The 72,089-nt window shown below is 45.6% G+C and overlaps 1 protein-coding gene across 2 annotated transcripts; it reads right to left on the reverse strand.

Moving 5' to 3' along the window:
* Positions 1–25,853: 25,853 nt before the first annotated feature.
* il6st (interleukin 6 cytokine family signal transduce) lies at positions 25,854–58,858 on the reverse strand. 2 transcript variants are annotated; one of them, XM_056290402.1, is made up of 14 exons: positions 58,690–58,858; positions 57,996–58,301; positions 57,754–57,904; positions 49,410–49,567; positions 49,015–49,332; positions 45,315–45,397; positions 44,680–44,905; positions 44,372–44,575; positions 32,137–32,238; positions 31,243–31,389; positions 30,781–30,921; positions 30,502–30,598; positions 30,268–30,349; positions 25,854–27,740 (listed from the first exon to the last, which is right to left on the reverse strand). In XM_056290402.1, the coding sequence occupies exons 1-14, from the start codon at positions 58,763–58,765 to the stop codon at positions 27,147–27,149; spliced, it is 2,685 nt and encodes an 894-aa protein (XP_056146377.1). In that variant the 5' UTR covers positions 58,766–58,858; the 3' UTR covers positions 25,854–27,146. The 2 variants fall into 2 exon arrangements, with proteins under 2 accessions (XP_056146377.1, XP_056146376.1); XM_056290401.1 differs by having other exon boundaries at positions 49,410–49,570.
* Between the last annotated feature and the right edge of the window lie 13,231 nt (positions 58,859–72,089).

Genomic DNA, 72,089 nt, shown 5'->3' on the forward strand with positions numbered 1-72,089 from the left:
TACCTTGGGCCATCAGAAGTTGATAACAAGCACCCCCAACTTGGCCCCGTTTGGCCACAGGGGGCCAAAAACCCAATTTTTGAGCCATGTTCCTGGCGAAATTATGTACATGCAAATATTAAGGTATTACAATGGCATAAATAGTCATACAAGAATTAAATTTGGCAGAGAGTATCCTGATACATAGGGGGAAACGGGAAAATATGATTCTGGGGTTTGCTGCAACTCAATTTTAAGATATCACCCACACCATCCCCAAAAAGACAAAAAAGTACTGTCCGCCTGACAAATTATCATCAAAATTATTCTTCTTCAGCACTTTATGGTGAATATGTATGCCTCACTTGTGTATAGAAAACTTCCCTAGTTCTTAAGCTTCAATTTGAGCCCAAGATGACCTTTCTATCTCAAATATTACTCTTGCTGCGGCCGAAAGTCTTCACTATAGGCCTACAGTACCTCAAATATGAAAAAAGCAGATATGTATAATTTCCATTGCCATGGTAACTGTGGGCTGTATCAGAAGCAGCCTGAATACCACAAGGCCACCACAGATTGAAGGTATGTATTAGGTTCTAGACCAGTGACTAAGCATTGTAACAATGATTAGAACATTTATTAAACTGATATTTAACAACATTAACATGATTTAAGCTAGTCTCTTTAGTTTTAGCTAGCTAGCAAGCACAATTTTGCAATCAAGCTAGCGAGGTTGCAATATTCATGAGGTGTGTTGTAGCTACAGTTGGAATACTATCAGTCTGCACATTTGAGGTGATAAGAGTAATAATTGTAATGCAAAGCATTATATTTGAATCAATGTGAATTGGCACACTGAATAGTACTCCCTATTTCACTATTGCAATACTGATTTTAAGATGGTTGGATTGTTACAGTATATGAATCAGTCAAGATGCCAAAGAGACGACAAGATGATGAAGACTGGACACCTTGCCAGAGTTCTTCAAAGCAGAAGAAACAGCCACCGCCCCAGTCACCTCTGGGAAATTGCATTCTGCATGGTTGTAAGGGGACAGTAAATGTTAAGTTTATAGCCTTTTCTTCTAAGGCTGATCCACTTAATGCATTTACTGAAATCCACGACATGAAAAACAAACTTTTGACACAAACGTCTGACTGTGGTGGCATGCCAGATGTTTGTGACTCAATTCCTGATGAATTATCTGCTGATTGTGGGTATCATGAAAACTGGCGACGCATTTTTTTTCTGTAATGCTAACCGTGCTTTAGCAAGAAATTGTCAAGCAGAAAAGTACGCTACTAGACCAACACGTGAGCATGTGGATTCTTCCGTTTTGTTTGGAAATTATTGCATATTCTGCAAAAGTGGCACAGTGAAGCAAGCTTCTGGCAATAGATATAGCTTGCAGAAATTCCAATCAAATGCATACAAAAATATTGAGCAAAAAGCTATGGAACTAGGTGATGAAGATTTGTTGTGCAAAATCCAGGGAGTTGATTTATTTGCTAAGGAGGCCCAATTTCATGACTGCTGTCGCAAGCAGTACTTAGTTAAGCGAACACCTCAGCCTGACACTACAGCTGCAGTGGATGAAATAACTACAAAGAAGGGAATGATCGGTAAAGCTTTCAATAGGCTGTATGTTCATATAAAAACAGAAGTTATTCAAAAGGGTCAGGTTGTGAAACTTGCTCATCTTACTGTTTTGTATAATGAAACCTTGAGACAATTTGGAGAAGAAGCTCCTGCTCAGATAACAAGCCATAACCTGAGACTAAAAATCGAATGCTGTCCTGATCTCAAAGATAGTATCGACTTCTCATCTTGCCCATACAAAGACACATTAGTGTTTTGTACATCCCAAGAATCTATGAAGACGACTGTGCGTTCAGCTTATGAGATGGGAATTACTGATTGGAGTAAAGAGATCAGCCATGATCTTCACAAGAAAATCCTAAAAGCCTTCAAAAATTCTGAACCACTCCCTTGGCCTCCTAGAGCTCAGGATCTCCCTGACCCAAAAGAGGAGATTCCTTCTGATGTTTTCCAATTTGTTTTAAACCTAATCTGCGGTGAGAGGAAGCCATCATATCGGGAGGACAATCTGGCATCATCAATTTCTCATGACATCTGCAGAGCAGTTACAGCAGGTCAATGGAAGATGAAGAAACACATCTTACTATGTATGACACTACGCCATCTCTTCCGATCCAAGAGCATCACCACTCTGATAAATAGACTTGGCCACTGTGAGTCCTACACATACTCAATAGAACTTGAAACGGCTCTGGCAAATTCAATTGTGGAAAGTGCTTCATTAATCAGCAACTCAGATGTTATCAAGAGACAACCTGATGGAGCAGTCTTCCATTGTGACTGGGACAATTTTGATCAGCTAGTATCAGATGTATATGGGGCAGGGTCCATTCATACCGCTGTAGGCATCTACCTGCAAGATCAAGGGTCCTGTGCAGATGCAGCAGCCCTGACCACAACACAGCCTACACAAGAGTCAGCCTACACTAATCCGAACACTCAACCTCCAAAAAAACAACGATCATTTAAAAGTCCTGCTCAGGAGTTGCCAACTTACTACAAGCGGAAACGATCTGAACCAGCTAACTTGGAGTCATCCAATTCAAATAACACATCCACATACCACTCAAAATCATCAGATAGTGATATAATTTGGGTCATTGCTCGTAAAATCAACTCCGGCGATCAGCACATCCCTGGTCTGTCAGGTTGGGTGTCTGTTACTGGCCGTTCTCCAAAATGCCTCACCACAATTGGGTATTATCCCATGATCATTGCTCCCATAACCGACTTGACAACCATTCAAGAATGCCTTAGATGCAGCCAAGTCGCATCCTCTGAAGCTGGACAAGAGTACACCATCAGTACATTTGACCTAGGTGTTTGCATGAAAGCCTACCCTCTAATATGGAATGAACCTGAAAAATATAAAAGGCACATCATCCTCATTGGTACATTCCATTGCTGTGGAGCTTACTTGAAAGGTATAGGCCGAAGATACTGTCAAGGGAGTGGATGGGTCGAAGGGGCTTTGGAAGCAAAACTGATCACCACAGGCTCTGTGGCTGGGGTCACTGATGGAAAGAATTGGGACAGAGCTATGAACACACACAAGTCGATGCTAGAAGGTCTTGAGAGACTCCTCTATGACAAGTATCTGGAAACTCACGGAGCACTCTCAGCTGAAGGTACATTTTTTCTGGAAAAACATACCCCGAATGAATCTACTCTAACCGAAGTTCTATCATCGGCTGATATATCTCACCACATAACAGAATACAATTCATTTAGAGAAAGAGTGAGAAAGGGGGAGCTGGGAGAAACTGGCCGGTTTTGGATGGAATACATGGACTGCATCTGGCTTGTCCTGTCAATGAACAGCGCAATCAAAATGAATGACTATGATGGGTACAAAGCTGCCATAAACATCATGCCAGACCTCTTTTTCTGCTCAGATCAGCAGAATTATGCTAGATTCCTCACATACTTTGGATGCTTTCTTGAACACATTGAGGAAACACATCCTGGTTCAGAGAAACTTTTGCACGCTGGAGCAATCGGTGTAGCCAGATCACATATCCCAGGCAACCGCTGCCACGTTGACAAAACAATAGAGGAGACAGCTGTGAAATGGCTTAAGTCAAACTCGGGTTCTGGAACATACTCAGCTGGAATCTGTGGAATCACCAGCAACTATGAAGCCAGCCAACGTCACATCCTGACTGCCCATGCTAAAGGAGAGTTTGTAGAGGCCATGTGGAATATGATTAGCAGCCGAGTTGAGCATTCAGAGAAGCAGCAAAGAGATCTAAGACCACGTGAAATCAATCGGTCTGAGGAGCAAGTGCAGCAAACAATAGAAGCATTTCAGAGTTTCATCAACCCATTTCAGCTTGAGACTTCTCAACCCTTGACAAGTTTGGCTTCAGGCGCTGCTATGCCAGAAGAGGTGCGCTCTGATGTGCTGAATGCTCTGAAAAATGGCCAAACTCAAAAAGAAGAGTTCATCCGTGATCGTCTTCTTACAAAGAAAGTCCTTTTTTTTTAAATCCTATCAAGAGAAACAAATTCAAGACAATGTCTTCCACAACACCTAAAAGGAAGCTTATGGCATCAAACCAGAGAGTAATCCAGTATAAGGTTACAAGTGGACTTATCTTTCAGATTTTCATCAAATCACAGCTACTAAGGTCACAAATCAGCATCTCTGACCTGATGTGCTATCCCCTGACTCTGACGCCATATTCCATCTCAACAATCGATGGCTTCTTTGCAAAAACCAACAAGGCACAAGGGATGAACTACATGATCAAAGATGCTGAGAATGCACAGCTCCCCTCTCCTAGCCAATGTGCTCTCATTCAAGATGGAAACTCCTCATTCTACATGAACGATGTGCCCCGGACAATGAAGACTATATCAGAGCGCACCTTCAAATGTCTACCTGCTGCAGCTGAAACAGTATTCAGCACAGACACTTATGCAGACCGTCTTCATTCACCAAAATCAGCTGAGAGGGATCATAGAGGTTGTGGGGAACGGTTCATAGTTAGTGGTCTGAATGTTCATCGACCTGCAGATTGGAAAGTTTTCCTCACAAATGATGAAAACAAGAAATCATTTATTCATTTACTTCTCGAGCACTGGAGCTCTGCAGATATGATGGAAGAGATCCTCAGAAGGCCTGTCATCTTCATAGAGGCTGGTCAAGCTTTCAAAATAGAATGTCATGCTGGAGTGATATCAAAAGAACTTCTACCTGAGACCTGTTCAAACCATGAGGAAACTGATGTGAGGGTGATCCTCTACATAAATTATTTCCAAACCAAAATGCCTCACATCAAAACAGTCGGAGTCAGAGCAAAAGACTCTGACATTTTCTTCATTCCCCTCTACTACGCCAAATCATTCACAGTTGACATCATGACTTCAGCATTCAAAGGCAAAGGAAAGGTGCGACCGATCAAGATTCTGAATCAGAATTCAAAGTTCATTCAGATCTTTGCTGCAGTGGGGAACTCTTGGGAGCTTGATGAGCTTGTCCTCAGTGGTGCCGAAGAGCTCACCTGTCGCCTCTATGGCTTTGGTCCTCAAGTTAAGCAGGTTGATGAGGCAAGAGAGGTCAAGGTCAAGAAAATATGTGGCTCAAGCCTCGAGCTGCGACAAGGTCTCTCTATTGACCTTTCCACCTTTCCACCGTGCAAGCGAGTCCTTTTGCAGCACATAAAGAGAGTGAACTACCAAGTAGGAATCTGGAAAAGGGCTCATGAAAACCACCCAGAAGTCCCATCCCCTTTGGACCATGGGTTTCATGTAAATGACGATGGCAAGCTAGAACCTCTGTGGTTTGAGGGTTACGTCATCCCCCAGGCCCTTGCTGATGTCTTGGAAGAAGAGGGGACAGATGAGGATGACCTTGAGGAAATACACACTAACATGAATGATGATGAAGAAGAGGAGGAATATGGGGATGATTAAGATATCAAATCCAATTTAGATTTTATTTTATTTTTTTAGATTTTTTTTGGATTTCAGCTTTATTAGATAGTACAGTTGAATGAGACATGAGTGGGGAAAGAGAGAAGGGAGGACATGCAGCATATGGAAGTGGGCCGGATTCAAACCCATGCTGATGCGTTAGGGACTAGTGTTGTGGTACGCGCACTATCCCAGTGAACCACCAATTATGATTTATTTTATATTATTTTTATTTTTTAAGGTGAACCTTTGGCTTCCTCTGTTGTTGTTTCTCCCTTTGCCTATATTTTTTGTAGTTTTTTTGGGGACAGTGGGATGGGATGGGGTAAGAGGGTAGGAATTAATGTTTCATTGTTGTTAATAAAATGAAAGCCGTCTGTTTTCTAAAAAAAAAATATTATAATAAAAAATGTTTACTGTACTCTATTGGTGGTTGGCTTCTACTTGAGTGCATTGCTTTGGACCTATAGGCCCATTGCTATAGGCTTATGAGACACCATTTAAAAGCATTTGTTTTCCTACAGGTTCTTTAGTATTCACTTTTCATGTTCACTTCAGATAGCAGTAGTAAGCAGTACATATGAACATATTGTTAAATGCAATAAATTGCACTTACCCCCATTTGGAATGCTAGTGACTAAAAATTTAAATGTTCTCTAATTTGAGGTATAGAGAAGACTTTCGGCCACAGCAAGAGTAAATTTTGAAATAGAAAGGTCATCTTGGGCTCAAATTGAAGCTTAAGAACTAGGGAAGTTGTCTATACACAAGTGAGGCATACATATTCACCATAAAGTGCTGAAGAATAATCATTTTGATGATAATTTGTCAGGCGGACAGTACTTTTTTGTTTTTTGGGGGATGGTGTGGGTGATATCTTAAAATTGAGTTGCAGCAAGCCCCAGAATCATATTTTCCTGCTTCCCCCTATGTATCAGGGTACTCTCTGCCAAATTTAATTCTTGTATGACTATTTATGCCATTGTAGTACCTTAATATTTGCATGTACATAATTTCGATAGGAACATGGCCCAAAAATTGGGTTTTTGGCCCCCTGTGGCCCAATGGGGCCGAGTTGGGGGTGCTCGTTATGAACTTCTGATGGCCCAAGGTATAGGCTAACAAGAAATAATAGTGAAAAAAAGGTAGCAGAAAACATCCTGAGGGCTGGTCCTGGCTCCCGGCCTAATAGAAATTGGCGAAGCCGAGGAAGCTTTGGAGCTGCTTCCGTGTGGTCGGCAGGGGCCAGTCCACAACGGTCTGGATCTTGCGGCGGTCAGGTCTAGTGGCTCCACCCTCCACGATCAGGCCGAGAAACTCCACTGAAGAGGCATGAAAGGTGCACTTCTCTGCCTTAACCAACAGCCGGTTCTCCAGGAGGCGTTGCGAGAACCATCTGGACGTATTGGGGGTGCTCCTCCGGGGTCCGGGAGTAGACAAGAATATCATCCAAGTAGAGGACCACAAACATGTCGATCATGTCCCAGAGGGCATAACCAGGTACTCGTAATGGCCTCAGGGTGTCTTGAACCTCGTTTTCCACTCGTCACCCTCCCGAACACGGACAAAGTGATAGGCGCTTCGGAGGTCCGACTTGGTAAAGATGGTGGCCCCCATGAGGGGTTCGAAGTTGGAGCTCATGAGAGGGAGAGAGTATTTGTTTTTTACGTTGATGTTGTTGTCTGTAATCAATGCAGGGCCAGAGCGCTCCACTCCTCTTGACAAAGAAAAAACCCGCTGCCACCGGGGAAGAAGAGGGCCGGATGAGCCCCTCGGCCAGACACTCACCGATGTAGGCCTCCATGGCTGCCTTCTCAGGAAGGGAGAGGTTGTAGAGACGACTGGCAGGGAGAGGTGACCCAAGAATGAGCTTGATTGCACAGTCGTGGGGATGGTGAGGAGGAAGGGTGCGGGTGCGCTCCTTGCTGAACACCTCACCAAGGTTGTGGTAGATGGGGGGCACCGAGGAGAGGTCAGGAGGAGAGGGACTAGGGGGGATGACCCCTGAGGGAGTCCAGGCTGCCTGGAGGCTGTGGGCTTGGCATGAGGTGCTCCAGCCAAGGATGCGTCTGGAGGCCCAGGAGATATGGGGGTCGTGGAGTTCCAGCCAGGGTCGTCCCAGGATGAGAAGTGCGTCGGGGGTAAGGATAATGAGAAAGCGAATCTCCTCCACATGATTCCCAGAGATGGTCAGAGTGAGGGGCAGAGTGCGATGAGTGATGGGGCCCATGGGATGATCGTCCAGGGCAAAGGCAGTGATGAGGATGTCCAGAGGGACAAGGGGAAGAGCCGCTTTGGGGGGAAAGTATTTGTCGATAAAACTCTCGTCGGCCCCCGAGTTGATGAAAGCTCCGACCGAGAGAGTACACCCCTGCCAGGCGAGAGTGGAGTCAAACCTGGCAGAGCGGGTAGGAGGCTGGGGATGAGAAATTCGGCTCAGGAGGTATCCCCTGATGACTGATGAGCCTAGTCTCTTTGGGGTCCTTGGGCAGGTAGGATAGGTCTCCAGCAGATGTCCCTTAAATCCACAGTACATACATAACCCCCTAGCTCTCCGGTGTTCCTGTTCTGCCGCAGAAAGGCGGGTCCGGCTGACCTGCATGGGTTCCTCCTCCGATCCAACAGGGGCAGGGGGTGACTGGGGGGGGGCGGAGGGAGACAACGAAACGCAGTGGAAGTGGTCCCGGACGGTGAAGACCTTGTGGCCCTCTGCCTGCGACGTTTGCGGAGACGATTGTCTCTGGCGATGGAGAGTGAGATGAGATGGTCGAGGTCATGGGGTGCATTGCGAGATACCAGCTCATCCTTAAGAACCTCGCTTAGTGCATTGTGGAACGCTGCCTGGAGCACCTGATTGTTCCACCCACTTTGCGTAGCGAGGGTCCTAAGTTCCACGGAGAACTCCGCCACACTGCGTGCACCCTGTCGGAGCGTGAAGAGACGTTTGGTGGCCTCCTTGCCGCAGACGGGGTGATCGAAGACTTTCTTCATCTCCGTGGTGAAAGCCTAGTACGTGGCACAAACAGCCGTTCCCCTCTCCAGTTCAGAGCTACCCCAGGTGAGAGCGGAACCCCTCAGACAATCCACAAGATAGGCGATGAGGGAGCGGTCAGTGGGATAGGAAAGGGGTTGTTGGTCAAACACCAGGGCGCACTGGGTCAGAAAGGGTCGACAGCCCCCCAAGGCACCGTCATAATGCTCCGGTGCAGGAATGATCGGCTCCCGATGTAACGAGGCCGGCAGGGGAGGGGGGCCGGGAGCTGTGGAAGTGGCTGCGATGACGGGTGGAGAGGAGGCAGTGGCGGAGGCAGTGGCAGAGGCAGTGGCGGAGGCAGTGGCGGAGGCAGTGGCGGAGGCAGTGGCGGAGGCAGTGGCTGAGGCGGTGGCAGTGGTGAGAGAGAGCATAGCGGCGGAGAGCTCCTGGATAGCCTGCTCCAACTGAGCCTGTCTGACTGCCTGGTTGGCGATAGTCTGTAGTTGCAGGGTTACCAAAGAGTGGATCTCGTCCGGAAGAGACCAGAGCTCCTGTACCTGGTCCTGCAAGGGTTAATGGGCCGTGACCATCTCCCGGAGCTTCCCATGCTGAGCTGTGAGAGAGTGGGCTTGCGTGAAGAGGGCGCGGCGCACTGGATCCTCTTGTTGTCCTCCGGGTTGAGTCTCCGAGTGGGCTGGGTCCATCTTGGCCAGTTCTGCTGTTACGGTTTGTGCAGGAGGACCCAGACGACCGTACGGGAGGCGGCCTCTTAGTAACGTTTAATGAAAAGTAAACACAGGGAAAAATAACAGGGGAGAGAGAAATGCGGGATGTGTATGGTGCTCAGATAGTTTTGTTAGTGGGGTGTGTGAATACGCTATGTGTAGTGACAGGCAGTAAATGTGTCTAGCTACGTGTTAGTGTAAATTATCCTAAGCGTGTGTAAAATGTGAATGGGGCGTTGGGTGTTGTGTAAGTGTGCGTGTACCAGCCAAAGTACCAAGTTCGAGGGCAAAGGGGAATCGAGGAGTAGTCCGAGTTCAAAGCCAAAGTAGTAGTCCGAGTTCAAAGTCTAAGTGGTAGTCTGAGGAGGTAGGTTGGTTGGCAGGCGAGCCGGCTCTGCGCAACAGGTCAGAGGGAAGATCTGGCAATGAGTTTGAGAGAAGGCCAGGTTCTTGTAGGGGTAGAAGTGATTGCAGATGGGGAACAGCTGAGATGATTGTAGATGGGAAACAGCTGAGGGAATGAGTGACCGGGGAAAAGAAGAGCCGTGCTGCCAGTCTGCCAGCAGATGGCATCAGTGGCGCCGTAGGGCGTGCCGTGCCCGTTGGGAGGTGCTGGGGACCTTAGGGTCTGGTCATGGGGAACATGAATGCGCCCCAGCTCTGGTGGCGAGGAGTGGATTCTCAGGCGAAGCCGAGCGCCATGGAGGTCCAGAGGGAACGGAAGAGGTGGGTTGCGGGTGTTGTGAAGGTGAAACCGTAACATGTAACTTTAAGAAGTTAATGCGTAATTTCTTTAAAGTAGGCTGACTAAAAATGTGAGAGGTTAAGTTCTTGCTATATTGCATAGGATATAAATCGTTTGTGAAGAGACCACATGTCACTCTATTTGGCAACATTTTACCTGAGAAATCATGTCTATCAATCACCAGAGAAGGGGCATGGGGGGGGGGCAACTATATGTTTAACCATCAAAATAAAAGAAGTTGGTACACCTTATTGTATTGATGTTGCACTGGAAATTAAATCTTGAACAGAATTCCTCGAAGGGTAAGACATTCCCAGATTTGCCTAATAAATGGGTGACAGCCCAAACATCTTTCTCCATCCATTCATTGATAAATAAAGCCCCATTTCTAAAAGGAACGAATCTGCAATTCAAGATGGGAACATCATGTGGTGTGAAATTGTGTTTGTACAATAGTTTCCAATATAACAGTACTTGTGAATGGAATGAGGATAATTTTATAGATAATTTTTGAACAGAAAAGTCACATCGTCAGAGAATTATTGTCCCCGAAGACGACATTACCAATGACGGATTAGCGAGCTGTGTTTGTGCTGTTATCTCTGTGAAGTTTACTAACGCTCCTCCAGCAAAGTGGAGACTTGCTGCTGCACCGCGGTGATCAGCGGACACGCTTTATTTACATGCGCCAGATTCTAACAACTCCGCTTCATCGTCCGTCCAGACAACGTGGTGTTTTCGAGCGTACATTCGTCATACCTGTCTGTCTACTCGCCGCTCTGAGAACCGTGATTTTTTGTTTCGTACCCGTTTTCCGGGAACTCCGCCTCGCATTATTATTTTCCCCCCCCTGGATTCCGGGAAGACCCGCCCCTTCTCTATCTCTGATTGGCTAACCCCACCCTAACCCTAACCTTAACCAACCTAACCAACGAGGTGACAATCGGAAGATGGCGGAGGGAGCGGACGCGGCATAAACAGCTCACGTAACAAACCCTGAAACCGACAAACTTGGACAAAAAACTCACAGGAAACTTTCTCTGTTTGCGTTGGAATCTATCGGAGTCGCTCTTAGAACCGAGTAGGTCATTTCGGTCACTTTCTAAAGCATACTGTAAACTAAAAATGGCTAAAGCTAACGCGAAGCTAAAGGCTCTCCAAATGCACGACTACTGCGGTCCAGAGAACATGGAGACAAACGCCAAAGATACAAAAACACCCTTACACCTCCTGCTAAGCTGCCAGGTCCTCAGGAAAACACCCTTACACCTCCTGCTAAGCTGCCAGGTCCTCAGGAAAACACCCTTACATCTCCAGCTTAAGCCGCCAGGTCCTCAGAAAACACCCTTACACCTCCTGCTAAGCCGCCAGCTCCTCAAGAAAAACACCCTTACATCTCCTGCTAAGCCGCCAGGTCCTCAGAAAACACCCTTACACCTCCTGCTAAGCCGCCAGCTCCTCAAGAAAAACACCCCTACACCCCCTGTTAAGCCGCCAGGTCCTCAGAAAAACTCCCTTACACCTCCTGCTGAGCCGCCAGGTCCTCAGAAAAACACCCTTACACCTCCTGCTAAGCCGCCAGGTCCTCAGAAAAAACACCCTTACATCTCCTGCTAAGCCGCCAGGTCCTCAGAAAAACACCCTTACACCTCCTGCTAAGCCGCCAGGTCCTCAGAAAAACACCCTTACATCTCCTGCCAAGCCGCCAGGTCCTCAGGAAAACACCCTTACATCTCCTGCTAAGCCGCCAGGTCCTCAGGAAAACACCCTTACATCTCCTGCTGAGCCGTCAGGTCCTCAGAAAAACACCCTTACATCTCCTGCTAAGCCGCCAGGTCCTCAGAAAACACACCCTTACACCTCCTGCTAAGCCGCCAGGTCCTCAGGAAAACACCCTTACATCTCCTGCTAAGCCGCCAGCTCCTCAGGAAAACACCCTTACATCTCCTGCTAAGCTGCCAGGTCCTCAGGAAAACAGCCTTACATCTCCTGCTAAGCCGCCAGGTCCTCAGGAAAACACCCTTACATCTCCTGCTAAGCCGCCAGGTCCTCAGAAAAAACACCCTTACATCTCCTGCTAAGCTGCCAGGTCCTCAGGAAAACACCCTTACATCTCCTGCTAAGCTGCCAGGTCCTCAGGAAAACACCCTTACATCTCCTGCTAAGCCGCCAGGTCCTCAGGAAAAACACCCTTACACCTCCTGCTAAGCCGCCAGGTCCTCAGAAAAAACACCCTTACATCTCCTGCTAAGCCGCCAGGTCCTCTGGAAAACACCCTTACATCTCCTGCTAAGCCGCCAGGTCCTCAGGAAAACACCCTTACACCTCCTGCTAAACCGCCAGGTCCTCAGGAAAACACAAAAAGGAGATGAGGCCACAACTGCTGGAGCCCATGCCGAGGATACCTCGAATGCTGCTATATTAGCTGCCATCGGTACTCTCCGCAACATGATGGAGGATTTCAAGACGGAGTTGAAACAAAACACACTGACCATTGCTAACATCGCAAAAGCGGTCGAGTTTAACTCGGCCGAAATCAAAGAGTGCAAGGTTAAAAACAGAGTTGGATGCAGAAATAAAACAACTTCGTGTGAAGAACACAGAGCTGGACAAGAGCTACAGAGGTGGAAAAGAGAGCTGCAGAACTGGAGCGCTACAAGAGAAGATGGAACTTAAGACTTAACGGCCTGAAAGAAGAAAAGGAGGAGAATACACGACAGCTTGTCGCTGAAATCATCAGGGAGATTGTTCCACACTGGAAGGAGAAGATGGATCTCATCCTGGACTCTCTGCACCGTCTGGGGCCGAACAACAACAGCCGCCCTCTTCAGATCATCATGCAGTTCACTGGACAGCTGTACAGGGATGAACTCTGGCGAACTACCAAACTTCACCCAGTCTGCAAGAATCTCAACGTCCGCTTCGCAGAAGATCTCACCAAAGAAGACAGGGAGGCACGGCAAGCTGTTTGGCCGAAAGTAGAGCAAGCAAGGAGGGCAGGTCTGAAGACTGTTTTCCGTGGCCCATATGCGTTCATTAACGGTCAGAGAGTCACACCATAGACCTAAATAACCTGGAACGTTGATTCCTAAAACAAGTCAGTTAGAAATAGAAAAAATGCTCAGGGTTTTGTTACACAAAGTTCAGTAACTACTAGCAGATACACCATTTTTCTTGTTCTTTAACAGTTCAGTTAATTATCTCTGTGTTTTTTGTGTTCTATGTTTAGTCTAAAAAAAATATATATCTCTCATTTCTGTTAATGCAAGGGGTCTAAGAGACGAGACAAAAGGAAAAGCTTCTACTTATTCTGTAAAGGGGAAAATGCAAATGCTGTTTTTCTACAAGAAACTCACTCCAAGATTGAGGATACTTTATTTTGGTCTAAACAATGGGGAGATGATGCTTTCTTCAGCCATGGCACTTCAAGATCAGCAGGGGTCGCCATCCTCCTAAAACACTTCAGAGGTCAGGTTATAACCCACAAGGCAGATGCACATGGCCACTGGTTGATTCTTATCCCTAATCATAGATGAATTGAAATTCATCCTGATTAATGTTTATGGCTACAACAATAGCACAGAAAGCAGAAGACTATTTGATCAAATCAGCTTACAATTAGACAACTTAAAATTATCATACTCAACTGATAATATTATAGTTGGAGGGGATCTGAATTTAGTCCAGGATGATTTCTGTGATAAATATCCTCTTAGACATTTTGCAAGTCACCCTAATTCCATATTTTCTAACTTCTGCAATGAACAAAATCTGATTGCTGCATGGCGATATTTAAATCCAGGAATCTTTAGATACTCATGGTTCAGCCCAAATTCAAATTTAAAATCTAGAATTGACTATTGGTTAATTGCAAGCCACTTGCTGTGCTATGATTTCAACTCTGATATCTCGGCTGCTCCGCTTACTGATCACAGCATTATTTCTCTACATGTTAAACCTAAAAACAGGAGTACTTATTCTCACAAATATTGGAAATTTAACTCCAGTCTGAATAAAAATTCTGATTACTGTAGAAAAATTAAACTATTGATTCAAGAGATCATAAACTCTGAAGAACTAACAACGCCTGTCAAGAAATGGGAGTTCCTAAAATATAAAATACGCCAACTCACCATCTCATTCAGTAAAAATATTAAAAAAGATCTTGAAAGAAAAGAACTAGATATAATTAAACAGCTTAATGTTTACTGCAATAAACCTAATCCCACTGAAGACGAGAAACAGAAAATATTAAACCTTCAACCCAGTTTGGATGAAATCTACCCTCAGAAAGCAAAAGGAGCCTTTATTAGGTCTAGAGCTAAACAGATAGAGGAGGGGGAAAAAACTCAGCATATTTCTGTAACCTTGAAAAAAGAAGGCAGGAAAAAAATAACATTAAATCCTTGATAATTGGTGATATAGAAACCACAGATGAAACATGAATCTCCTCGGAAATCCTTAAATTCTATAGCCAGCTTTACAGCTCTAAATGTCCTAATGAGGATTGTCATGCGTTCTTAAAGGATACAGCAAGTTATGTTCCCAAAATTGAAGATGGTTTCAAACAAACTTGCAATCATCAAATAACAATTGCAGAACTTGATGCCGTTATTAGTCGCTTGTCTTTAAATAAAGCCCCTGGGTCAGACGGCCTCACGGGTGACTTCTACAGACATTTCTGGGAAGGTATTAGAGAACTACTACATCAAGTTTTCATGGAAATATTTGAACCTTGCACACTTCCACCTACAATGAAACAAGGGATTATCATTTCAATTCCAAAACCTGGAAAAGACCCCAGAATTATAGATAATAGAAGGCCCATCACTCTTAGAAACTCAGACTACAAACTCCTAACCTACATTTTCACTGCTTGTCTTCAAACAGGGGTTTCGAATCTTGTTGCAGAAACACAATCAGGTTTTCTAAAAGGAAGATCAACCCACAACAATATAAGGCTGGTAATGGACATTACTGAATACAGAAACCAAATGGAAGATGATGGGTTTCTCCTGTTTTTAGATTTTTATAAAGCGTTTGACTCTGTGGAGCATCCATTTATCATCTTGGTACTTGAACATTTGGGAATTTGGAGTTAATTTTAGGAATTTTGTCAGTGGACTGTATCAGAATATTACCAGCTGTGTCATCCTACCTGCTGGCACCACCCCCAGTTTTAAGGTTAATGTAGGGATTCCTCAGGGTTGTCCGGTTTCTCCATATTTATTCATACTAGTTACAGAAATGTTAGCAATTTACCTCAAAAATTGTGATGACATGAAACAACTAAATGTATTAGGTACAGATATTATCATCAGCCAACTAGCAGATGACACGACAATTTTCTTAAAAGATAGACACCAAATTCCAACAACTGTTGAAAATGTTGAAAAATTCTCTAAAGCTTCAAGATTAACACTAAATTTAAAAAAAATTGAACTATTGGCTGTACATGACACCCCACTAAAAGAAATCTGTAATATTCCTATTAAATCAGAAATCAAATACCTGGGAATTTTCCTTTCAAAAGACCAAAAACGAAGTCAGTCTTTGAATGTAGAAAATAAGTTAAAGGAATGTAAACCAAAGCTAAACATCTGGCTCCAAAGAGACCTGTCAGTTCTTGGCAGAATGTATTTAACTAAGATGGAATGCTTATCAAGGTGTATTTACCCAGCCTATTCTCACGCCACTCCAAAAAATTAATCAAATCAATCAATCAGATTAATCTAAATGTCATGTGGCGAAACAGACCACACTATATAAAGAAAAGCCGTGTGGTTAAAGAAGTAAAGGATGGAGGACGAAAAGTTATTGATTTTGATTGCCTTAATGGAACTTTAAAAATAAATTGGCTAAAATCTTGGATCAAACATAGTAACTCCTTCTGGTACTGTATTCCAAATCACTTATTCAGTAAAACTGGAGGATTGAAATGTCTACTCAGATCTGACTATAATATTGATAAACTTCCTGTTTCATTATCAGAGTTCCATAAACAGATCCTGTTGTATTGGAGAATGTTATATGTACATGACTTTTCACCCCACACCACTGTACTTTGGAATAATAGATATATATTATATCAGAACAAGTCTTTATTCTTTAAAGATTGGTATGAGGAAAATATATGGTCGATAGTTGATCTAACGGATCCTAGTGGTAATTTATTAAATTATGAACAATTCCAGACAAAACATACTTTCAAGCCTTCCAAATCAGACTTTACTAAATTACATAAAGCACTCCCCAAAGAATTTGTATCTCTGATAACAAATATAATGACTCACCAACCTATACAGCCACGATTGGCCCCACTGTCAATTCAAGGGTTTTTAATCTTGGACAAAAACTGTGATAATCATTTTATTAGAAACTGTCTCACTGAAAACTTATTCCCTGAAAGACAAAACAAAAATGACATTTTACACAAATTTGATAAAAATTCAATTATTAAATTGAGAACAATGTATCTAACATTTCCTATCCCCCCCGCCCCCCAAAGCGAAGGAAACACACTTCAAAATTATGAATAACATATATCCCTCCAAATAACTACTTCGATCACGGTTTGGTTTTGACGATAATATATGTTCATTTTGTGAAAATGACATAGAAACTAGGGACCATGTATTTTTCTCATGTGGTGTGGTACTTGTGTTCTGGCTTGACGTTCACAAATGGATAAAGCAAAGGGTTTTGTCCTTTCCAACTTGGATTTCTAGAGACAATGTAACATTTGGTAGGATTTTGCAAAACAAAAACGATGAACTCTGTTGTAATGTAATCCTCTGCTTAGCCAAATTCTTTATTCATAAAAATAGATACTTAAAGTCATCCCCCAAATTTTTTGTTTTTTTAAATGAATTTAGATTATACTTGAAATCTTTAAAACTAATGACCGATACAAAAGCTCTAAAGATTTATGAGGTGTTAAGACATTTTCCCACTGAATCAGAAGACTGATATCCTTATTAATTCCCCCTTGTACGATGGACTATGTTTCATTATTTTCCATTAGTGTATGTCATGTATTTAATTTGTTATTGTTTGTACCCTTATTTTCATAACATATTACCGTATATTTGTCATGTGACATTCAATCTCTATGCACTTCCTGATATACTGTATAGAAATGTTTACATACTGTTCCCTGTGGCACTCTGGATATCTCTATGTATTTTTGGATGGAATGTATATTTGCCATGTTTGTTTTGTAATGAACTTTCTTCAAGAATCTGTACATGAATATGAACAATGTTCAATAAAAATATATTAAAAAAAAAACCTAACCAACGAGGCAACGAGTACTAGCCAATCAGAGGCAGAGTTCCCGGAAACCGGCGAAAAAATCACGCCTCTGAGCGTTTGTGCGCAGGCGCGTGGTGTAATTGGGGGTCCACCCGAAGAGCTCTCTACTATAGTTTCACCGCCCACTACTGGCCTGGCATGCACACTACAGCGTTTTCAGTCGTTTTTTTTGTTTTTGTTTTTTTTGTTGCGGATACGCTGGGCAAATATAAAATACATGATGTACAGCTTCGGGTTGGCGGCAGAAATCACAGCTCTCAGTTTGATGTTTGCCCCCACCTGCAGTTGGCACGGCTATTTACTGCAGATCAAATCCGAGCACAGCCTCCGAGTGGAAGAGCAGGGTATGGCGGCAGCCTGGAACCTCTCGCCTGGTACGCGGAAGCCACGCCCCCTTGAGCTTCTCATCTTGAAAATAAAAGCTCGCGTCTGGTCCGCTTTTCAGAAGTCTGTAATTACCCTCAGGTAAAACTGACGCGTTTTAAAATAAAATGTCTCGGTCGTTCCAACAAATGAATGTATCTGAGGACTACAGAAATATAAGCAATATACAATTCCGCTTTTAGGCAAAATGTAGCAGGTAATGACAAACGTGTTTCAAAGCAGTTTGAAGATCGCTGAGACCAGGTCGATTTTTCACAAAAACAATAACAATAATACAAACATATGTAACCGGTTGTTTTCTTGCCCGGTGCGGGATTCGATACGAGGTGTACTGCACCACAAGGCGACATCACTAACCGCTCGGCTAAAGGTTCAGACCTGCTAGCTAGGGGGCTAACGTGTCTTCTTAGTAGTTTACACATAGATCAGTAAGCATACATGAATAGCCTACATTGCATCCGATAAATTCTATCTATCTATCTAGCTAGCTAGCTAGCTAGCTATCTAATCTTACTGTATCTATCTTATCTATCTTTCATCACCCTATTGACGCATAGGATTGATAGCAGGCTGTTCGGCAGCGAGTAAAATAAGCATGGGTTCAAACAAGATGTTCTACATAACAGCACACGGTCCTACTGAAGACACGGTTTTAACAAGGTGTATGGTGTGTTTGATTCTCCATAATTTAAAGGGAATTCCTCATCAGTAGTAGCTCATCAGAAAAAAAGATGACTGTTATAGGCCTGCATATTCAGTTATTTCAATTATAATTGAAAATTACATAAAATTAAAGTATAACATCCGATAAGCACTGATGGAGATATTAATGATATGAATGAATTATAATAAACTGGACCTATATCTCTGGTCCAATATGCATTCTGTTCTCAACATTGTCCATTAAATGTTCTGACAATATTATGTTGGATGACAATAATTCACACCACAGCCACCTGAGTATATTGTGGGCTATATATAATAAATATAGTAGAACCATAGTAGTAGACGGAGAAATTGAGGGCCAGACCCAGGTGAATGGGGTGCGTTGTCAGGCCCTATACAGTTTAGTTTGTTTGGTTTTGACTTCCTGTTTTAGTTTTGTGGACTCCCTCACTTCCTGTTCGTGTTCATTCTAGGTGTCTTGACTCCGTGTGTGTGATTGTCCATTGTCTTCACCTGTGCCTCATTATCTCCTCCCCTCATGTGTATAAATGCCTGTTTCCCCAGTGTGTCTTTGTCAGATTGTCTGCATCACTTGTGAGTAGCTTTCCGGCAGTTTTCTTGTGTATGTTTGCTCGTGTTCCGACCCAGTTTTTCCCTTGAGCCCAGTTTAGCCTAGCGTTCTGTTACCTTAGCCTTATCCCACCGTTTGATGGTTTTGACTCTCGCCTGTTTTTTGGACTTACCTTTCTGTCTCGTGTTTTTGTACTTCTGCCTGAGCTGACTGCCTTTTGTGTACCAACCCTGGACTGGTTAATAAACTGCCTCTCCACACCTGTCTGTCTCTGGTCTGCTCTGTGGGTCCCAGTTTGTCTGTCTGAACCTGGCAGTACAATCTGACCACTACCATGGACCCCGCAGATCCAGAGCCTGTCCGCGAGGCACTGAAGACTCAAGGCCGGTGGCTTCGCATGCATGAGGAGCAAATGGCTTCTTTGAGACAGGAATTAGCTGAATCTAACAAACGTCAAGAGGCAGCGTTTACTCTGTTAGCCTCTCAGCTAAGTCATCTGACGGTCGGCATGCAGCAAGGGGAATCCACAATGCCTCCCAGCGAGGGCGCAGTCACCTCATCCACGTCACAACCTCAAACTAACACTCACGCCTCCACATCTCCTGAACCGACTCACTTGCGGTTGTCAAGCCCGGAAATGTTCTCTGGTGAGTCTGGTGACTCTAGGCCATTTCGTACCCAATGTGAGCTTCATTTTGAGTTTCAAGCAGCAGCCTTCCCCTCTGATCGCAGTAAGATAGCTTACATGATTCTTTCATGTCTGGTCGAGCCAAAGCCTGGGCCACGGCTGAGTGGAGCCGCCGTTCGGCCATCTGCAATTCTCTGCACCTCTTTGAAAAGACTTTTACCCAGATATTTCAAACTGTTGCTCCTGGTCGAGAGGCCGCCAAAGCCTTAGTTGCCATGTGTCAAGGGAGGCGAAGTGTAATGGACTATGCTATCGAATTCAGAACACTAGTGGCAGATAGTGGTTGGAATCAACCTGCTTTGGTTGATGCCTTTTTTAATGGCCTTTCTGAGTGTGTTAAGGACTTTTTGACTCCTCTAGACCTGCCCTCTGAGCTTGATGCTCTAGTCTCCCTTGCTTCCAAGATTGACAAGAGATTGCTGGAGCGTGATCAGACAAGAAGTTCCCCCCCTGGTCTGCAACCTGGCTCCTACCCCTCCCGGGGTCCTTGCATAGACATTCTCCTGCTCCAGCTCCCACGCCCACGACCAACACCAGGAGTGACTTCGAGGAACCCATGCAGATCGGACGCACTCGGCTCTCTCCTGAGGAACGCCTTCGAAGACACAATGAGGGACGATGCATCTACTGCGCTCAACTGGGTCATTTCCTGGAGAACTGTCCTATACGCCGCAGCGGTTCTGCCCGTCAGGCATCTGTGCTGGTAGGTACCTCCCCCAGTAAGAACAGATCTTGCCGGCAGTTCTCTCATGTGACACTCTCCTCAGAATCTCTGTCTCTCCCTCACACTGCTCACATTGACTCTGGTGCTGATGCTAGTCTCATGGACATTAACTTAGCCAAGAGACTTAACCTCTCTTTTGTCCGTATAGACTCCCCCGTGCCTGCCACCGCCCTAGACGGCCATGTGATGTATCTAGTTACCCACTGCACCTCTCCAGTGACTCTGACTTTTCCCGACTCTCACACTGAACAGATAACTTTCCACCTTTTTGATGCACCCCAACACTCACTTGTCTTAGGCTATCCCTGGTTAACTCTGCATAATCCTCATATAGACTGGTCCTCCGGCAAGGTTCTGTCATGGGGGAGCAACTGTAAGACGCAGTGTTTTTTGGGTCCACCTGTTTCCAGCTCGGAGGGGGTTTCCACCTCGCTCGAGGAGGTCGACGAGGAAGAGTTTCCAGATCTGTCCTCAGTTCCACCCTGCTACCAGGACCTTAAGCAGGGAAATTTAACAAGGCTTAGGCAACTTCACTCCCTCCTCACCGTCCTTATGATTGTTCCATAGATTTACTTCCTGGTACCTCGCCCCCTCGTGGCCGTCTGTACTCTCTATCGGGACCCGAGTATCAAGCCATGAAGGAGTACATTGGTGCTGCTCTTAAGGCTGGGATCATCCGGCCTTCCTCATCACCTGCTGGAGCTGGTTTTTTCTTTGTGGGGAAGAAAGACAAAACCCTTCGACCCTGCATTGATTTTCGTGGACTCGATGAGATCGCTGTAAAGAACAAGTATCCTGTTCCACTCATTTCCTCTGGGTTTGAGCTCCTCCAGGGGGCCAAGGTATTTACTAAACTAGACTTGCGCAATGCTTATCATCTGGTCCGCATCAGAGAAGGGGATGCGTGGAAGACGGCTTTTAACACCCCCACAGGACATTATGAGTATCTGGTTATACCCTTTGGACTCACTAATGCCCCTGCTGTGTTTCAGTCACTGGTAAATTAAGTTCTTCGTGAGTATTTGAACAAGTTTTTTTTTTATTTAGATGACATTCTGATCTTCTCTTCTGATATTGAGACTCACAAGAAACATGTCAGGCAGGTTCTGGAGCAGTTACTGCTTAATCAACTGTTTGTCAAGGCTGAGAAATGTGAATTTCATGTGTCTACTGTCTTTCTTGGGGTTTGTGGTGTCTGAGGGGAGGGTCAGCATGGATCCGGAGAAGGTTCGGTCAGTGCAGGAGTGGCCCACACCCACGTCCAGAAGAGAAGTCCAACGGTTTCTGGGGTTTGCGAACTTTTATAGGAAGTTTATTCGTAACTTCAGTCACATTGCTTCCCCTTTGCATGCTCTAACCTCCTCCAAGGTGCAGTTTCTCTGGTCCCCCCAGGCAGAGTCCGCCTTTCAAAGGCTCAAGAGCAGCTTCGTCGCCGCCCCTGTCTTGATTCTTCCTGACCCCAAACAGCAGTTCGTGGTGGAGGTGGACGCCTCTGATTTCGATGCAGGGGCGGTACTCTCTCAGCGTTCTGAAAAGGACGACAAGCTCCACCCATGTGCCTTCTTGTCTCGCAGGTTTTCTTCTTCAGAGAGGAACTATGATGTTGGGGACCGCGAACTACTGGCCATTAAGCTGGCCTTGGAGGAGTGGAGGCATTGGCTGGAGGGGGCTGAACAACCTTTCCTTGCCCGGATGTACCATAAAAACATTGAGTACATCAGGACAGCTAAAAGACGGAACCCTCGAAAAGCCAGGTGGGCCCTTTTCTTCTCCTGATTCAATTTCACCATATCCTATCGTCCTGGCTCCAAGAACGTTAAACCCGATGCCCTGTCTAGACTGTTTAAAAGTGAATGCGTTCCTAAGGAAACTGAGACAACAATCCCTGAGACTTGTGTTGTGGGTTGTGTCACCTGGGAAATTGAAGAGCGGGTCAGAGAGCTAATCAAGGGATTCAGATTCCTCCCGAGGTACCACCAAACAAGCTATTTGTCACCCCTGACCTTCGGGGTTCTGGGATTACTTGGGCTCATGCTTCTCTGATCTCTTGTCATCCGGGTTTCCGCAGAACTCTGACCCGGGTCCGTGAGAGGTTTTGGTGGCCTGGTATGAGGAATGATGTCAGTGAGTATGCGGCGGCCTGCACAACCTGTGAGCAGAACAAGAGCAAGAACGTCCCCAGTGCTGGACTTCTCCAGCCCCTTCCGGTGCCACAGCGGCCCTGGTCTGACATCTCACTCGACTGTGTGACCAGTTTACCACCTTCAGAGGATACACCGCTGTACTTACAGTAGTAGACCGTTTCTCCAAGATGGCACGGTTCATATCATTACCAAAGATTCCCTCCGCCAAAGAAACGGCAAAGGTGCTCATGTCTTATGTTTGTCGAGTTTTTGGATTTCCCAGGAATGTCCTGTCTGACCGGGGTCCGCAGTTTGTGGCTCAGTTTTGGAGGGCTTTCTGCCAACTCATGGGTGCCACTGTTAGTCTGACCTCAGGCCACCATCCTCAAACCAATGGGCAGACAGAGCGGTTAAACCAGGAGCTGGAGAAGGGGCTCCGCTGCCTCGTGGAGCAAGTACGTCATGTGGGTGGAGTATGCTCACAACACGCTCCCCTGCACTTCTCTTGGCATGTCTCCGTTCCAGTGTGTTTTGGGGTACCAGCCGCCTCTGTTTCCTGCGCTTGAGAGGGAGGTCGGCGTCCCATCTGCTGTCGCCGTGGTCCGCCGTTGCCGACGGATGTGGGCTCGGGCCCGTCAGAACCTCCTCAGGTCTTCCCAGAACTACAAGAAGTTTGCTGACAGGAGGAGAAGAGCTGCGCCAGTGTATCTAGCTGGACAACGGGTGTGGTTGTCGACCAAGCACTTACCTCTCAAGGTGGAGTCCCATAAGTTGGCCCCTCGTTTTGTTGGACCATTCCCTGTGTCAAAGGTTATTAACCCTGTGTCTGTGAGACTCAACCTTCCCAGGTCCCTTCGGGTGAACCCTACCTTTCATGTCAGTGAGGTTCAGCCTGTCAGGACCAGCCCTTTGACTCTCGCCTGTTTTTTGGACTTACCTTTCGGCCTCGTGTTTTTGTACTTCTGCCTGAGCTGACTGCCTTTTGTGTACCGACCCTGGACTGGTTAATAAACTGCCTCTCCACACCTGTCTATCTCTGGTCTGCTCTGTGGGTCCCAGTTTGTCTGTCTGAACCTGACATGCGTGGGCTGCATCCCCTTCTTGCTGATGTGAAACGCCACCTGGTAAGTGCCCCGAGGGTTGATTATCGTCTCCTTTTTGTCATCTCCTGAGGCAACTTGGGTGAGATATCTGTAGAAGTCTCTGCAGTAGTTTTATGTCAACTCCAAGTAAAGGGAAGGGAAAGTGTGTAAGGGGCAGAACAAATCAGATGTGGGACAAGCTTGTTGGTGTCAAGCGGACTGAGGTATCCTGAGAGCACCTTGAGAGCATTCCGACCTGCCACTCCGAGTAGGCTAGATCCACTTTTAGGTTGGAGTTGGAGTGAAGTGATAATAATAATAATAATAATAATAATAATAATAAGGTTAGTATTGGTAAGCTTACTTAGTAGCAGTGGTTAAAACAAACAAATTATAATGGCATAGGTGAAAGCTGATAAGAGGGAACTAAGCTTTATGTTGAATAGCATTTTTTACATGGAGTTCCATGTGCAGCAACACCTTTGCCTCATTTCGAGGCTTGTACATTGAAGTGGAGCAAAGGGGGCAATAGAATAAAGCACAGCACGTCGTGCATCTCGTCACCCGAGGGATATTATTCTTCACAGAAACACTGTTTACCTTAAAGAGATTAGTAGAAACAAACCATCAAAGTCCGCAAACATAAATTGTTCTAGCTAATGAGTAAATGAAATAAAGAACAGCATGCCGTGCATCTCGTCACCCGAGGGATATTATTTATCGCAAACACTGTTTACCTTAAAGAGATTAACAGAAATAAAGCATCAAAGTCACAAAAAGTCCGCAAACATAAATTGTTATAATGAGTAAGTTAGTTTTAGAAATAACATGTGGCTAGCTAGCTATGTAATATTGGCTGACTAACTAATTAATGTGCAGATAACTTAGCAACTTACCTTGCGTGACTCCATACTGAAATGAAACCTATTGGCGACGTTGTTGTCCCCATGTAGTTGGTGACATGACAGTAAGTCATTGTACTCGCCCCTCGTACCAAGCGAGAGGTATGACACGAGAGGTACGAGGCGAGAGGTATGAGACGAGAGGTATGACGCGAGAGGTATGAGGCGAGAGGTATGAGACGAGAGGTATGAGACGAGCGGTATGAAGCGAGAGGTATGACACGAGAGGTATGAGGCGAGAGGTACGAGGCGAGAGGTACGAGGCGAGAGGTACGAGGCGAGAGGTACGAGACGAGAGGTATGACGCGAGAGGTATGAGGCGAGAGGTATGAGGCGAGAGGTACGAGGCGAGAGGTACGAGGCGAGAGGTACGAGGCGAGAGGTACGAGACGAGAGGTACGACGCGAGAGGTACGAGGCGAGAGGTATGAGACGAGAGGTACGAGACGAGAGGTACGAGACGAGAGGTACGAGACGAGGGGTACGAGACGAGAGGTACGAGACGAGAGGTACGAGGCGAGAGGTACGAGACGAGAGGTACGAGACGAGAGGTACGAGGCGAGAGGTACGAGGCGAGAGGTACGAGACGAGAGGTACGAGACGAGAGGTACGAGACGAGAGGTACGAGGCGAGAGGTACGAGGCGAGAGGTACGAGGCGAGAGGTACGAGGCGAGAGGTACGAGACGAGAGGTACGAGACGAGAGGCATGAGACGAGAGGTACGAGGCGAGAGGTACGAGACGAGAGGTACGAGGCGAGAGGTACGAGACGAGAGGTACGAGACGAGAGGTACGAGGCGAGAGGTACGAGACGAGAGGTACGAGGCGAGAGGTACGAGACGAGAGGTACGAGGCGAGAGGTACGAGGCGAGAGGTACGAGGCGAGAGGTACGAGACGAGAGGTACGAGGCGAGAGGTACGAGGCGAGAGGTACGAGACGAGAGGTACGAGACGAGAGGTACGAGGCGAGAGGTACGAGGCGAGAGGTACGAAGCGAGAGGTACGAGGCGAGAGGTACGAGGCGAGAGGTACGAGACGAGAGGTACGAGGCGAGAGGTTCCAGACTGCAGCCAGACACTCTTGCAGTGACAAGGTGGTGGATGTGGGTGGAGGTCCTACCTACTGAGTGGCTTCCGTGTTTCCGCGGATAGTTACTGAGCGACAGCCCAGCACAAGGATCCCACTCTGCCATTGATCAAAGGATGTACAATAAAAAGCTTAATCACTGTTCACGTAACGGCTGCGAGATGACGTCCGAGCTTAGCTTTGGCGGCTAGCCTTTGTTCCACGAACAACAGCTTGTTCACGAAATACGAGCTTATCGGCCTTAGACATTTTCAACATCTTGTGGGTTTTGGAATATGCTAACTTGTTGAAAACGTACGGAACAGGAAATGACGTATCGTTATCAAACTCGCAAACATAAATATGTCAGTCATCCACAAATGTAAACAATTAAAGAACGTTATTCACAACACTTTATTTCACAAATCACAATAAACACTTTACATCATTCCTAGCTTGTAGTTAATGTTGTGACGGAATACTTGCATCTGTTTGTTCAAACTAGCTAAGCGGGCATATATATATATATATATATATATATATATATATATATACTACGCACAAAAAGTCAGGAAATGTGTGTTTGGTGGATTATGTCTTTGTTGTAACAATGCTTCTTGGCAGTAAATCTTATACCGTTGGAAAGCCTGTTTATTTGCCTTTTAAATGGCGCCACATGTGTAAGGAACATACATCTGTGGGATGAGCAGCAGAGCTGAGTATGTGGGTTGTGCCCATGAAACATTTGCCAGATCTCCTCTGCCAATGCCAAGCAGCTTATTTTGCTGCTGCTATTGACTCTTGTGTTGAGCTTCTGGTCCCCCAGGTGCTGACCATCAGCTGCCTGATAGAAGATTTACTGCCAAGAAGCATCGTTACAACAAAGACATAATCTACCAAACACAACCCCCCCAATGACCGTCGCTGCTAAACAAATGCAAACCAATGGCTCTGACAACGACGGGCGCGGCCATAACATCGGTACACAAAGAGCCATGGACATCTATAGCTCTGACAACAACTCCTAGAGGATAAATTCTGAGTCTCATCAGCAGCCATTCAGACTAGCTTGGTCTAGTCAGAAAGGCACGAACTGAGGAAGCCTCTTGGACGAGAGGCGAAACGTCTTCACGGATATATACCAAGTCCAGTTGCACCTGATTCAACTCCTCTGGATAACCATGACGACCTGGATGAATGAGAACATTCACAGACATGCTACCAAACACACATTTCCTTACTTTTTGTGCTAAGGTTATATATATATATATAAAACAGTAGGAAAAGTGCGCTATATATGCGTGTGTGTACATATATATATATATACTGATAATAGCATTCTACGTAGTGGTAGATGCTTGTGTTGCCCTGGCAATGCCTCTATAATTATAATTATGAGCTTGCGTGACCTAGCAAAGGCCGGCGCGTGCGTTTACAAGTATTACATTCACATTGCATTTGCAGAGACCCGAGCCGGGATCTGTTAGTGTCAGGTACACTATGCTAGCATATATATTCTGTTTGCTGTACCCGGCACGCCAAAGCATGTTTAACTGACAGTTTCGTGCAGCGCACAACAAAAGAAAAAACATACAGCCCCACAGATACGCCTTAGGAAAAAAAAAAGTCTTTCAGGGAAATCTGTGATTCGTGAGGAAGGCACGAAGTGCGTCACTGTGGCAACTCGTTCACTGCGGCCTGTAGCCGCCCAGCTGAGGCATGTAGCTGCAAAGGCGACGGTCGGGGCCTCGGTGGTCGTCCGTTTGCGCAAAATGCTGGGGGCCCTCTTCCGAGGGCCAGAACTGGAGCAAGACAGCTTCACTGGCATCCGTGGGGTCTGCCACATGGGCATCGCCAGACAGGCGGCGCCTGCATTTCCTGCCACCCTCGTGGCCAAGTGCATCCGGTTTCTCCTCTGACTCCAGCAGGGGCTGTGTCGACTCGGAGCGTGCAAACACAGGCTGCTGCGGTTGTGCCGGTAGGGGCACCGCACAACTGGGCATCTGTCCCTTGTAGCCGCTGGAGGCCACAACTGATGAGTACTGTACGGTGCTTGCCGTGGTGTCGGCCAGGTCGCCGCCCTCGTCACTGTCCGACACACTCTGGCGCGGCGATGACATGCACGACGAGCCACCAATGCCACTGCTGTGCTCCTCGGACAGATACTTATCCCTCTTCAATGGCAGGCTGACCTTGTCGTCCTCGAATGCCGGCTTAACATCGAATGCATCCACCTCCACCACGCTGACGTCCGCCAGGCTGCTCTCACCAGGTGTGTCTGCCTGCGGAGGAGAAACAGCTCCATTTAATCACAAAAAAAACAAAAAAAAAACAAATTGTAAACAGAGCGAGTTTTTTTTGGGTGGCTCTGATTTCAATGAATGTTCTTGGGAGAAGCTAGCATTTAGTAAATAATTGTAGTTGTTGGGTTACCTGGGTGGTTTCTATGGTTTTTCTTGCAGCTTTAAGTGTGTTTTGATGTGTTTGCCAAGATCCTCCATCTGCTTTACTAGGGTGGTTGCTGGTTGCTAGGGTGTGATAGGGTTGCTAGAGGAATCCAGGCGATTGCTAGGGTGTTTCTAGATAACTGCTAGGGTGTTTCTAAGTGCTGGCTAGGGTGTCTGTAGGTGGTTGTTAAGGCATCCTGGATGGCTTTTAGTGCCTTTCAGTGTGTTCACTGAGATGGTCCAGTTGGTTACTAAGGTGGTTGCTAGTTGCTTGATGGTAGGGTGTCGTTGATTTTTTTTTTTGTGAGTGATATACAGTGCTGCTTGAAAGTTTGTGAACCCTCCAGACATGGTCACTGTTTTTGTAAAAAACATTAAAATAAGCTTATTACACATACATCCAAATCCCAATTTGTAAAGCCCACCTTCCAAATAATGGACACACACACAAAAAGAGATATATTTTCATTATTTAATTCAACAAAGGTGGTTTATTTCACAAAAACTGAAAATTTAACATGTGCAAAAGTATGTGAACCCTTGTATTAGTAGCTTGTGGCTCCTCCTTTTGCAGCTATTACTTCAACCAAACGTCTTCTGTAACCACTAACCAGTCTCTCGCATCTGCTTATGGGGATTTTTGCCCACTCCTCCTTGCAGAACTCAGCCAGTTGAGAGAGGTTGGAGGGACATCTGGTATGTACCAACTTCTTCAGGTCTCGCCACAACATTCCAATTGGATTAAGGTCCGGACTTTGACTGGGCCAATCCAGAGTACGAATCCTCTTTCTCTGAAGCCATTCCTTTGTAGTTTTGCTGGAATGCTTTGGGTCATTGTCTTGTTGCATAATCCATTTTCGCCCCAGCTTCAACTCCCTGACTGATGGCAGGGGATTCTGGTCAAGAATTTGTTGATATGCCGGAGAATTCATGGTTCCTTGGATAATATGGAGTCGTCCAGGTCCAGAAGCAGAAAAGCAGCCCCAGACCTTCACATTTCCACCACCATGCTTCACTGTTGGGAGGAGGTTCTTTTCCTCATATGCAGTGTTGGCTTTTCTACAAACGTGTTGGTTTTGATTGTGACCAAATAATTCTATTTTGGACCCGTCTGTCCAGAGAATGGACTTCCAGAAGGTCTCTGGTTTGTCCAAGTGCTCTCTGGCAAAGTTGAAACGGGCAGCTTTGTTCTTTTTTGAGAGCAGAGGCTTCCTTCTAGCAACCCTCCCATGAATGTCATGGCTATTCAATTTTCGTCTGATTGCAGACGCATGCACATTTGTCCCAGATGCTACCAGAGAGGTCTGCAACTCTCTAGAGGTGATGTGTGGGTTGGCCTTTACCTGATTTATTATTTTTCTGGTGCTTCTGGGTGATAGTTTTGATGGGTGTCCACTTCTAGGCAGAGTTGCTGTCATGTTGAAGGCCCCCCATTTGTAAATGATTTGTCTTACAGTGGATGGATGGAGCTGGAATCTTTTGGAGATGATCTTATATCCCTCCCCAGACTGATGGGCTGTCACTACCCTCTTCTTCATGTCCTCGGATATCTCCTTTGCTCTCGGCATTGTTGATTTGTATGGGACCACAGTGGTTTGGTTGGTTTCCTCTCTCTTTTAATTAGTGCAGGCCAAACCCTTTCCCAAGGATGTCTCATTACATTGGTCTGCTTAAATGATTAATTAAGCACCCAAATGTGTTTCACTCGAGTCTGTTACCTGCTTGACTTAACCAATGCAGCTGGGGGTTCACTTACTTTTGCACATACACTAATTCCATGTTTCATGTAGTTTTGGGGCTACTTAAACAAGTCCCGCTAAACAAGTACATGCAACTGATAAACATATATCTGACATTTCATACATAAAATTGGTGATGATAGAATAAGAAAATCATGGTAAAACAACAGAAAACTCTAAACTGCTCAAGGGGTTCACATACTTTCAAGCAGTACTGTATGCAAATACTAGAAGCTGCTGTAAACCACAGTCAAATTCTTCGTATGCATAAGCACACTTGGACAACAAAGTTGATTGATTGGTTGTTGCTAGGGGAATCCAGGAGATTGTTGCTAGGGTAAGCCTGGCAATTGCTAGGGTGTTTCTAGGTGGTTGCTAGGGTGTTTCTAAGTGGTTGCTAGGGTGTTTATAGCTGGGTTGGATAAGGCATCCCACATGGCTTTTAGTGTGTTTCAGTAAGTTCGCTGAGATGTTCCAGCTGGTTACCAGGACGTGCATAAGGTAACAATGATCAGTTGCTGTCGTGGGTTTTTCACCATTGCCATACCATAAACGGCGGCTAAACGCCGATCAGAACTGCAATGAACAACGTCTTTTTCATTTAAAAGTACTTTTTTACTTACTTTTGTCGGGAAATCAGGCGACCAGGTGCTGAGGCTGCTGTTTCCTGGGTTCGGAATCTTCGGCCAGAAGTTCTTCTTGATACTTGGGTGGGACACACACACACACACACACACACACACACACACACGCACACACACAATGATTTTGAATTTGCCGTCATGGAAATGGCTGATAGCTAGCGCCAACTGCGGCGAGCACCTGGCACAGCCAACTTTCCTAGCATTCAAACTTACAAGTCTTTCTTGTAGACGCAGAGGGACATGATCAGCACGATGACGAAAATGACGCAGAAGCACACCGCAACCACGATGCCCTCGATCTGCCCCGTGGCTGTTGGGGGGAGAAGATTTGAAATGAAATGATAAAAAAAACAAAAAACAAACAAACAACAGCAACACAAGAAGTTAAGCAGATGTGAGGTTTTTATTACATTCAGCACCTATGGGCGCCAATGCCGGAAGCAGGTGTGGCGCCACCCTCTGGCACCACTGCTGCTGCCGCCAGACACTCACCATACTTCAGGGTGCTGAACGTGTGCCCGGTTCCATTGACTGAGCCACGGGCTGTTGATGCTCCGATCCATGCCACATACTTTGTGTTGCTGGAGAGCGGCCTCAGCAGGTGTGAATGGGTGTCGGCTGACACTGGGATCCCTGAGAAAGATGGGGAAACAGCAAGGTCATTCCAGGAATTTTCAATCAGACTTTTTCCCCTGATGACTCCATGAAAGGATAAAAGTCACAAGGAAAACACCGGACAGCGGAGCTTAAGTCCCAGGAAAGAGTTCAATGTTTAGTGTGGGATGGCGTTCCTTTAAAACGTATGCAATGAACCCAAAATGTGGATTTTCCAAGAAGGAAAATATTCTGACCATCTCGCTGTGCTTTTCTGTTTGTTCCCTGATTTGCGTCTTCTGAATTTCCCCCGGATTTTCCCTGTGACTTTCCCATCGTCCCCTTCGCTAGCATACTTACCGTGCACTTCGCCACCAGCGGAGTAGTACACAGTGTAACCAGTAATGAAGCCGCGCTTCTTCTTCTCGGGAATCTCGTTCCATTCCAGCAGCGCCTCATCGTATGCCGGCCTGCCGTGGAGCCGCACAGACGGGCCCTCGAGCGGAACTGCAGGAATGGAAAACAAGGGGAGAAAAAAAAGGTCGTGGATGAGATCAAACGAGAAGGAAAGTGAGAGAAACAGAGAGAAAGATGGAGAGAGCACGAAAGACAGGAAGAGAGGAGAGAAGGAGGAAGAGAACGAGAGAGTTAGTAAGAGAGTGACATAGAGAGAATGAGAAAGAGAGAGTTTTTTTTTATTTTTAAAAATTAACTTTTATTTTAAAAAAATACAATGACATTCAAACCATAAGCAAAAAATATTTAAAAATAAAAAGTAAATCACATCAATTCTCCAGAAAAAACAAGTTGGTTGTCCTTTACTGAGCACAACACATCTCTACAAGCCCAGACAACACTGAGTTGCTGGGTATCTTTCATTTGCCTGTAATAATTGAAGTCGATCATTATCCTGGCCTTTACCATCCTAGTAAACAGCAGCTTTCCATCAGTGTCTACTGAGTTGTCCATCTTCCTCTTTCTGCTTACATATATGGCCATTTTTGCTAGGCCACATATGTAAGCAGAGTGAGAGAGAGAAAGAGTGAGACAGAGAAAGAATAAGAAAAAGAGATCAAGACATAGAGAAAGCGTGCAAACTGCTTTGGCAGCATTGTTCTTTTCATGCCACTAAAGCCCTCTGAATTTAGAGAGAGCGAGCGAGAGTGGCATTTCGCATACAGAAACACACACACACAACAGGTAACCCGCACCCCGCAATGAAGGCAACGTCGGGTCGCTGCTTTTCACCCTTACCTTCTTGCTGCAGGAACGCCGCGATGGTTGACGGCGCACCAGCCCACCTGCCATAGAGCGGGTACACCGAGATGTTGTAGCGCTGGAACTTTTCAAGGTTTCCTGCGGGTCAGGAAACAGGAAAAAAAAGGGGGTGGTGGAGTGAGGGACTGCAATTTAGCAGGACAAACCAGAATTACAGCCAGAAGTCACTGCTGTTCGACGTATGCGTACCCTGTTCTTCGATTTTGTAAAGCTTGTCTGCGATTTTATCTGTTGAAGGGTTTGTGTCGTTCTGCCTGATTTGCAGTGGGAGGGGTTCATTTGGGATTTGGTTCTGGACATGCCATAATAGCTTTTTGGTAGCCAGGAGCCTGTCCCTTGAATCGTCATGCCATTCACCATATTTATTACTATTATTTCCTATTTTTATACTGTTATTATTTTTGTTATTATTATCTTATTATCTATATTTTTTATAATTATTATTGTTATTATTTTCATTATTCTTATCATGACCTGCCTAATATTTTGTAGATCCCCTCGTGCCGCCAGAACGGCTCTGACCTGTCGAGGCATGGACTCCACAAGCCCTCTGAAGGTGTCCTCTGGTATCTGGCACCAAGACGTCAGCAGTAGATCCTTTAAGTCCTGTAAGTTGTGAGGTGGGGCCTCCATGGATCGCACTTGTTTTTGCAGCACATCTCACAGAAGCTCAATAGGATTAAGATCTGGGGAACTTGGAGGCCAAAGGCAACACCTTTAACTCTATGTCATGTTCCTCAAACCATTCCTGAACAGTTTTTGCAGTGTGGCAGAGCACATTATCCTGCCATCTGCCACTGCCATCAGGGAATACCATTGTCATGAAGGGGTGTGCCTGGTCTGATATGATGTTTAGGTAGCTGGTAGGTGTCAAAGTTGCATCTGCATGAAAGCCAGGACCCAAGGTTTCCCAGCAGAACATTGCTGAGAGCATCATACTGCCTCCATCGGCATGATTTCTTCCCATAGTGTGTCCTGGTGCCATCTCTTCCCCAGGTAAACGACACACACGCACCCGGCTGTCCACATGATGTATAAGAAAACATAATTCATCAGACCAGGCCACCTTCTTCAATTGCTCCATGGTCCGGTTCTGACGTTCACATGCCCATTGTAGGAATTTTGGACAGACAGGGGTCATCAAGGGTACTCTGACTGGTCTGCATCTACACAGCCCCATACGCAGCAAAGTGCGATGCACTGTGTGTTCTGTCATAGCCAGCATTAACTTTTTCAGCAATCTGAGCTACAGTAGCTCTTCTGTGGGATCGGACCAATGGGCTAGCCTTCGATCCCCAAATGCATCAATGAGCCTTGGACACCCATGACCTTGTTGCCGGTTCACCAGTTGTCCTTCATTGGATCACTTTTGGAAGGAGATGTTCTGACCCAGTCGTCTAGCCATCAATATCTGGCTCTTGTCAATGTCGCTAAGATGCTCACGCTTGCCCATTTTTCTTGCTTCCAACACATATCATCAAGAAATGACTGTTCACTTGCTGCATAATATATCCCATCCCCTTGACAGGTGCATTGTAACAAGATATTATTCACTTACATGTCAGGAGGTTTAATGTTTTGGCTGATCAGTGTATATTATGTTGTTTTTAATCATTAATAGTCTATTATATTTTCTTTTATTAACCCAGGGGACCAGGGGAGACACCCTGAACATGTTTGGTGGTCTGTCCAGGGTGTCTCCCCGGCTGCTGCCCAATGGCTGCTGGGATAGGCTCCAGCACCCCTGCGACCATGAAAGCAGGATAAGCGGTTCGGATAATGGACTGGATAGATAATTATTGTATTATAATTCATTATTTTTTGCTGGATCATCCAGTGAATAGCAGTCAATGAATACTGTTTCAACTGTGTCCAAAGTATATTGGGGTGCAATATTGCGAGTGACGATTCAATGGTTATCATGTCACATGAGGTGTACCAAGCTATATCAGAATCAGAATACTTTATTCATCCCTGAGGGGAAATTGGGTAATAAATTAAACAGCTATAAACAAGCTATCTGTTAACAAGGCAAGTGGTTTAGATCATGTTACTGCTGAACACCCTAAATATACCAGTGTGAGGATAGCTCCTCTCCTTGCTATCTGTTTTACTGGCTTTATGGCCCATGGCTTGTTACCAGACTCAGTGTTGTCTGTACTGTTAGTGCCAGTCATTAAGGACAAAGCTGGTAAAGTATGCAGCCTAGAGAACTACAGGCCTATAGCTCTAGCCAGCATACTGTCAAAAGTCCTAGAAAGAATCCTGCTGGATAGAGTGCATGAATTTATCAACTCCTCGGATAACCAGTTTAGTTTTAAAGCTAAACATGGTGCTGACTTATGTATATATGTCTTAAAGTAAATTATTAACAAATATAGTGGCTAAATCTCATCGGTTCTTATGTGTTTTATTGATGCTTCTAAAGCTTTTGATTGTGTTAATTATAGAAAATTGTTTGTTAAACCGAGTCAAAGAGGGGTGCCTAAATACATTGTGAGAATTCTGGCTTATTGGTATGCCCACCAGACTATGCAAGTGAAATGGAGCAATAGCATTTCAGCCCCATTTGGGGTTAGCAGTGGTGTCAGACAAGGGGGAATTCTGTCTCCAGTTCTCTACAAGCTATATATTGATGATTCGTCCAAGCAGCTGAAAGCCTACAACACTGGGTGCATGATGGGTAATACCTTGGTGAACCATATTATGTACGCCGATGACCTTGTCATTCTTAGTTCCTGTAGCACTGGTCTCCAGCAGCTCCTTGATATATGTTGTGTGTTCGGTGTGGAGCATGATATCAAATACAATGCTAGTAAGAGTGTTGTCATGATCTGCAGAACCAAAGAGGTCAATCATCTAAAATTTCCTGATTTTAATTTGTCTGATAATAATCTTGGGGTGCGTAATAAGATGAAATGTCTTGGACATTATATTACTGAACAAACGACAGACGATGGTATTTATAGGCAATGCTGCACGATGTATGCACAAGCAAATACGCTCTCATGCAAGTTTGGTTTGTGTTCAGTTAGGGTGAAGATGTCTGTTCAGAGCATATTGTACACCACTTTATACTGCCCCCCTGTGGTCACACTACATATTGTACACCACTTTATACTGCACACCTGTGGTCACACTACATATTGTACACCGCTTTATACTGCACACCTGTGGTCACACTACAAAAAAGCAAGCTTACAGAGGCTTCGAGTAGCTTATAACGATGCAGAGAGAATGCTACTAAAAAGACCTAGATGGTGCAGTGCAAGTGAAATGTCTGTGGCTGCAGGAGTCGGTACTTTTCAGGCTCTTCTAAGAAATCTCAAATATAAATTTATTTGCCGGCTCAGTTACTCTGATAATGTAATCATCAAGGGTTTAACTAATATAAGACTCCACACGCTACCAATCCCGGCAGTGGGACCACTGGTATAACTGCCTTCTTATAAGACACTGATTTGTTCCTTTTATGTTATTTTATTGTGTTTTGTCTCGGGTTTGTCTTTTACCTATTTGTCTTGTCTTTTATGGACACTGAGTCTGCAATAAAGTTTTGAATTGAACTGAAATATTATTGTAGGTGCCTAAATGCATAGTTTGTATAAATAAAAATAATTTAAGTTCATTTACAAGATTTCTTATGAATAAGAAAATAATTTTGTACATTTAGTTCATGGGATTTAAATAAGATAATTCATAAATAGATACAGTATAGTATTTACAGGAGATAAAATATTAAGAAATAATTAATGTTTATTGATTAGACAGTGATTTCACGTGTAGAGTTCGTTTTTAGAAGATATTAGTATGACATAGTATAGGGGACTTTTATTTTGAAGATAGGACTTTATTGTCGTCAGATGTAAGAATTGCATTCTGGTCAAGTTAGGTTAGTAAGAAATATCCAGATTAATCCGGTTAGTCACGCCAAGTATGAGAGTGGAGCCAGACAGTCTTTTGACCTCTCTCTCTAACGCTCAGCTTTATTTATCTCCCTCTCTTTAAGTTTAGGAATCGTGAAAATACGTATGAACCTTATTGATTTTGATAATTAAACAGTTGATTTTACTTCGTGGTCCGTGGATTTCCTTTTACGTGGAAATGGAAGACGGGAGCTTGAAGTTTAGCATTGGGAGCGTCAGAAGCTAATGGCATCGTTGTTTGGAACCTACATTCTAGTCAAAAGACTCGCTCTTCGTGGAAAAATAGAACTCAAGTGGACCGGCCTGACTCAGGAGGAAACTTTTCACGGACATTTGGTCGTTTAATGAAAGAGAAGACGTCAATCTGTAAGTCGTATCTTTTCTATATTGCCTGGAAGTGCCGATTGAAGCTAGGAACGGATTGTTGATGGAAAATAGCCCACAAGAGGACGGTAGGCTCATGCGGTCTGAAAGTGAAAGTAAAAATGCTGGCTAGCCTGCTCGCGCTACGGTGATTCGACATCTTTACTAATTAAGTGTGGAAAGCCCGACTGTTGATTTATTACGATGGCAGATCAAGAGGAAGGCAGTGGAATTGGAAGACGGATAGTAAAAATGACTCAGAAAGCCAAGGCAGAGCAGGCATCTAAACATGTTCAAGCATGCAGGCGCAAGTTATCCCAGCTAACTAGCATGATGAAAGAGATAGACGTTAATGGAAGATTATGCAAATGTCGGCATTGTTAATAATAAAATGCGTGTTGACTTCAGTGGTTTGCAACAAGAAATCACACAACTAAATGCTGAACTGGGTCGTTTTATGTTTGAAGAAGACTATGAAGATGATCAGAAGAATTTGCTTGATCCTAAAATTAAATCACCGAATGAGTTCTTCTGGAAATGTGAGGAATGGATGAAAGAGGTCGTAAAACGCTCTGAGCAGGCTGAAGAGTGTGATAATCAGGTAAAGCCTATGGATAGTAAGTCTGGATCAGTAAGAACGAAAAGCTCATCGGGCTCGCGCTCAACACACACAGTCAGACTGAATACAGAGATGGAGCGTGCAGCTCTACAAGCAAAGGCTGCAGCTTTAAAGGAAAAGTTAGCTATTGAGCAGGAAGAAGCAGACTGGTTAGCACAAAAGCGATGCAGGGGGGAGGCTCAACTACAAGCTGAGGAAATAAGGTTCGAGGCAGAACAAAAAAGAAGGAAAGAAACACATGCGATGGAGACAGCGCTTGCCGAGTTAGATGCAAAAATGGGAGTTCTGGAAAAATATGAATATACTTCAATGGACAGGACTGTCTTAAACATTGAAAAGGCTGAAGAAACGAAAGAGAATGCGAACTTCCAACCACTATATCAACATGCCTCACCACCTCCTCCCAGTATCAAACACGATGTGCAGCCCCAAGCAGCGCCACCAACGACCAGCACATTAAAGGCACCAAAAAGGGAAGTTAATGATGGATTGGAGCTTGATAGTCTAAGCAAGGCTACAGTGGCTTGCAAAAGTATTCATACCCCTTGAACTTTTCCACATTTTGTCACGTTACGACCACAAACATAAATATATTTTATTGGAATTTTATGTGAAAGACCAACACAAAGTGGCACACAATTGTGAAGTACAAAGAAAATTATACATGATTTAAAAAAAATTTTACAAATAAAAAACTGAAAAGTGCAGTGTGCAAAAGTATTCAGCCCCCTTTTCTCTGAGTGCAACCAATTGCCTTCAGAAGTTGCCTGATGATTGCTGAATGATCGAATGTTGACCTAATGACTAAATAGAGTCAACCTGTGTGTAATCTAATCTCAGTACAAATACAGCTGTTCTGTGACGGCCTCAGAGGTTTGTTAAGAGAACATTGGGGAGCAAACAGCGTCATCAAGTCCAAGGAACACACCAGACAGGTCAGGGATAAAGTCGTGGAGAAGTTTAAAGTAGGGTTAGGCTATAAAAAGATTTCCCAAGCTTTGAACATCTCACGGAGCACTGTTCAATCCATCATCCGGAAATGGAAAGAGTATGACACAACGGCAAACCTACCAAGACACGGCCGTCCACCTAAACTTACAGGCCGAACAAGGAGAGCACTGATCAGAGATGCAGCCAAGAGGCCCATGGTGACTCTGGACGAACTGCAGAGATCCACAGCTCAGGTGGGGGAATCTGTCCACAGGACAACTATTGGTCGTGCACTGCACAAATCTGGCCTTTATGGAAGAGTGGCAAGAAGAAAGCCATTGTTAAAAGAAAACCATAAGAAGTCCCGTTTGCAGTTTGCCAGAAGCCATGTGGGGGACACAGCAAACATGTGGAAGAAGGTGCTCTGGTCAGATGAGACCAAAATTGAACTTTTTGGCCTCAATGCAAAACGCTATGTGTGTCGGAAAACTAACACTGCACATCACTCTGAACACACCATTCCCCCTGTCAAACATGGTGGTGGCAGCATCATGCTCTGGGGGTGCTTCTCTTCAGCAGGGACAGGGAAGATGGTCAGAGTTGATGGGAAGATGGATGGAGCCAAATACAGGGCAATCTTGGAAGAAAACCTGTTGGAGTCTGCAAAAGACTTGAGACTGGGGCGGAGGTTCACCTTCCAGCAGGACAACGACCCTAAACATAAAGCCAGGGCTACAATGGAATGGTTTAAAACAAAACATATTCATGTGTTAGAATGGCCCAGTCAAAGTCCAGACCTAAATCCAATTGAGAATCTGTGGCAAGATCTGAAAACTGCCGTTCACAAACGCTCTCCATCTAATCTGACTGAGCTTGAGCTGTTTTGCAAAGAAGAATGGGCAAAAATTTCAGTCTCTAGATGTGCAAAACTGGTAGAGACATACCCCAAAAGACTTGCAGCTGTAATTGCAGCAAAAGGCGGTTCCACAAAGTATTGACTCAGGGGGGCTAAATACTTTTGCACACCGCACTTTTTAGTTTTTTATTTGTACATTTTTTTTAAATCATGTATAATTTTCTTTGTACTTCACAATTGTGTGCCACTTTGTGTTGGTCTTTCACATAAAATTCCAATAAAATATATTTATGATTGTGGTCGAAACGTGACAAAATGTGGAAAAGTTCAAGGGGCATGAATACTTTTGCAAGCCACTGTATCTATCAACAGGCCAATGTCACCGAATACCTCGTGAAGAATCACAAAGCGTCATTACTTCCTGATCTCAACATTCCAACGTTCACTGGTAACCCTCTCGAATACAAGACATTCATCAGATCTATGGAACATGGAATTGAAGACCGCACCAGGGACAATCGTGACCGCCTACAGTTTCTGTTGCAGTGGACAACCACATGAGCTGGTTAAAAGCTGCATTCACATGGAACCGACAGCAGGCTACGCCAAAGCGAAACAAATGCTGAAACAGTTCTTCGGTGATGACTTCAAGATAGCGGAAGCCTACATAAAAGAGGCTCTGGAGTGGCAGACAATCAAGCCAGAAGATGGTGCAGCATTGCAGTCCTTTGCATTGTTTCTCACAGGCTGCTCCAACACAAGGACAGATATTAGCTACATGGAGGACTTGGAAAACGCATCCAACATAAGAGCGCTGGCTAACAAGCTACCGTACAAACTCAAAGAAACATGGAGAAGACACGCCTGTGACTTACAAGACAAAATAAACCAAAGAGCAAGGTTCAAGGATTTCGTAGACTTTGTCAACAAGCAAGTTAGATACGTTCTACACCCGCTCTACGGAAACATAAAAGACAACACTCCAGCCACAAAAGAACCAGGCCAACAGAAATCAAAACCACACAAGACAAAGACACACAAGTCGCATAAAGTGTTCACGACAGCAGTCGATTCCCCCAAGGCTGAAAAGTCTAAAGCCAAGAAAGAGAGCGACAAACAAGCGTCGCCAAAAACACCAACAGCTGCAGTGGATGCAAACAGCAGGCCCTGTGGCTATTGCAACGGAGAGCAGCACAGCCTAACGGTTTGTAGAAAACTTAGGAGCAAACCACACAAAGAGAAGATAGACTTCCTAAAAAGCAAAGGTCTGCGTTTTGCATGTCTGAAACACGGTCACATGAGTAACAGCTGCACAAACGAAGTGCAGTGTCAAGAATGATCTCGACAACACCCTACGCTGCTGCACTACGACTCTAAAGACGACTCTAAAGACTCTCAAGAAGAAGAAGCAACGAAGGAAAGTACTGAACAAGAGGTGACAAGTGCTCTTGTACAAATGATGGAGACTTTTGGTGTCACAGGGGCCGGAAAAGAAGATTGTGCTCTCTCAGTTATTCCAGTGCGCGTCAAGGCACAAAAGGGAACCAAAGAAGTAACGACGTACGCGTTTGTGGACCCAAGTAGCTCGGCTACTTTTGCTGCAGAGTCACTGATAGCACAACTGAGTATGGATGGATGCAAAGCAAGCATCTTGCTGCGAACAATGGGATCGGAATCTGTTATGAGCACAAGTATTGTGACTGGACTGGAAATAAGCAACCTGGATGGAAAACAATTCATCGAGCTTCCAGAGGTGTTTTAGGAGAGGCCTACTTTCCCTCGTCAGTTCCATCTTCAACCCGTTGGGGTTTCTCGCTCCAGTGGTGCTGCCCACGAAGATACTCCTACAAGATCTCTGCAGGCAGAAGTATGGCTGGGACGAGGAGCTACCAGACAACATCATCCAGACTTGGGAAAAGTGGATCTCAGGACTGCAAAGGCCTGAGAACTTCGGAGTGGACAGATGCATCAAGACAAAGCAGTTTGGGGCTCCAGTCTCCGCACAGCTCCACCACTTCGCCAACGCAAGTCAAGAGGCTTACGGAACTACAAGCTACCTGCTGCTGCGCGACACGACTGGCGAAGCTCAAACTGCTCTGATGATGGCCAAGGCAAGGGTCGCACCCTTAAAGTCTCCAACCATACCAAGGATGGAGTTGACCACAGCCACGGTCGCAGTCAAGATGGACAAGTTTCTCAAGAAAGAGCTTGAACTCGAGCTGCACGATTCTATCTTTTGGACAGACAGCACGGCCGTGCTGAAGTACTTGAACAGTGAAAGTACATGATTCAAGACATTCGTGGCTAATAAAGTCACAGCTATCCTGGAACACTCTCAGACCTCACAGTGGAGGTATGTCAATACCGCTCTGAATCCCGTAGATTTCGTCTCAAGAGGACAGACTGTCGAGGCATTCCTGAAAGAAGAAAGCTGGCTGTCAGGACCAAGTTTCCTGCACTGCTCACAAGATCAGTGGCCCAAGAATCCAGATCCTGGAAGGCTGGATGTTGATGATCTGGAGATCAAAAGAGTAGCTCAAGTGCATGTCATCCAGGCGGAAGAGCTGAAAGACGCAACGGGACAGTTGATGAACCACTTCTCATCCTGGGTGAAGCTTAAACGCGCCGTTGCCTGGTTTCTGAAGCTTAAGGGACTGCTTAAAGAGCTGAAAGAAGAAAGAAAGGCAACAGATGGAGAAAGCAGAGTGAGCCGATTCAAAATGGCTTCCCAAGGAACAGGTCTCACCTGCGAAGATCTAGCCATGGCGGAAAAGAAATTGTCAAGTACTACCAGAAACAAACCTTCGAGGAAGACCTGACAATGCTGCAGGAACAAGGAAGGGTGAAGAAAAGTAGCTCACTCTTCAACTTGAATCCAATACTGGAGGATGGAATCATGAAAGTAGCAGGAAGGTTGAGCCGAGCGGCAATGCCTGTTGAAGCCAAGCAGCAAGTAATCTTGCCCAAGGACTCGCACATCGCGAGGCTTGTGCTGAGACATATCCACGACACCACAGCTCATGCAGGAAGGAATCACATGTTGGCTCAGCTGCGTCAAAGGTTCTGGATACCTGGAGCAAATGGAGCCATCAGACGTTTTTTGCTCAAGTGCATCACTTGCAAAAGACTACACGGAACAACAGGACAACAACTCATGGCAGACCTACCTACCTTCAAGGTCCTGCCGGACGACCCCCCCTTTACTAGAGTTGGCGTCGACTACTTCGACCCATTCCTGGTGAAAAGAGGAAGAGGGGAGGCAAAGAGATATGGAGTCATCTTTACGTGTCTCGCCATACATCCAGAAGTAGCGTCTTCACTCGACACAGATGCATGCCTTAATGCAATCAGGAGATTCCTTGCGAGAACAGGACAAGTAAGAGAGATGTACTCAGATAACGGAACCAGGTCGGCTGACACAGAGTTGAAGAAAGCATTGAAGGCGTGGAATAGCAGCAAGATCGAAAAAACCTTGTAGCAGAAAGGTATCCAGTGGCACTTCAACCCGCCAGCAGGCTCTCACCACGGAGGGAGATGGGAAAGGATGATCCGTTCTGTGCGGAAAGTTCTGAAAACCACAGTGAAGGAACAAACTTTGGATGAGGAGGGGCTTCATACCCTGCTGTGTGAAGCCGAAGCCATTATAAACAGCAGACCCATCACAAAGACATCGCTAGACCTCAACGACCTGGAGGCTTTAACGCCCAACCACTTGTTGCTACTCAAGGTCAAGCCCAAGCTACGACCTGGAGTGTTCAACAAAGATGATCAGTACGCTAGCCACAGGTGGCGGTAAGTTCAGTACATCACAGATGTCTTCTGGAAACACTGGTGCAAGGAGTACCTCACACAGCTCCAAGAACGACAAAGGTGGTCCACACCTAGAAGAAACTTCAGTGAGGGTGATGTGGTACTGATCGTGGACAACACTTCACCCAGAAATTCATGGCCACTTTGGAAGATTGTTGAGACCTTTCCGGACAAGAAAGGTTTCATTCGCCAAGTGAGAGTCAAAATCAAGACCAACGAGCTTTGTCGCCCTGTAACAAAGCTTGTCCTTCTTCATGAGTCCGAAGACTTTTGATGAACTGTATCTAAAGGCCAAGCCTCACCTCGGGTGGGGAGAAGATGATGAACCGAAGTAAAGTCTCTGTCTCAGGCAGGGCGAAGATCAAGAGCTTCACCTCTTAAGTCTAGTTTAATTTAGAGACTTTAGACAGGTGATATTTAAGATGGATGGCATTAAGACGCCTTAAGTTGATGTTTTAGTAATTGTTTCAAGGCCGTTGATAACAATTAGGGGCCGGTAATGTAGGTGCCTAAATGCCTAGTTTGTATAAATAAAAATAATTTAAGTTCATTTACAAGATTTTTTATGAGTAAGAAAATAATTTTGTACATTTAGTTCATGGGATTTAAATAAGATAATTCATGATAATAAATAGATACATTATAGTATTTACAGGAGATAAAATGTTAAGAAATAATTCATGTTTACTGATTAGACAGTGATTTCATGTGTAGTTAATTTTTAGATGATATTAGTATGACATAGTATAGGGGACTTTTATTTTGAAGATAGGACTTTATTGTCGTCAGATGTAAGAATTGCATTCTGGTCAAGTTTAGTTTAGTAAGAAATATCCAGATTAATCCGGTTAGTCAGGCCAAGTATGAGAGTGGAGCCAGACAGTCTTTTGACCTCTCTCTCTCTCTCTCTCTCTCTCTCTCTCTCTCTCTCTCTCTCTCTCTATCGCTCAGCTTTATTTATCTCCCTCTCTTTAAGTTTAGGAATCGTGAAAATATGTATGAACCTTATTGATTTTGATAATTAAACAGTTGATTTTACTTCGTGGTCCGTGGCTTTCTTTTTATGTGGAAATGGAAGACGGGAGATTGAAGTTTAGCATTGGGAGCGTCAGAAGCTAATGGCATCGTTGTTTGGAACCTACAATTATTGTTCTCATTATTACGATTACTATTATTAATATAATTATCATCATTATTATGTGCTTGGTTTAGCACCTTTTATCCAATGATTTTTTTATATACTAAATGATTTTTAACATTACAATAATATAATAATGATAATAACAATGTAATAATAAAAATAATGTTAGTATTTTATTGTTATATGTCAAAGTAATATTTTATAAATTCAATTCATGAAGTGTTCCTGAAATTCTAATTATTATGTTGTAGTGTGTATTTGAGGGTAGATTCACCATGGGGCTGCTGCTCCTTTAAGGCAGACATTTTAGAGTGCTGACGTAGGCACTGCTTGGTGTTTCCGGGGAGCCATGTTTGCAGCAGCTAGCGGTTGGTTAGCTGGTTGCCAGGAGAGATTGTGCTGTATCGGTGTTGTTATGTGTGGCGAGTAAACGGAATTGACTCGACTTGATCTCTCCGTCTCCTCATTCCTGCACTCCCACAATATTACTACTAGCATTATTATTGTTATTTTTACTATTATTATTCGCCGTCTCCAAAAAACCACGTGAAAATATTGCTCAGTACCTCTGATGGCAGCTCTGGTGGCGTTCCGCAACTCCCGCTGCCAGTCGATCTGGGATTTGCTGACTGACACCCACTCCACCACATACTCCGTCACGTCGTACCTTGGGGGGGCCCGCCCTGCCGCCGTCAGGTTGGGCGGTCGCCATTCCACCCAAAGCCGACCAGCGTCGGTGAACCACATCAGCCCCTCCACAGGAGGAAGTTCTGGGGGGGGGGGGACCAAGGGAAAAGAAAAACCACACCATCAGACACTTTTTCGGACAAGAATAGAAAAATCCGTAATGCCGCCTCTGCAAACTGCCACCTACCGTCCGCCAATTTCGGGATGACCAACGCTGCCTTTGGTGACTTCCCCACAGAATTGCGGGCGACAACCTCGACGTACACTGCCTCCCTGTCCGGCAGGTCAAACTGGTGGAGGGTGACGATCTTCCTGTCGTCACCAGAATCGGAGCCATTGACTGCAATGGTCTCCGTGGTGTTCCGAACCCAGAAGTCAAAGCTTCTGATCTTCCCATTGGATAATACGGGATCCTGAAAAAAGTGGCGTTTCAGATATCTTTCCAAATCACTCCATCAATCAAACGGGGGAACAATGGAAATTTCTGAGCATATTTTTCCCAGCATTTTCCGCAAACTTTTGGTCCGCTGTCGTCGTGGAAGAAAGCTTCCACCGGACAACTTGGCTTGATATTGGGGAGCAACGGCACACAGAGGCGCTTTTGATTTACGTCATTTTGGCAGGGATCTTTAGTACTGTTCGTTAACACAATGGCCACCCTCAAAATGTTAGTTAATGATTCTGTGTTTTTGAATTGTTAGCTAATCCGGCGGGGATCTCTCAAACTGTTAGCTAATCTGACAGTGAGGGAACCTCTCGAGCTGTTAACCAATCGTTTGCTAACTGGCGTGGTGGGGGGGATCTTTCAAACTGATAGCTCACCTTGCAAATGATCTTGACCCTGCGTTTCCTACTTGCGTCACTCTGAGCGACAGTCCGCCACAGGTCCGGTTTGCTTGTGGGCTCTGCAGCAGTGAGGGGAAAGAAAATCATCAGCAGTAGTACTAGTAGTAGAAATCATAGTCATAGTTCTAGTCAAAGACTCAAACAGTAGTTTTAACAGTAATAGTAGTAGTCAGTCAAAATATTATGACAGTAACAGTAGTAGTATTAACAGTAATAGTACCAGTAATAGCCAAGGACTGTAATAGTAGTAGAAATAGTAGTAGTAGTATTAATAGTAGTAGAAATAGTCAAATACTATGATTTTAGCAGCAGTAGTATTAATAGTAATAGGACTAATATCACAGAAGGGTGAATCAGTTCATCTGGACACGTTTATTGAGAAAAACGTTTCATCATCATCTAAGTGACCTCTTCGGTCTCAACTGACTGCAGGTGTCCCCACCCTTATAAACAATACAATGACTGCAGGTATCCCCACCCTTATAAACAATACAATGACTGCAGGTGTCCCCACCCTTATAAACAATACAGTGACTTCAGGTGTCCCCACCCTTATAAACAATACAGTGACTGCAGGTATCCCACCCTTAGAAACAATACAGTGACTGCAGGTACCCCACCCTTATAAACAATACAGTGACTGCAGGTACCCCACCCTTATAAACAATACAGTGACTGCAGGTATCCCCACCCTTATAAACAATACAGTGACTTCAGGTGTCCCCACCCTTATAAACAATACAGTGACTTCAGGTGTCCCCACCCTTATAAACAATACAGTGACTGCAGGTATCCCCACCCTTATAGACAATACAGTGACTGCAGGTATCCCCACCCTTATAAACAATACAGTGACTGCAGGTACCCCCACCCTTATAAACGATACAGTGACTGCAGGTATCCCCACCCTTATAAACAATACAGTGACTGCAGGTACCCCCACCCTTATAAACAATACAGTGACTGCAGGTGTCCCCACCCTTATAAACAATACAGTGACTGCAGATGTCCCCACCCTTATAAACAATACAGTGGCATAACTACCGAAAATGATTGGTTTCATATGCAAATTGCCGTAACCATTAACTAGAGTTACAATGGCCATGTGTACTATTCACAGAGGAGTTGGGAATGGTTGCAATCACAGCACTGTAAGATGGTGACAGATGTACACTTAGCTCCCCAATAGTCGTTCCCTTTGGCTCCCTGTTCAAACCAGCATTCCTCCCTATCAAGGATGTGCACATCCTCATCCTTGAAAGAGTGGTCACTGGCCTGTAGATGGTGTAGACTGGGGAGTCCTGGCCTGTAGATGGTGTAGACTGTGGAGTCCTGGTCTGTAGATGGTGTAGACTGTGGAGTCCTGGTCTGTAGATGGTGTAGACTGTGGAATCCTGGTCTGATGTGTTAGCTCTCCTGTGTGGTGTCATCCTCTTGGCCAGCATCTGTTTAGTTTCCCCAATGTACAAGTCACAACAATCCTCTTGGCACTTAACAACTACACTATACGTATTGCTCTGTTTGTGCTGCTTGACCCGATCCTTGGGGTGGACCAACTTCTGGTGCAGCGTGTTTTGGGGTTTGAAAGCAACTGAGACGTGGTGTTTGGAAAATAAGCGTCTCAACTGTTTCGACACTCCCGCCACATACAGAATCACCACTGGTTTACACTTAGACAGCTGTTGTCCTTCTCCTCTCTTGGATCGGCTGGTGCACTGTTTGGGGTCTTCCTGGCTTTGACAAACGCCCAGTTAGGATAACCACACTTAACCAGGACCTGTTTAATGTGGGATTTCTCCCCTTCCCCAACCACTGTGTCGGTGGGCACGTTGTCAGCTCGGTGGTCCAGCGTCCTGATGACTCCTGGTTTGTGCTCCAGTGGATGATGAGATGAGAGTAAAACCTTAAGTACTGATCAGTATGTGTTGGTTTACACTAAACATCACAATCAAATGTCCCCATCACCAGTTGCAGTTTCACAGTGTAAGAAGTCTAACCTGTCTTTTTTTACATCCTCCCTGGTGAACTTGGACAGGAAGAGATGGAAACGGATGATGCGCTGTAGCAAACCCTAACAGGAGCAGCCGAAAGAAGAATTCAATTTTTTTTACAAATAGACCCATCTTGTTGTCATTTCACGTTAGAATGCTAGAAAGACTTATATATTTGTTGTTGGTGAAAGACGTAAAACAACATTGACTAAGTGGTGATCTGTAAGACCAACTGGAAATATGTTGCTACTGACTAACCTGATGTTAAGGTTTCTCGTGATATACACCCTTTCTAGACTGGCAGCACTGACCCGCTTCTCTGAAACATTTACCCACGTGTCGTGTCTGCTGTTTGAATTTTTTTTCTCCAAGCATCAATTAAACAAATTGTGGCAATAACCTGGATAAAGTGATGGAAGATGTAAATGTGGTTCTTCACTTTTCCTGTCCAGTGTGAAATCTGTAGTGCTTTTCCAATCCCCACCCAAGTCTGTGTGTTTCCTGAAGAAAAATTAATCTAAATGTTGTCTGTGAATGTTCTCATTCATCCAGGTCATAGTTATCCAAAGGAATTGAATCAAGTGCAACTGGACTTAACCAAGTCCATAACCAAGTCCAGTTGCACTTGATTCAATTCCTTTGGATAACCTAAATGTTTTAGTGCAAAAATCAAAAAGTACCGCTCTCATCTGCCTATCTCTCCCTCCACTAATGTTTAAAGACCCAAAAAGTAAAATGAAATTCAGAAAGAAACAAATGGGACGGATAGAAAGAAAATAATAACACCCTGTGATTCATTTCAATTATTTGTTAGTTTTTTCTCTTTTAGTGAACTTTTTTTCCCTTTCTTTTGAACAGGTGCTTTTTTTCTTAAGGTGGTGACATACTTTCTTAAACGATAACACTTTTTTCATCTAATAAATCATAACCTACAAGTTTTTGCAGTACTGTGACAGTTTTGAGAAATTTAGTTGTCTCCGGAAAATAGTAAAGTTTCATCCTCAAAAACATTGATTTTCTCCAAAGTGTACAGTTCACTGGTTGGTGTTTGTAATCTATTACCATGCCGTCTGAGTCAGAATTGTACTCCATTTCACTCTCATCTTCCTTCTCCTGGCTCTCAGTGCCAGGTGAATCCGCCGCCACCTCCTGCCCTGGCTCAGCTGCAACAGCTGCCGGGGAGGTTACATGGCGCCACTAACTCCATGCACACTGAGTCACTCTGTTACAGTGCGATGTCATCTATGGCCAGTTTATCTTTCTCCGAATTACTATGGCGTTTAGGAGACTCCAGGTTAACATTTTATGGGTTTTCACTCATTTCTCTGCAGCCATCCCCCTCCCCCCAGTCATCCAGTCAGCAATGTCTGCATCCTTCACTTCCCGCTCTGTATATAGGCAAGTGAAGTGCTTGTGTCCACATCCCTGTGTCCAAAACACTTCAGATTACCTGAACTTACATATAACATTTTGGCTATGGGCTTAAAATTGCATGACTACATATTCATAATTCATAAAAATATCAGCTTATTGAATCTGGATCAGTCGTGGATTGGTAACATCAGTCCGATATCTGATGCGTAAATTACATCAGTATTGGAACCCGAAACTGATACTGGATCAGATCGGTCCCAACTCTAGTCGTTGTAGCACTAGTAGTAGTAGCCGTAATCCTAGTTACTCACTTTCCTCTGGCGTTCTCGCCGTGGCGTTGGCACTCCAGGCGCTCCAGTAGCCGTAGCCATTGGTGGCGTGCTTACAGCGCACCTGGGCATCATACAGTGCATCAGGCTGCAGATATTGCAGCCGGAACGACTGGATGTCCTTGGCGGTGTCAGCGGGCGGCACGTTGGACCATACCGGTGAGCCATTCCGGCAGAAACGGATCTGGTAGACAAGCCGGACATACTCCCTGGCGATGGGCTGCGTCCAGTTCACCAGCAGCGAGGTGGGGAAGCGCCGCTCAGAAAGGACACGCACGTCTGGCGGTGGCTTCGTTTTCACTGCAGATGACAACAACTTTTAGACACAAGCAAAAACAGTGTTGGAATATCCTGCTCGCTAACAGCACCCAACTCACCGAACCGGTCGGCGTCTGCCTCCAGATGCTCCGACTCCACTCTGCCCAGCTGGTTCACCGCCTCCACCCAGACGTCAACCTCAAAGTGGTGTGGGAAGATGCTGAACGCCACCTGGCCGCTGTTGTTCCCCTCTATCCTGTTCTTTCGGATCTCGCCACTGCTGGTGGTGGTGGGGGGGAGGGGGGGGTTCAAAAACAAAGAATGCTAATGCTAAGGGTGGCAGGGTGTGCCATTCATTGCTGAACAGTCTCTTAGCTTAAACCTGGTTTGTTCCAACGGACTACAAACATGGTGAGAACTAGAAACATGGTGAGAACGACAAATGTGGTGAGAACTACAAACTTATGAAGACCTACGCAGTGTCTCAATTCACTTTCTTCCGATCTTATACTTGCTATTTTGAGAGCATAAGTGGGTCCACACTGACAATTATGGCAACATACAGTGCACTATCAGTACCCGGACAGTACACTCATAATGGTCAAAAAGCTGAGTGTGAAACGCTGGCTACTTCTCACCCTAATTGGTAGCCATCGTGGCTATGTAGGGGAAGGGGAAGTACTACTAACCTATGGCTGAGAAACGTAAAAGTGCGGATGACTCAGTGTCAAGAAAGAAAGTCTTTATTTCCAGAGCCACCTTAACTTAGGTTTTATGGAAGGACAGGACAAGTCTCGGCCAGAATGTGTCATGTGTGGTGAGACACTAACTCATGACAGCATGAAGCCAAGCAAAATGAAACCACACCAAGAGACAGTCAGGAATTTTTTGAGAGGAAACAGCAGGTGGCGCTATCAATAAGATCCACCGACATCAGAAAAGCATTTGAACGAGCAGGATTTACACAGAGACACGGAGGCGTCATGTGAGTGGTGGCTATTAACTGCCAAGGGTACAAAGTCACACGGTGTTGGAGAGCAGCTTATCAAACCCACCTGTCTGAACACTGAAGAGAGGCTGTGTGGCCCACACGCGGTCAATAAAGTGAAAACCGTCCCACTCTCTGACCACACTGTCAAAGACACAATTGATAAAATGGCTGGAGATTGTCAGAACCAGCTGCACGAGAAGCTTAGGAATGTCCCCTTTGCCATTCAGTTGAATGAAATGACAAGTGTCAGACGAGTCCATGCTCATCGTTTATGTTCAATATGTTGAAACAAGACATTCTTATGTCTACCAATGTAACCGCAACAACAACAGGCCAGGATATTTGTATGGCTGTGGACTCCTATCTTTCATCCAACAATCTGCCCTATGACAACCTTGCTGCATGCTGTATGGTTGGGGCTTCAGCTGCGATGAGCTTGCTGACCTTCAAGCCGACCCGACTCGGGGTCAAAGAAATATTTCCAGAAAAAGTTTTGGATAGTCAAAGGACACACTGTTGCACCCAGACTGGCCAAACCCGCAGATACACGGGTTATTCTGCCCTTCATTCAGCACTACATATGTGTCTGAGACAGCCTTCAGTGCCCTTGTAACAATAATAACAAAAGCCCACGACAGACTCCATGTACACCAGGACTTTAGGCTGGCTGTCACAAGCACCGCACCTGACATCCCATCCCTGGTCACAGGCATGCAAGCTCAAGGTGGCCATTAGTTTCTAAATGAACAGGATAAAAAATGTAAGCAATAAGTTATTGCTGTTGTGACTGTGTGAGCCAAATAACACACACTGCTTGTCAAAAGAAAGAAAAACTGTTATTAGTTTATGAATAAACAGGATGGTAGACTCAGTAAAAATGTTACTGTTAGAGCCAAAATAGCACACAGGCCTACTGTCTGTCAAAAATCAGTGTTCTCAACTTTACATGATGTGCATGTGGATGTAGATGTCAGACGACAACAGTACTAATATGTTGCTGTTTCAGTGAGCCTGAGTCAGATGACAACAGTACTAACATGTTGCTGTTTCAGTGAGCCTGAGTCAGATGACAACAGTACTAATATATTCTGTTCAGTGAGCCTGAGTCAGATGACAACAGTACTAATATGTTGCTGTTTCAGTGAGCCTGAGTCAGATGACAACAGTACTAATATGTTGCTGTTTCAGTGAGCCTGAGTCAGATGACAACAGTACTAATATGTTGCTGTTTCAGTGAGCCTGAGTCAGATGACAACAGTACTAATATGTTGCTGTTTCAGTGAGCCTGAGTCAGATGACAACAGTACTAATATGTTGCTGTTTCAGTGAGCCTGAGTCAGATGACAACAGTACTAACATGTTGCTGTTTCAGTGAGCCTGAGTCAGATGACAACAGTACTAATATGTTGCTGTTTCAGTGAGCCTGAGTCAGATGACAACAGTACTAATATGTTGCTGTTTCAGTGAGCCTGAGTCAGATGACAACAGTACTAATATGTTGCTGTTTCAGTGAGCCTGAGTCAGATGACAACAGTACTAACATGTTGCTGTTTCAGTGAGCCTGAGTCAGATGACAACAGTACTAATATGTTGCTGTTTCAGTGAGCCTGAGTCAGTGACAACAGTACTAATATGTTGCTGTTTCAGTGAGCCTGAGTCAGATGACAACAGTACTAACATGTTGCTGTTTCAGTGAGCCTGAGTCAGATGACAACAGTACTAATATGTTGCTGTTTCAGTGAGCCTGAGTCAGATGACAACAGTACTAACATGTTGCTGTTTCAGTGAGCCTGAGTCAGATGACAACAGTACTAACATGTTGCTGTTTCAGTGAGCCTGAGTCAGATGACAACAGTACTAATATATTGCTGTTTCAGTGAGCCTGAGTCAGATGACAACAGTACTAATATATTGCTGTTTCAGTGAGCCTGAGTCAGATGACAACAGTACTAACATGTTGCTGTTTCAGTGAGCCTGAGTCAGATGACAACAGTACTAATATATTGCTGTTCAGTGAGCCTGAGTCAGATGACAACAGTACTAACATGTTGCTGTTTCAGTGAGCCTGAGTCAGATGACAACAGTACTAATATGTTGCTGTTTCAGTGAGCCTGAGTCAGATGACAACAGTACTAATATATTGCTGTTTCAGTGAGCCTGAGTCAGATGACAACAGTACTAATATATTGCTGTTTCAGTGAGCCTGAGTCAGATGACAACAGTACTAATATATTGCTGTTCAGTGAGCCTGAGTCAGATGACAACAGTACTAATATGTTGCTGTTTCAGTGAGCCTGAGTCAGATGACAACAGTACTAATATGTTGCTGTTTCAGTGAGCCTGAGTCAGATGACAACAGTACTAATATGTTGCTGTTTCAGTGAGCCTGAGTCAGATGACAACAGTACTAATATGTTGCTGTTTCAGTGAGCCTGAGTCAGATGACAACAGTACTAATATGTTGCTGTTTCAGTGAGCCTGAGTCAGATGACAACAGTACTAACATGTTGCTGTTTCAGTGAGCCTGAGTCAGATGACAACAGTACTAATATGTTGCTGTTTCAGTGAGCCTGAGTCAGATGACAACAGTACTAATATGTTGCTGTTTCAGTGAGCCTGAGTCAGATGACAACAGTACTAACATGTTGCTGTATCAGTGAGCCTGAGTCAGATGACAACAGTACTAATATGTTGCTGTTTCAGTGAGCCTGAGTCAGATGACAACAGTACTAGGGATGCCCCCCGAAACCCGGTTCTAAACAGGAACCGGTTCTAAATTAGTAAAAACCGGAGCATTTTTAAGATCCGACGTTTTCGGTTCCGCTATCTGTAGTCGGTAGGTACTCGAGAAATCATGGAGTGAGATTTATATTGTGGCAATTGTGTTTTTCGAGGAATTTAAACGTCGCGAACATAATCTTGTTCGCCATTTTCTCCATCTCTCTGTCTCTCTCTCTTACTGCGCGAGGGGCGGGGCTGTGCTGTGCTCCACACACTCGCTCACACACGCACAGACGGCTCTGCTCAAGCGCTCATCATGGCAGAGAGAACTAAACGTTCAAAAGTTTGGGTATATTTTTCAAAAGTCGATGACAACAACGCTCGTTGCCACAAGTGCAACAAATCTTTTGCCAGTAAGGGTGGCAATACAAGCAATCTGTCAAAACATCGTTTGTCGAAACATGGTATTAATCTGCAGAAATGCGGCGTTTTCCACTGCTTTGCTCGTAGTGTTCCATCCACGTCCACTGCAGGTAAGCCGTATGAGCCATAGATACGGAGTTAGCTAGGCTAATAACGAATTATTACGAATAGGCCAATAAATAAAATATAATTGCTTAGCTAATTGTTTAGCTGAAATTTATAAGCCATAGATACGGAGTTAGCTAGGCTAATAGCCGGGGACACTATAAGTCAGGAGAGATCACGACTCCTGCCGGAGAAGGCAGATATGTTGATTTTTCTGCAGAAGAACTGTTAGGATAATGTTCTAGGTCAGCGGTCGGGAACCTATGGCTCGCGAGCCATACATGGCTCTTCCGGTGACGGCATATGGCTCCCAGACAATTTTGAGTTGAAAATTATTTTTTTTTCAAAAAAATCAGTTTGGAACTGATTTTAAAATACTTGTGATATTTCTTAATAATACTGTGTCATTTTAAAGTAAACAGAAATTAGTTTTGAAGATAAATTTCACGGGTCACGGGTCACCCGTGGGTCGGGTCGGGAACCAATGGCTCGCGAGCATGTCCGGGTCATTGTAAAGGTGAAGAAATCAATTTTATCAGATAGCCAACTAGTTTATCCGCTTCAACCCTTGTAACGGAAAAGATGGCGAAAAGAAAAAAAGACGATGATTACCGCGCATTCCAGGCTGCGTGGACAGAGGAATTTGCATTTGTGGAGAGAGCAGGATCTGCGGTATGTCTAATATGCAATGATAACATTGCATCGATGAAACGGTCAAATATAAAGCGGCACTTCGATACGCACCATGCTTCATTTGCATCGAAATATCCAGCGGGGGCCAGCAGCAGGAAAAGGGCATGCGAGGAGCTACAGCGGAGAGTGCAGACGAGTCAGCAGCAACTACGTGTGTGGACCAAGCAAGGTGACGGGAATTCCGCTAGCTTTGCGGGGGCTTTGGCAATAGTAAGGAATGGAAAGTCATTCACAGATGGCGAGTATGCCAAAACATTCATGCTTGATGTGGCCAATGAACTGTTTGATGACTTCCCAAATAAAGACAAGATAATCAAACGAATAAAAGACATGCCCCTGTCAGCAAGAACTGTGCACGATCGTAGCATCATGATGGCAAATCAAGTCGAGGAAACACAAATTAAGGACATAAACGCCGGGACATACTTTTCTCTCGCGTTAGATGAGTCAACAGACGTTAGCCATCTATCTCAGTGCAGCATAATTGCCACGTATGCTGCAGGTGACACACTGCGTGAGGAAAGCTTGGCTGTTTTGCCAATGAAAGGGACAACAAGAGGAGAGGATTTATTCATGTCTTTCATGGAGTTTGCTAAAGAAAAAAAACTACCGATGGATAAACTTATTTCTGTCTGTACTGATGGTGCACCCTGTATGTTGGGGAAGAACAAAGGATTTGTAGCGCTTCTCCGTGAACATGAAAAGAGAGCCATCCTAAGTTTTCATTGCATCCTGCACCAGGAGGCGCTTTGCGCTCAGACGTGTGGCCAGGAGCTTGGCGAGGTGATGTCTCTGGTCATTCGAGTGGTCAACTTTATTGTTGCCCGAGCTTTAAATGATCGCCAGTTTAAAGCTCTGTTAGAAGAAGTTGGGAATCATTATCCCGGTCTGCTTTTACACAGCAACGTACGTTGGTTGTCAAGGGGGAAGGTGCTCAGCCGTTTTGCAGCTTGCCTGAGTGAAATCCGGACTTTTCTTGAAATGAAAGGCGTCAAGCATCCTGAGCTAGACAACACTGACTGGCTCCTGCAGTTTCACTATCTCGTGGACATAACTGGCCATCTGAACCAGCTCAATGTGAAAATGCAAGGTATTGGAAATACAATCTCATCCCTTCAACAAGCAGTGTTTGCATTTGAAAGCAAGCTGGAAGTCTTTCTCAGGGACATTGAAACAGGTCGTCTTCTGCACTTTGAAAGACTGCAACAATTTAGAGATGCATGCTTAGCAAGTGACTCCACTCAACATCTGGATCTCCAGCAGCGAGCTGGCTTTACGTTCAATCTCCTGCAGTCATTCAAAGCACGTTTTGGAGAATTTCGTGCGCGCACTGGTCTTTTCAAGTTCATCACTCATCCACATGAGTGTGCAGTGGACAAAATCGACCTGACATGCATCCCCGGGGTCTCTATCAGAGACTTTGAGCTGGAAGTTGCTGACCTGAAGGCATCAGACATGTGGATGAGTAAGTTCAAGTCACTTAATGGAGAGTTGGAAAGTCTTGCGCGACAGCGAGCAGAGCTGGCGAGGGAACACAAGTGGACAGAAATGAAAAATCTTCAACCTGAAGACCAGCTGATTCTTAAAACTTGGAACGAGCTTCCTGTGACATACCACACAATGCAGCGTGTGAGTATTGCCGTATTGACCATGTTTGGCTCTACATATGCATGTGAACAGTCTTTCTCGCATATGAGGAACATTAAGACCAACCTACGCTCACGTTTAACTGATGGAAGCCTCAACGCCTGCATGAAGCTCAACCTCACCACGTATGAACCAGACTACAAGGCCATTAGCAAAACCATGCAGCACCAGAAGTCGCATTAAAAGTAAGACATATTTAATTTATTATACGTTAAAAATACTATATGGCTCTCAATGAAATATATTTAGAAATATTTGGCTTTTATGGCTCTCCCAGTCAAAAAGGTTCCCGACCCCTGTTCTAGGTTCTTGTTTGTTTGAACTTCCGTTAGCCTTTTGCTGTAAAAATTTATTTTTAATATTTTTTTTTCTTTATCTTTATCTACTTTTATTTTTTATCTTATTTGTTGTTGTTGAATGTTGATTATAAAGTCTATAATTCAGACGCATTTAAAACATTGCTGCTGCTGTTGCTGCTGAATAAATAATATTTGTTTATATTTATATAAAGTTACATAATAGAATAATAAAGCAATGTCGATTCGGTTCTTAATTAAGTGTCTTTTTTTCTTGCATAATAATCAAAAAGAACCGATAAGAGTATCAATAAAGTACCGAACCGATAAGCAGTACCGATAAGAGTAGTAGTATCGATAAAATCCTAACGATACCCATCCCTAAACAGTACTAATATGTTGCTGTTTCAGTGAGCCTGAGTCAGATGACAACAGTACTAATATGTTGCTGTTTCAGTGAGCCTGAGTCAGATGACAACAGTACTAATATGTTGCTGTTTCAGTGAGCCTGAGTCAGATGACAACAGTACTAACATGTTGCTGTTTCAGTGAGCCTGAGTCAGATGACAACAGTACTAATATGTTGCTGTTTCAGTGAGCCTGAGTCAGATGACAACAGTACTAACATGTTGCTGTTTCAGTGAGCCTGAGTTAGATGACAACAGTACTAACATGTTGCTGTTTCAGTGAGCCTGAGTCAGATGACAACAGTACTAATATGTTGCTGTTTCAGTGAGCCTGAGTCAGATGACAACAGTACTAACATGTTGCTGTTTCAGTGAGCCTGAGTCAGATGACAACAGTACTAACATGTTGCTGTTTCAGTGAGCCTGAGTCAGATGACAACAGTACTAATATGTTGCTGTTTCAGTGAGCCTGAGTCAGATGACAACAGTACTAATATGTTGCTGTTTCAGTGAGCCTTAGTCAGATGACAACAGTACTAATATGTTGCTGTTTCAGTGAGCCTGAGTCAGATGACAACAGTACTAACATGTTGCTGTTTCAGTGAGCCTGAGTCAGATGACAACAGTACTAACATGTTGCTGTTTCAGTGAGCCTGAGTCAGATGACAACAGTACTAACATGTTGCTGTTTCAGTGAGCCTGAGTCAGATGACAACAGTACTAACATGTTGCTGTTTCAGTGAGCCTGAGTCAGATGACAACAGTACTAACATGTTGCTGTTTCAGTGAGCCTGAGTCAGATGACAACAGTACTAACATGTTGCTGTTTCAGTGAGCCTGAGTCAGATGACAACAGGCCTACTCTGTCGGATTGTTAAAAGGAAAAAAATGTTAAGCTTATACAAGACAAGAGACGTTTAAACACAGATGTTCTGAGGATGGAAACGAGACATTTGTTGAAGATAAAGGTGGAAAAAACTAACCGATGTTAATTTTTTGCAAATAAATATTTGGAATGAATCACTTTGCTCTTGGTTTCTTAGAAACAAGTAGGGGAGACTGCATGGAAAGAAAGTTGGGGACCACTGAGCTAGGCCATAGCTAGGCGCTGGAAAACAGAGCTCAAACTGGCGGTGTCCAGCACACCGGATGACACCCAACAGGTAAAAGGGGTACTCACTGGGTGAAGCGGGCGAACAGTGTGTAATTGGTGATTATCTCCATGTTCTGGCGTGTCCCCGGGTCCCAGGTGCAGGTCAACACGGGGGAGATCACACCCCCGTCGGCTTGAACAGCCATGCAGGAGAGATTCGTTGGTTTCTCGGGAGGATCTGGGGAGAAAAGAAGAGAAAACACAAAGATGTCACCTGCCGAATTCACCTGGCGCCGATGCACAAACTCCGCTAAAACCGAGGAACTTACAGCCCTTCTGGATCAGGATCCCGTGGACAAACTTCCAGCCGTCTGCCGCCGCCAGCGCCGGCATCCGCCTCCGGCACCTGCACATTAGCCACTGAGGTGTCTCCCCGGTGACGGCGATGGTGACGTTGATGGCCGACGCGTTGAGCCGGGTGTAGAACTCCGCGGGCACCACCGTCTCCGCTGACATCCAGTACAGGTCGTCGGCTGTGGCGCCGCTGGCGTCGACCAGCACGCAAGTGGCGCTGAAGTTGGTGCCGATCTCCACCACCGGCGACTGCGGCGCGATGACCACGTGGTGGTCGTTCACTAAAAACAGGAGAGTCTATTCCAGGGGTGGGCAAACTTATCCGGAAAGGGGGCCGCGGTGTGGGTGCAGGTTTTCGTTCCAACCAAGCAGTTCCACAGCGGACGCCATGACTCAACCAGCAGAGGCTTTGCTGAGCAACTCGATTCGGAGACACAAGTGTGTAACTGCTCGGTTGGAACAACACCTGCACCCACACACCGCGGCCCCCTCTGGGTGAGACTGCTGTGGTAACTGGTCTATACCCTCCCGGCCAATCGCGAGTTTTGTCTTTAGTTTATTGAAAAAATAATCAGCATCCCTTTGGTATGAAATGTGCTTAATCATCGAAGTTACATTGATTAATGATCGATGAGCTGATGAACTGATTGATTGACGGGCCGTACTTACCGCCGCCAGGAGGCACGGTGGAACAAACCAGGGACGCCAACGCCGCAAGCCAGAGCCCCACAATCTGGACGGTCATTATGGAGTGAAGGGCCCCGGACCTCCGGCGCGCCCACACACACGAAAAGTCGAAATTAAACGAACGTAAAGACAGGACGCCCCCCCCCCTTCCCTCCTCTCCCCTCCCCTCCCCCCCGTGCGAGACGTCTAAACTAATCCCAACTGCGAGTCTTTACTGCGAAAACATCCGAGTTACGCACGACGTCGCACACAGACTTAATGTTTATCACCGGATGTAGCATATTTCTAAACTAACAAGTATGAGGATCGAATCACCGCGTAAAACAGCTTCAGCTCCATTCCGCGCTGGGTGGATCCGGTTTACTCGGTTAACCCGGATTGTCACCGCCGCAGGTTTTCCTAATCTAGTCGCTTAAACCGAAACGTTATCTGCGGACGGCGAAAGCGCAAACTTCCCCCCACGAAGAACTCTTGCCACCTACTTCCGGTTTGTGTGCGTGTGTGCGTCATATCCGCGTTGACGTTGCGCAAGCCGCGATCTCTGACGCATATGGATCGACCAAGGCTGGGGCAGCGTGATCGCCTCCCGTTCGCCGCCCAGCACTAACTTCTAGAGATCTGTTCATCGAACTTTATTTACCGACAAGTCTGGGAATAAATACAAAATGAAGGATGGAACTAAAACAACAATGGTGGAAATGATGTTACAGTACAATGCGTGAATATTATATAAAGAGATATCTGAATAATGAAAAATAAGACAGGCTAAATAATATTTTACAAACAAATCAAAACGCACAAAAAAGAAAACAAATCGTGTAATTTGAAAGGCGCACAAGAGAGGAAGGTAAGATACTTTAAAATAGCAAGGACTGAGATATAGACGTGTGCAATATTTTAGCCTCTGTTCATTTTTTTCGTCTTCATATTTTTCAGAAACTTAAAGTAGTTGGCAAAGCTATGCAAGAAAACGGTCAAAGAGGGAGTACTGCCGTTCCATTTACAAGAATGTATATGATATTTACCCAAAATAATTATGAGCCGAGCCGAGACAGAAAGCAGGACGAACAGGGAGATGCTGTACTGGCAAGAGTCATCCACTAAGCGACACTAAGCCATCCAGGACAGGACGAGTCAGAGTCTCTCAAAGTCCAGAAAACACTAAAGCAGTGGGATAAGCTGAAGATCTGTGACGGCATCCTGTACCGCGTGCTCCAAGACCCGCTGACTGGGAAGAAGCACTGCCAGTACGTCTTCGCTCAGCACTGGTCAAGCAACCTCTGCAAGGCGTCCATGACAAGGCCAGGCACCAGGCACAGTCCAGAACTCTATAGCAGGCGAAACAGAGAAGTTTCTGGACTGACATGGAACGGGATATTCGGGAGGATCTGCAAGCGCTGTGTGGTGAACAAGACACCAGAACCCGAAGGTAGAGCCCTTCTTGAAAGTATAAAGACAACAAATCCTCTTGAGATGGTCTGTATTGATTTCTGGTCAGCTGAACTCCCAAAAGGAATGTGGATGTCCTGGTCATTACTGACCATTTCACAAAAATGGCCCATGTCACAATCAAACAGCAAAGCAAGTTGCTCGCCAACTCTGGGACCTATACTTTTGTGTCTACGGCTTCCCAGAGAGAATTCATTCCGATCAAGGAGCTAACCTCGAGAGCCAGCTGATCCAAGAGCTGTTGCTGAACGCTGGAGTGAAGAAATCGAGGACAACGGTTTATCACCCATGGGAAATGGTGCTGTTCAGCGCTTCAACCAGACACTGGGAAGTATGATCACCGCTCTACCTCCGAGATCGAAGTAGAAATGGCCCCAGATGTTGCAGACATTGACCTTCGCCTACAACTGCACTGCCCATGAGTCAACAGGATATGCTCTGTTCTACCTAATGTACGGAAGAACACCTAGACTCCCAGTTGACGTGAAGTTCCACAACGCGGAAAGAGACTGCGAAATCGTCAACTATGACAAATATGTCCTTAAGTTGAGGGAGCATCTAAGGGAGGCGCTATCATCTGCCCAGGTCAATGCGGCCACCAGCCAGCAGCGCCAGGCCAACAAGGGTGAAAGTTGATGCAGGAAGTTTGCGGAGAAATGGGGGTCTACCCCGTACGTGGTGGTTGCAAGAGACCCAAGATGTCATACCTACCGTATCAAGAGCACCAGCAATGGCCATGAAAAGTTAGTGCATTGTAACTTCCTGTTGTGTGCAAACTTCCTGCCACTCGAGTTGGGAGACGAGGACACTGAATCATTGTTCACTGAGTCAGCTGAGTCAAGCTGTGATGGAACACGAAGCAAGTTCGGACAGGGGATGTTACAGAAGACCGAACAACCGATTGGGTCTTAGGCAGTCCTGACGCCAGTCCACCCTCAGAATGCACCTATGCTGACGAAAGACGAGGATGTAGAGCTGAATGACAGTGGGAGCCATAGGCCAATGAGTACATCAAATGTGGCTGTCAGGATGGCAACGCCCCCCCCCCTTAGTACAGTGAACAGTACAGTGTCTAGAATAAAGACAAGGGTAGGCAGAAAGGTGAAATCTGTTGATAGGCTTATTCAGAACTTGACACACAAAAGAGAAGGATTTCAGTCCCTGGGTTTGCTTGTTAGGTCCTTGCTTGTGAACCAAATGCCCCTGTAAATTATTTAAGTGCCTTAGGATAGTTAGTGTAACCAGGTTAAAATTAATGTTTTTATTTTATTTTGTTTGAGTATGAAATATCACCAAATCCTGTCTGTGTGCTGTTATTTGTGTTTACTACATTTTATTTTATGTCATTATTTACTTTTATGTATGTTTTATAACGACCGTCATATACTTGTACTGTCGCTTTAAGAGAGAGGTCCTGTGGGTACACGGAAGAGGGAACGCGGGAGAGGCCATTTTTGTTTTGTGGGGGGAGTCTCAAGCAGCGATCGAGCCGAGCCACGCGTGTTTCTTACCGTAGGACAGTTTGCTGGTTGAGGAGAACGTAACCTTGAGTATCCCTGTAAGAAGATACTGCAAGCTGTGGGATAAAATACTTGTTTATCCTTTCTTACATCGAAGTCCCGTGGACGGTTTCTCCTTCTAACGCACACGAGTGAAGTCCGGGCAGTGGTTGAACTTCGACCCCCACGTCCGTAAGAAACACCGCTCCAGCTGGAGGACTGGACGTTTGTCGAAGGGTTTGAAACCAAAATAAATGGCAAGGTGGGCCAAATAGAGTCCTGTGTGTCCCCCCTCCTTCCTTGATCATGATGATGATGATGATGATGAGAGACTGAGGGCCCCCCCACAACACCTGGGGCCCCACCCAAAATAGAACACAACGCAGAGCTAATGATGAGAGTGACGGGCGTGCAGCAGGCTGACCAGCATAGAACAGCATAGGACTGCCCCCGTTACATTGGTGCCGTGACCCTCCTGGATCCTGAGAGTGACATCAGTTGCTCGCCGCGGGAGGCTGCTGTCGTCATCAAGCCCCAGACGTCCTCAGGTATTTCTATAGACTGTACGCTCATGTTACAGTGGACTGGAGTTGAGCTGTGTGGACACTGGACAGTCATAGCTGTGGTTACCATGGACTGGGCTTGTGAACAGGACCTTTGTATATACTGAAGGAAGAAAAACACACGAAGAAAAAAGGAAAAAAAGTTAATGTGGATGTGATTGAAGGACTCGTGTGAATAATCTATTGATGTAAACTACTAGATATGTGCATATGTGATTAATCTATTGGTGAATTTGTTGATTGTGTGTGATTGTTTCAATCTCTTAGTGATTTCTAGATTCAATTATTTAAATGAATTGAGCTTTTCACTTTTTATTTTATTTTTTATTTTATCTGAGTGTTAGAGGTAGGAACATGGCAGAGGGTGGTTCGTGCGTAGGTGGGGGTAACATTGCTGATCAGGATCTTTTGGATCGCCAGTGTGCTATGGAGAGGGGGTACCAGTTAGATGTGGGTGGGGGTTTACGGCTAGGTGTAGGTTGGAGTTTCGGGCAGCTCTTAGAGGGCGGGGAACCAGACACCAGAGCACCAGGACCTAGAGACCTGACCACATTTGGCACTCCTCAGTTCACCTCCACACGCTACGTAGAACGGGCCAGGCCAGGTATCAGCGAAGGGGCTGTGCTAGGTAACAGCGAGCAGCCAGTGGGTGAGTTAGCCACGCTCATTACTCGGTTAGCAGAGAAGATAGGAGAGTCAATCACTGCTAAGCTACAGGAAACACAAATGCTTAGAAACACACACACAGACAGTGCTAGGTCTGCTGAACAGTGTTCGGAGACAGTGCCTAGTGTTAGAGTAGTAATGCAGACAGACGCTAGGGAGCCTCCTATTTTCAGGGGCGATAGCTCTGATAAGTTTACAGTTCATGAGTGGGAGAGCCTTATGACTTTGTATTTGAGGAAGTGAGCCATTCCAGTTAGTGAGCAGTCACATGAGATTCTAGCTAAGCTTATGGGGAAAGCAGGGGACGTGGTGAGAATAAAGCTGCGCAACACATCTGTCGACCACATAGCGAACCCCCACATTATTTTTGATGTACTGAAGCAACACTTTAGTGACTTCACATACTCGAGCATGCCCCTGGCGGACCTTTATAGTACGCTACCCAAGCCAGGTGAGGACGCTATGGAGTATTGGATTAGGCTTAATAAGACAGTGGAGGTGGCTGACGAATGCTTGAAGCGGCAAGGCCGTAGTATTGAAGAGCCAAGCCACGAGGTAAGCATGATGTTTATCAAACACTGTCCAGATCAGTCTCTTGCCAATGTTTTTAAGTTCAAGTCCGCAGGGAAATGGTCTGCTAGCGAGATCCAGGAGAGGCTTGATGAGCACATGCTGGAGAGGAAGTCCCGTGTTGCTGCAGGTGGACAACGTGAAGCAGGCGCGGTAGAGCGTAGGTTCCATTCACAGGTTCATGTCCCTGTAGTCGACGTGGCTCCCGACTTGAACACGACCGTGCCGGTGGTGCCATCTCCCGTCCCGGCTCATGCGTCATCTACACCATTTTGTGCAAGGTCTCCTACACCGTCTCCTGCACCTGTCTCTGGCGGTGATGACTATATGAGGAGTTTGGTGAGCTTGCTAGACCGTTTGGTCACAATGCAGACTCAGGTTCCAGTTAGCGCTGCAGTCCGGACACCGACGCGGACTCAACCGCCAGCTAGCGCCGCAGGGCGGGTGCCAGACGCACCGCAGCGGTTGTGCAGGGTTTGTAAGTCTCCGGATCACTCCAAATTTTCCCACTGCAGCCGGGAGAACCGATGTATAAACTGTTTGTCTCCTGGTCATTGGAAGAGGGACTGTCCTCACCCTCAGCCGCCCAACCAGCTCCGTTCTCAGCCTGGTGGAAGAGCTGGTTGTCAGTCTCGTCCGTTAAACTACTAAACCCACACCTAGAGAGGGATGGTGTGGGTAATGTAGATGTATCCCTCACTGATGTCTCCGACTTGGCTAAATGGTATGATGACAAGTGTGCCAAAGCACCTCAGGGTTCGCGTATGGTCATTCAGGCGACACAGAGGATTCAGGCTTTCAGTGACTTGTTCTATGCTCCTGTTCTTGTCAACCAGAGTGTGCAGCTTAATGGCATGTTGGATGCTGGCTCTATGTCATGCAATATCAGTGAAAATGCAGTAGAGAAGCTCCGCTCTGGGGGTGTTTTACCTGAGAAGCAGCAGCCTGAAGAGAACATTGTCTTGATTGGCTGTGGTGGTCTGGAGACTAGGCCTGATGGTTTTTATGACCTCAACATGCAGCTTTATGGTGTTTCCTTTGTCATACCCACTCTGGTCGTGCCCGGTAAGCATGATGATCTGATAGTCGGCACAAACGTCATTAAACATGTGGCCCATGTACTCAAGAGTGGTACTGAGTACTGGGACATCGCGTCCAGACAGGAACATCCGTCTAGTCCTGACGTTGAACAGTTCCTGTCCATGTTCACGAATGTAGAGCGCTGGAGGGGTGGTGCTGTTCCTGAGAAGATAGGTACTGTTAAGTTCACCCAGGCCGTGACACTCTTACCGAGGCACGAGCACTTAGTCTGGGGCAGACTTCCTGCTAAGGTGCCTATGTCAGCTGGAAGCACTGTTGTTGTGGAGCCGACAGACTCCAAGGCCATGCCACGCGGTGTCCTCGTAGGTCCACTTGTCACACCGCTCTGGAGTGATAGGTGGGTACCCATGACTGTTGTCAATCCATCTGACAAAGCCATCATGCTGAAAAGGAACTGCAAGTTGGCTGATGTGTTTCCATGCTTGGCGATTGAGGACTTTAATGTTTTCCAGGGACTGCAATCAGTGGCGGGGAGGCATGAGTCCAACGCCACAGGTAGTGCCTGTCCCCCTGTCCAGCCGGCTAGGAGTTTGTCAGAGCTCGGACTCAGTGACATTGACCTCAGCTCCTGTCAGGTTAGTGAGGCATGCAAGTCCCAGCTCACTCAGCTGCTCACCGAGTACCATGACATCTTCTCCAGGGACTCTCTGGACTGTGGCGAGGTCACAGGATACACACATTGCATCCATCTGGTGGATGAGCGCCCCTTTCGCTTGCCCTACAGGAGGGTTCCCCCAGCCCACTATCAGAAGTTGAGACAGGTTCTCACTGATATGGAGGAGAAAGGGATTATCCGGAAGTCCTCGAGCGCATATGCTTCACCGCTGGTTATGGTGTGGAAGAAGGATGGCGGGCTTCGGATCTGCACTGATTTCAGATGGCTGAATGCTCGGACCTTGAAAGACGCTCATCCCTTGCCACACCAGTCAGACTGTCTTGCCGCGCTGGGTGGTAACTGCCTCTTTAGTACGATGGACCTCACCTCTGGCTTCTTCAACATCCCAATGCATGAAGATGACAAGAAGTACACTGCTTTCACGACTCCCCTTGGGTTGCATGAATACAATCGCATGCCACAGGGCCTTTGTAATAGCCCTGCAGCCTTCATGAGAATGATGATTGGGATCTTTGGGGATCTGAACTTCACGAAGCTTTTGTGCTATCTTGATGATCTTCTTGTCTTCGCGCCGTCAGAGGTTGAGGCTCTGTCGAGGCTCCGCACTGTGTTTCAGAGGTTGAGGGAGAACAACTTGAAACTGGCTCCAAAAAAGTGTCATCTGCTGCAGAAGCAGGTGCGGTTTTTGGGCCACGTGGTTGATGGCGGAGGTGTGTCTGTCGATCCCTCCAAAGTAGAGGTAATCTCCAACATGACAGTGCAGGATCTCATGGAAGGTAATGGGTGCACGCCTTCTGTTCGTAGGATCAAATCTTTCCTTGGTATGGTATTTTACTACCAGCATTTCCTCCCGAACTGCTCCTCCGTGGCTAAGCCCCTGTTCGCCCTTACAGCTGGACAAAAGAGGAGGGGGAGGTAAGCTTACGGAAGAAGCTTACCTCCGCAGACTGGACGGTGGAATGTGGGGAAGCATTTGATCTGTTGAAGACGATGTTACTGGAGTGTGTGGTGCTTGCCCATCCAAACTTTGAGGTGCCTTTCATTTTGTCGGTCGATGCGTCTTTGGACGGACTCGGCGCGGTGCTGTCTCAAGTGCCCCGAGGAGAGTCCAAGGCCAGACCTGTTGGTTTTGCGAGCAAGTCCCTCAGTGCCTCACAGCGGAAGTATCCAGCTCATAGACTGGAGTTCATGGCGCTGAAGTGGAGTGTTTGTGAAAAGTTCAGCCACTGGCTGAAGGGTCAAAGCTTCACCGTTTGGACAGATAATAATCCGCTGACTTATCTCCTAACGAAGCCGAAGCTTGACGCGTGTGAGATCCGCTGGGTGTCTAAATTGGCGTCTTACACCTTCGATCTCAAACACCTGCCAGGGAAGAAAAACGTGGTGGCGGATGCGTTGAGTCGCGACCCTTTTTCCAAGCCCGTCAGTCAGAGGCTACTTAGGGAGCCCTACCCGGCCCTTGTTCAGGAAGCCGACGGGGTTGAGGGGGACTTTGTGCAGGATGTTTTCAGACTCAGTTGCCAGTCCCAAACAGTGAGTAGTGCGCGATCTGGGTTTGCTTGTGATGCAGCTGAGGTCAAAGCTTTTTGTCAAGCCAAATGTGACTGGCCTGATGCATCAGTATTCACAGCACTCAGTTTGGTCCAGCACGTTCAGCATCTGTCGGGTGGTCAGGATACACTGCCAATGTTATCCACCGAGGAGCTCAGGTTTTGTCACGAGCAGGACCCCTGCATCTCCAAGGTGTTGCCCTTTGTCGCTGTTCGGAAGCGGCCATCGAGACGTGAGAGGCATGGTGCTGACCAGAAGGTCCTCAGGCTGTTGAAACAGTGGGAGAAGTTGGAAGTCAATGATGGTGTCTTGTACAGGGTGACAAAGGACCCAGTGTCCAAGACGAGGAGGTCTCAGTATGTTTTACCTCTTAGTCTGAAAGACAAGGCACTGTCTGGCATCCACGATCACACTGGTCATCAGGGCCAGGACCGTACTCTCTCTCTTGCAAGGCAGCGTTTTTATTGGCCGGACATGGAGAGGGATATCAGAGCATATGTCAGATGCTGTCGGAGATGTGTGGTTGGGAAGACCCCAGAGCCAGCTGCTTGCGTGCCCCTGGAGAGCATTAAAGCCTCCGCACCAATGCAGCTTGTGTGTATGGATTTCTGGTCCGCAGAGGACAGTAAGCAGCGGTCGGTCGATGTCCTAGTGGTTACTGACCACTTCACTAAGCTTGCTCACGCGTTCCCCTGCGCCAATCAGACAGCGAAGCAGGTCGCCAAGAAACTCTGGGATCATGTATTCTGTGTTTACGGATTTCCGGAGAGAATACATTCTGACCAGGGCACAAACTTTGAGGGCAACCTGATTGCAGAGCTTCTCAGTTGGCGGGTGTAGCGAAGTCCCACACGACAGCCTACCATCCTATGGGTAATGGCGGGACAGAGCGGTTTAATCGCACGATGGGGAATATGCTCCGTTCCCTTCCGCTTCAGCAGAAGCAACAGTGGCCTCAGCAGATCCATTCTCTCACGCTCGTGTACAATGCCACTGTTCACGAGACCACGGGTTACGCGCCTTTCTTCCTGATGTATGGGCGTGTCCCAAGACTGCCGGTGGATGTTATGTTCAGGCAGGTTTTGCATGACCCTCACGTTGTTGACTATGACTCTTATGCTCAGTCTCTGCTTTCCTGTCTAAGGAGTGCAATGGAGATCGCTCAGAAGCACTCCACGGCTGAGCAGCAGCATCAGGCGCGACAGTACAACAGATACGCCAAGGGCACTGTCCTGTCTGTCGGGGATCGTGTTTTGGTTGCGAACCAGAGTGAGCGAGGGAAGAGAAAGTTGGCTGACAAATGGGAGAACGGAGTGTACACGGTTGTCGGTGTCAACCCCAATATCCACGTCTACAAGATTCAGGATGCAGAGGGGCACACCAAGGTGGTGCACAGGAACCGTTTGTTGGAGGTCAATTTCTTGCCCCTTCCTGAGTTAGATCAGGGTGAGGAGTCCAGTACAACCAGTCAGTTGCTTGACTGCGCAGAGTCCGATGAGGAGGACAGTGCAGATGGCCTGACGGTCTCAGGGGATGCAGTGGGGCTAGCAGTCTCATCACTTGGAGACTCACCTAGATCTGAGTGGGCAGAAGCGGAAGAGTTCATTCCGTCTAGTCTGGTAGTCAGTCCTGTGGGGGCCACTGCTCAGTCTTCACCCAACACACACGCACCACACAACACACATGCACCACACATAGAGGCATCACACTCACTCGATGTAGGTGTTATATCTCACACTGATTCGCACACAGGGGCACCACCCTCACTCGATACAGATGTTGCAGCTCGCACTGTCTCACGCACACAAGTAGAGAGCGATGGTCGGGTTAGGACACGCACAGGGAGGGTGGTGAGGTCAGTGAACAGGTTAATAGAATCTATGGCTCAGATGCCATTTCTACGAAGTGTGAGGGTTTGAACTTTGACGGAGGTTGGAGTCATTCAAACTAGTTTAATGTGAGTTATTAGGTGTCTATCAGACAGGGTTGTTTTGGGCCAAGTGGATGGTGTGGCGTATCAGGCGTCACATTGATCTAAGGGAATTCTGAGACTTGATCAACCTCATTATTTTCTGGACCTCGTAACCGAGGTAGCTCCTAAGTTGACTGGAGGACTAGGTCCTTCTTTTCACTTGTGCCAGTAGTCAGTGATGGGCTTTTCCTTTCCTCTTTCTCTTTTTATCCTGCTGTCAGGATGTTGGTGAATTTCAGGAGGGGTGAATGTAACCAGGTTGAAATTAATGTTTTTATTTTATTTTGTTTGAGTATGAAATATCACCAAATCCTGTCTGTGTGCTGTTATTTGTGTTTACTACATTTTATTTTATGTCATTATTTACTTTTATGTATGTTTTATAACGACCGTCATATACTTGTACTGTCGCTTTAAGAGAGAGGTCTTGTGGGTACACGGAAGAGGGAACGCGGGAGAGGCCATTTTTGTTTTGTGGGAGGAGTCTCAAGCAGCGATCAAGCCGAGCCACGCGTGTTCCTACCATAGCACAGTTTTGCTGGTTGAGGAGAACGTAACCTTTGAGTATCCCTGTAAGAAGATACTGCAAGCTGTGGGATAAAATACTTGTTTATCCTTTCTTACATCGGAGTCCCGTGGACGGTTTCTCCTTCTAACGCACACGAGTGAAGTCCGGGCAGTGGTTGAACTTCGACCCCCACGTCCGTAAGAAACACCGCTCCAGCTGGAGGACTGGACGTTTGTCGAAGGGTTTGAAACCAAAATAAATGGCAAGGTGGGCCAAATAGAGTCCTGTGTGTCCCCCCTCCTTCCTTGATCATGATGATGATGATGATAATGAGAGACTGAGGGCCCCCCACAACACCTGGGGCCCCACCCAAAATAGAACACAACGCAGAGCTAATGATGAGAGTGACGGGCATGCAGCAGGCTGACCAGCATAGAACACCATAGGACTGCCCCCGTTACACTAGCTAAGATAATGCTTGGGCTGAGCATATGTTAAAATAGCAGTGATAGTTACTAGATCCTCCTTGTTTTGAAAAGGCATACGTGGCACCTTAGTGCAATAGTGTATGAGGTGGTGTATATGGCACCATTTTTGCAAGTGTATCCAGGGGGGTTGCGCAGCCCCGTTGGTCACTTTCTCAGTAAAGTGAGCGACTCATTAGTTGCAAAAGGTGAAAGCATTTTGGTGAAGTTCAGGGGAGAGTATGTAGCCGAGCCAAATTTCTTATTTTATTATTCCCCCCCCCCCGTTTTTTTCCCCCAATTGTATCTTGTATCTGGCCAATTACCCCACTCTTCTAAACTGAGCTGTCCCGGTCGCTGCTCCCCCTTTCTGCCAATCCGGGGAGGGCTGCAGACTACCACATGTCTCCTCCAATGCATGTGGAGTCGCCAGCTGCTTCTCTTTTTTCACCTGATGGTGAGAAGTTTCACCAGGGGGACGTAGCACGTGGGAGGATCACACGAAATGTTTATTGAAGACTAAACTAACTTTTCTGTTTTCACATCTTTATCCAGCAGATTGTCATCATCAACCTTTAGAGAAGCCAAAGAAGGAACAATCAAAGAATATTGTATACTGCTTTGTATCATTCCAAGGAAAGGAATGGGAATTGCTTTGCAGATTTTTTAATAACCTTTTCTTGGAATATTAATTCTGTACTTAATAGTAAACTCGTCGGAGGATAATAAGAGTCCATCTGAATTCAGTAAGTCATGTACAAATATTAAACCACTGTCAAACCAATCAGCTCTGAAAATGAATTTAATAAGGTCCGGGGAGAAAAAGTCCACTATTTCAGTGTGCTGTCCGTCACAGCCCCGCCAGGACAAAATGGGTGTCATTGCCCGCTCTGTACCGGAAACCCGATGATGGGATAGCAACGCCATTTGAAGATTTTCCGGCTTTGCCGCGATCTACTGAGGGGACTCCCTGTAAATCGCCAGCTTCCAAAAAATCTCTATTTGAATACATTAAGAACAACAATCAAACTCAAGATATTATTGGAGCTATCTCTCAACTTATCCACACACGCTTTGATGCCATGGAAAAGTTGATAGGAGATAACTTGCTGAAAATTGAGGGCCTGTAGAAAACCATCGATTTCACCTTACGAGAGATACTAGACATAAAGAAGAGGGTCGACATCATTGAAAACAAAACCAACAAAGATGGTTTGCTTTCTTCCAGGATGCAGGAAAGAATTGTGGAATCTGAATGATACTTAAGAAGATGGAACCTGAAACTTTATGGAATACCAGAGTCTGTGTCTAAGGAAGATGTAAAGCAAGAAACCATCAAAATATGTCAAACGATCCTTCCAGATGAGAAACATAAGTTGCCAGGGAACTTTGATATTGTGCACCGTTTACGGAAGATGCAAGAAAATGATCAGAAACCGAGAGGCATCATTCTTCATTTCATCTCAAGATCCTACAGAGATGCTGTATGGAAAGCAATGATCATCATCTCCGCTTCGCAGAGGACCTGTGTCAAACTGACAGGGATGTTGAATGTAGCACTTTTCCAATAGACATCGCCAATAGATGGCACTGTTGCACTGCTCTACAGTATACCACCTCTTCTTCGTGCGCACTGTGTGTATCATGCTGTTGACGCTGTGTGTGTAGCTCACGCTACAAGCTAATAAAAAACTCTGCAAATAACAATAGGTTATGGGCCCAGAACATCGCTGAAAGCTGTTGTACACGGTTGTGTGGAGTAAACAGTATTGTGGGAATTCACAATGGAGGATAAGCTGTTTATTGACAGGCTGAACGGACCAGAGAACTGGGCAACATGGAAGTTTCAAATGGAACACTTGCTAAAGGCTAAAGGACTATGGGGTATGTTAATGGAGACTGAAACACTAGCTGCAGATGCTAATGCAGCAGCACAAGCTGAGTTCACTAGAAGGAGAGAGAAAGCATTCTCTATGTTGGTGCTGAATGTAAGTATACCCCAGTTGTATCTGATAACGAGCTGCCAGACTCCCAGAGGCGTGGACCACGCTGAAAGCCCATTTTGAGAGAGATACTTTGGCAAATAAACTGTTCCTGAAGAAAAGATATTCCCGATGTGAAATGAAGGAAGGAGATGCCTTAACTGATCATTTGAAACAAATGAAGGAGCTAACTGATCAGCTGGCAGCAATAGGATCTGTGATTGAAGAGGAAGATCAAATTGTAACACTGTTGGGCAGTTTGCCACCAAGCTATGCTACGATTGTCACTGCACTAGAAACAAAGATTGACAACCTGACACTGAAGTTTGTTCAGCAAGCATTAATAAATGAAGAGCAAAAGCGAGTGAATGCTAATGATTCAAGTGGTGCTACGTCAGGTGGTGCATCAGCCATGTCATCACAATTTAGAGGAAATGTGCG

This window comes from Lampris incognitus, chromosome 12 (assembly GCF_029633865.1).
Source record: "Lampris incognitus isolate fLamInc1 chromosome 12, fLamInc1.hap2, whole genome shotgun sequence".
Classification (NCBI taxonomy): Eukaryota; Metazoa; Chordata; class Actinopteri; order Lampriformes; family Lampridae; genus Lampris; species Lampris incognitus.

Excerpts from the sequence above, each read along its gene's own strand:
- il6st (XM_056290401.1), bottom strand. The coding sequence starts at position 58,765 with ATGACCGTCCAGATTGTGGGGCTCTGGCTTGCGGCGTTGGCGTCCCTG. Across the intron at positions 44,906-45,314 it reads GGGTCAAGATCATTTGCAAG|GATCCCGTATTATCCAATGG; the intron begins GTGAGCTATCAG and ends CACTTTTTTCAG. Across the intron at positions 30,350-30,501 it reads TGCGTCTACAAGAAAGACTT|TATCAAGAAGAACTTCTGGC; the intron begins GTAAGTTTGAAT and ends GTCCCACCCAAG.